This window comes from Zootoca vivipara, chromosome 5 (assembly GCF_965207765.1).
Source record: "Zootoca vivipara chromosome 5, rZooViv2.hap1.1, whole genome shotgun sequence".
NCBI classification, from domain to species: domain Eukaryota; kingdom Metazoa; phylum Chordata; class Lepidosauria; order Squamata; family Lacertidae; genus Zootoca; species Zootoca vivipara.
Genome location: NC_142588.1, coordinates 10,934,298 through 11,004,952, shown reverse-complemented (window position 1 = coordinate 11,004,952; position 70,655 = coordinate 10,934,298). Strand labels below are relative to the sequence as shown.

Here is a 70,655-nt window from a genome sequence, read left to right as displayed (position 1 = left end):
GGCACAAGCCTGGGCAATGTGTGTCTGGAGGTCTTGCCTGCCCCGTTGACAGGACGCCCTTCTCGGCCTCAATGATGTGGTCCAAAGGAAAGCAGAGCAAGACGTTTGGCACTAGCTGGGCTGGAGCAGTTGCTGGAAGGAGGCGTACAAGGCACCATCCAACTGTCTTAGGGACTCCACTCCCGGTTGTAGGTATAAAGCTATGATATCAAAGTGAAGGATCAACACCTGTAAAGGGCATAAGTGGATGATCCGTTAACCAAGGTTCTTCCTTGGAAGTGGGCAGATCCTGGTTTTCTCAGAGAAGTGGAAGCTCCATTTGACCAGGGCTTTCTCAAACCTGGGTCTCAAGCTGTTTTTGGACTACAACTCCCATCATCCCTAGCTCAGGGCTGTCATGCGTCTGGAATTTCCTGGACATATCTGGGATTCATCCGTCGGAAATCGAACCTGGGCGGAATTTCCAAAAATCGGTAAAAAGGTCCCGGCGTTTGGCAACCCATTTCATATGTTGATTTTGGGGTGGGTTTCCTTAAAAAGAGCTCAAAAGCACCTTCTCCTTTTTCAAGATTTTCCAGAAAAAAACCTCCACAACTTTGCCCCCCCAAAAGAAACTCAACAACTTTTGTGTTGGGGTTTTCACATTTTGAAATATGGCGACCCTACCTTAGCTGGCAGGACCAGTGGTCAGGGATGATGGGAGTTGTAATCCGACAATGGCTGAAGACCCAAGTCTGAGAAAGTAGGATTACCGCAATGGCTTCCCAAACTTTCTCCACAGCTGAGTAAAGTGTAGCCACTGCCAGTGGCCTGCAGAGAACTGCGAGAGAGCAGGGGAAAGAGATGAAGCAACAGGGGGATGGATAGATCGCAAGTGGAGGAAGACTCTTGGTGCTTCCAGAGAGGGGCTTAATTTGCAAGCAGGATGCTGAGATACCATAAATGGGTTAGCAACAGGTGGTGGTGCTTGCTTCTAATTTAACTGCATTTCCTCTTAAAAGATAAAGCCAGATTAAACTGGGCAGTTGGCATTTTGACACCAACAACATCACGTAGTAAGATTTGCACGTGGGCCCTCATGGGGGAATGAGGAGCACTCATCCTGTCTGGAAGCAGACAGGATTCCTCCCGACAACTTATTTGCTGAGCATTTGTCCCAATTTGCTCGCACAAAGCTTATAAGGGAGGTAGATTATATCCTGTCTTTATTGAGCACTGGATTCTGCTTTCTTGTGCAGCCATGAAGATTCATCCTGCATTCAACCTGATTTGCTAGCAGGGTGTTTGCATATCTTCCCATTAGTCGTTTGTTCACCCAACACTTTTAATGGTGTTTCCCCATCACTTTCCAAACTGCAAAAAGCCTGTGTGTGTCTTTCTAAGCAGATGTGTTGTGTTAGGCTGCCTGAAATCCATTTTAACTATGCAAAGGAAAGTGATGATACGTGCTTGAATCCCTCCCGCAAGATATTGAGAGTCTGGTGCAGGGGTCGGCAAACAAAGGCTAGGGGGCCGGATCAGGCCCAATTGCCTTCAGAATCCTGTCTGTGGATTGGCATGAGGATTCTGTTTGTTTGGACTGCGCCATTTTTTCCTGCGCCATTCCATTCCCCCCCTCTCCCTCACACACACCGCGTCGGTGCCTCCTCCCTCCCTCCTCCTGGCTTCTCCCCGCCCTGCCTAGAGGAGGAAGGGGGCTGGGCTGAGATGGCTGAGTGCCATTTTAAGGAGCCCCTCTCTGGAGCCAGTCACTCATCTTCCCTCCGCCACCACCGCCACAGCTGCCCTGGTGCTCCTGTGGGCCAGAGAGTGGAGCGGACGAGCTCCCTCTGCCTATCCACAAGAAGCAGTGGCAGTGGCGGCAGCAGTGGCGGCAGCCCCTGGGAAGGTAAGTGCAGCGGTTGGGGCTGGGGAGGAGGACTACTTGCCTCCCTCTGAGGCGCCGGGAACCTCGGAGCCCAAGAATTCCCTCGCCGGCTTCCAATGGCGCCAGATCGGAAGTCCCCCCCTTGCCTCTTCTTCCAGCTCCCCCTCCCATGGGCGTAGGCAGGGGGCAGGAGGGGCCAGTTGCCCCCCCTAGAAGCAGGGCCGCTGGCCAGCCTGCCCCGCCGCCCGGTGCCATCTCCCTTCTCCCTGGCTGGCTGTGGGGCGGGTGGAGAGAAAGCCCCAGAGCCGCGCAAAGCGTTTGGCTGGCTTTCCCTCCGCCCACCCCACAGCCAGCCAGGGAGAAGGGATACATCCCTTCTAGCCGGCTGGCTGTGGGGCTGGTGGAGTGAAAGCCAGCCAAATGCTTTGCACGGCTCTGGGGCTTTCCCTCCACCCGCCCCACAGCCAGCCGGCTAGAAGGGACGTCTCCCTTCTCCCTTGCTGGCTGTGGGGCGGGTGGAGGGAAAGCCAGCTTTCCCTCCACCCGCCCCGGCGATCGCGGAGGGGAAGGAGGGGGTCAGAGCAGCCCGATTTTGGGCTGATCCTGGTGCCCCCTCGCCCCTGCCGATCGCGGAGGGGGAGTAGGGGGTCGGAGCAACCCGATTTCAGGCTGATCCTGGCGCCCCCTTGCCCCTGAACGACCATGGATTTCCTTGCCCCACTGTGGCCCCTCCCCCGTGTCTTGGCCCCACCCCTTGCCCCTTGCGCCCCCCTAATTTTGATCCTGGCTACACCCCTGACCCCTCCCCCCCAGTGCCGCTTCTTTGGCCCACCACAAGGTCTGAGGGACAGTGGACCAGCCCGCGGCTAAAAAAAATTGCCAGCCCCTGGTCTGGAGGCATCCCCAGAGCCTGAGGCTGACTGAGTAGTCTCTTAACAGGAGCTTTAAAGGTGTTGCCATTGCTGCCGACAGGGGACACTTTCCCACCCCCATTGTGTGTCCGTGTCCAGGACCATGCAGAAGAATTGCCCTGAGGTGATCCAAAGGAAAGCAGAGCAATATGTTTGGCACCAACTTGGCTTCAGGAGTTGCTGGAAGGAGGCGTACAAGGCGTCTTAGGGTCTCCGCTCCAGATTTGTGTAGGGTTTATGCCTTCATTTTTCTTTTCCCCCAAAATATGCTGCAGGTCTCCACCCGCATCGGTCAGCCCGGACACTGAGGTCCAGCTCCGAGGTCCTTCTGGCGGTTCCCTCCCTGTGAGAAGTGAGGTTACAGGGAACCAGGCAGAGGGGCCTTCTCGGTAGTGGCGCCCGCCCTGTGGAATGCCCTCCCATCAGATGTCAAACAACTACCTGACTTTTAGAAGACATCTGAAGGCAGCCCTGTTTAGGGAAGTTTTAAATGCTTGATGTTTTTTGTGTTTTTAATATTCTGTTGGGAGCTGCCCAGAGTGACTGGGGAAACCCAGCCAGATGGGTGGGGTATAAATAAATAAATTATTATTATTATTATTATTATTATTATTATTATTATTATTATTATCTGGGATTGGTGGGGGAGCTATGAGGGAATAGAAAATCCACATACTCTCCCACATTTCTCCAATAAAAATAGGGATGGCCTACCTACAGGTATTCCATTATTATTATTATTATTATTATTATTATTATTATTATTATTATTATTATTATTTAATACTCTGGGTGGTTTCCAGCATATATGAAACACATATGAAAACAGAATAAAACATTAAACATTTTAAAACTTCCCTATGCAGGGCTGCCTTCAGATGTCTCTTAAAGGTCTTATAGTTACTTATTTCCTTGTCTCAGGGGTCGCGAATCTGATAGCTAGCCTTTTCAGTTTTTATACACTAGAAGCAGCAAATAATGGGGAAATCCTCTTGGCTTGGCACAAAGTTGAACTAGCCAAGGCTACCCTCTGGTGGCTCAGAAAGGGATAGGAACAGCCAAGTACGGTGTTCAAAGGCTTTGTGGATTTCACACCTCTTATCACTTTGAACTGTGCCAAGAAAAACCAAGGAAACAAAGAATAATTTATTATACATTTTGTTAGATAGCTGCAATCCCAATTGAGCGCCAGAGGCTGTTTTCTCCAAGCCACACCTGATGTCATCTAGGAAACTGTTAAACTTGCTTGATTGTATATACAATAACCAACTTAGGACCCACAAAAATTAACAAACATAACTCAGCTCAGTCTATTGATTTCATTTTTTTAATAATAATTTTTATTGCTTTTTCTTAACAAAAAACAGAGAAACACACAGATAAAAGGAAACACTACAGCAAAAACACTAGAAGAAAAACAAACACATAACAAAAAAAAATGATTTCTTAATCCTATTTTGTTCTCACATTTTACACCAGTCTATTATTTTAAATGGATCTGTTCTGAGTAAAACCCAATTGAATATCGCCCGATTCTTCTGCTGATGTAGTCTAAGATTGCACTAGCTTTTTCCTAGGAGTTGCACAACACTGCTGGCTCATATTTTCGTTATCATATTATTATTATTATTATTATTATTATTATTATTATTATTATTATCATCATCATCATTATTACATCCCACATTTTTTAAGGGAAGTTCAAGAATATGTGCATATGCCTCTCCTTCTCCATTTTAACCTCACAACAACTCTGTAAGGTAAGTTAGGCTGAGAGAGAGAGAGTGACCAGCCCAAGGGTCAGGGATTTTTTTCAAAAAAATGTTTTTCAGGAGGTGAAGTTGCTGAGGCCTGATTTTTATTCCTATGATCAAAACCCTTCTGTTTCCACCGCCAAACGTATCAGGGGAGTCTTTGCAACAGTTTGGCACCATTTTTGAGTGAATAGGATAACGTCAGATTTTTGGTGAAATTCTGACCCGCCAGTCAGGGATTTTCTTTCAAAAAAATGTTACTCCGCAGGTCCAGTTGTTGAGGTCTGATTTTTCTTCCTATGATCAAATCCCTTCTATTTCCCCGCCAAACGTATTAGGGGAGCCATTGCAACAGTTTGGCACCATTTTTGAGTGAATAGGATAACTTCAGATTTTTGGTGAAATTCTGACCCGCGGGTCAGGGATTTTTTACAAAAAAATGTTTTTCTGCAGTTCAAGTTGTTGAGGTCTGATTTTTCTTCCTATGATCAAAACGCTTCTGTTTCCACCGCCAAACGTATCAGGGGAGTCTTTGCAACAGTTTGGCACCATTTTTGAGTGAATAGGATAACGTCATAATTTTGGTGAAATTCTGACCCGCCGGTCAGGGATCTTTTTCAAAAAAATGTCTTTCTGCGGGTCAACTTGTTGAGGTCTGATTTTTCTTCCTATGATCAAATCCCTTCTGTTTCCACCGCCAAAAGAAACAATGGAGTCTTTGCAACACTTTGGCACCATTTTTGAGTGAATAGGAAAAGTCTGATTTTTGGTGAAATTCTACGCGGGTCAGGGATTTTTTTCAAAAAAAATGTTTTTCTGCAGTTCAAGTTGTCGAGGCCTGATTTTTCTTCCTATGATCAAAACCCTTCTGTTTCCACTGCCAAACGTATCAGGGGAGTCTTTGCAACAGTTTGGCACCATTTTTGAGTGAATAGGATAACGTCATAATTTTGGTGAAATTCTGACCCGCCGGTCAGGGATCTTTTTCAAAAAAATGTCTTTCTGCCGGTCAACTTGTTGAGGTCTGATTTTTCTTCCTATGATCAAATCCCTTCTGTTTCCACCGCCAAAAGAAACAATGGAGTCTTTGCAACACTTTGGCACCATTTTTGAGTGAATAGGAAAAGTCTGATTTTTGGTGAAATTCTACGCGGGTCAGGGATTTTTTTCAAAAAAAATGTTTTTCTGCAGTTCAAGTTGTCGGGGCCTGATTTTTCTTCCTATGATCAAAACCCTTCTGTTTCCACTGCCAAACGTATCAGGGGAGTCTTTGCAACAGTTTGGCACCATTTTTGAGTGAATAGGATAACGTCATAATTTTGGTGAAATTCTGACCCGGCCCTCAGGGATTGTTTTCAAAAAAATGTCTTTCCGCGGGTCAACTTGTCGAGGTCTGATTTTTCTTCCTATGATCGAATCCCTTCTGTTTCCACCGCCAAACGTATCAGGGGAGTCTTTGCAACAGTTTGGCACCATATTTGAGTGAGTAGGATAACGTTAGATTTTTGGTGGCATTCTGACCCGCGGTCAGGGATTTTTTTCAAAAAAATGTTTTTCCGCAGGTCAAGATGTCGAGGCCTGATTTCTCTTCCTATGATTAAAACCCTTCTGTTTCCACCGCCAAACGTATCAGGGGAGTCTTTGCAACAGTTTGGCACCATTACAGAGTGAATAGGATAACTTCAGATTTTTGGTGAAATTCTGACCCGCGGGTCAGGGATTTTTTTCAAAAAAATGTCTTTCCACGGGTCAAGTTGTTGAGGTCTGATTTTTCTTCCTATGATCAAATCCCTTCTGTTTCCACCGCCAAACGTATCAGGGGAGACTTTGCAACAGTTTGGCACCATTACAGAGTGAATAGAATAACTTCGGATTTTTGGTGAAATTCTGACCTAGGGTCCTAGGATCAACAAAGATCAGCTAAGATAGAGGCGGGCAAGTGTCATGGGCACATAGGAAAATGCTGCTTTGAAATGAGCGAAAGGAATAATCAGACTGCAATTCTCAGGTGTAAAAAAATGTTCTTCATGTTTGCTACTACGGTGGCCCATGTTTTGTTAGCCCAAAAATGGAAAATGAGTGAGGTCCCAACTAAAGAAAATAGCAACTTAAACTGATGCAATATGCCCTAGCTTGCAGACCCAACATATAGAATAAGAGAACAAGAAGAATGTATGTTTAAATTAGATTGGAAAATGTTTATTGAATATATTGGGGGGAAACTGTGTACACTTGAAAACGTTGGCAGCATTAAGATAAATTCAACAGTGTAAATAAGTTTTGATGGATGTAATAATGGAATACTGGATGGTTAAGTTTGTGTAAAAGATGCAGGGATTTATGATATGCAAAACAAACCATGGAAAGAGAAGAAGGGAAGTCATTGATATTTTAAGAATGTAAAAACGAGTGTTTTAAATTGTAAAACAGAAACTTTCATGAAAATTATATATAGAGTGGAACCTCGGTTTTCGATCCATTCATCTTCTAAAACACCTGAAAACCGAAAATCAAAGGTTTGTCGGCAATTTCAATGGTGAAAATGGAAAAAAGCTCAGCAGAAGCCATTCATCTTCCGAGGAGCATTCGAAAACGGAAGCATTCACTTCTGGGTTTTTACATTCAGCTTCTGAAACATTCAGCAGCCGAGACGTTCGAAAACCAAGGTTCCACCGTAAATAAAAGAAATAATCAAAACTGCTACCACCCTCAATTTTTTCCTGACCCAAAAAATGCGCAGTGGAGAGCAGTTCTGAAACAGGAGGTGGTCTGTTAGAACAGCTTGAAGAGGAGAGGAGAGCTTTTCCATAGAATCATAGAGTTGGGAGAGACTCTGAGGGTCATCGAGCCGCCCAACCCCAGTCTCAACTGAAGCATCTATGACAGATGACCACCCAACATCTACTTTAAACACCACCTTCCAAGGGAGACCGTCCCACTGTCAAACAGCTCTTACTGTCAGACAGTTCTTCCTGAATCTCCTTAGTCAGAATCTCCTTTCTTGTAACTTGAAGCCATTGGTTCGAGTCCTACCCTCCAGAAGCGCTGGCCAGGCATATTTTACAGCATTTCACCGTGATGCACTGGGTACAAAAGTGACCGTACTTGGATGCCCTAGAATTCGCATGGCCTTTGAACACCTTGTTGGTTCTTCTTGGTTGTTGCTGTCCCAGACTGGACTACCAGAGGGCTCCTCTGGCATGTTCCTTGGGAAGGCCTTCCTCCAAATGGTGCGGAGAGCAAGAGCACGGAAGCCATTCTTCTGCTGTTGCTCCTTCCCAATGCCTGCCATACGTATTAACAGCGGCCACTGGCCCCCAGTACAGCGGTACCTTGGTTCTCAAACTTAATCCATTCCGGAAGTCTGTTCCAAAACCAAGGTGCGCTTTCACATAGAAAGTAATGCAAAATGGATTAATCTATTCCAGACTTTTTTTAAAACAACCCCTAAAACAGCAATTTAACATGAATTTTACTATCTAACGAGAGTGCCGGATTTACACATAAGCTAAACAAGCTATAGCTTAAGGCCCCACTCTCTTGGGGGCCCCCAAAAACAATTAAAGGGGAAAAAACCCTGGATGTACATTTCCAAAACGTAAGATAGAAAACAAATTTTTTAAAAAACCTACATACAGCAACAGTCTTTTGTGCTGTGTAGGCTCCTATTTGTTTTGTGCAAATGGCTTGAGATACCTGTTAGGTCCATAGATTACCATATAGCATATATTCAACACAAAAAGCAGCGACAATTTGTTGTTGACAATGGACAGTTGGACATATAAGGGCCCCATTACCTTCAGTAGCTTAGGGCCTCATCAAACCTAAATCCGGCCCTGAACGAGACCATTGATCCATAAAAGGAAAGCAATAATCAACGTACTGTACTATAAAATAAATAAGACAGTATTGTAGATGATAAAAATTGAAGTTACTTTTTTTCTTACCTGCACTGATGATAGTTTGGATTTTATCCATTTCCGCAGTCACACAATCAATCAATCAATCAATCAATCAATCAATCAATCAGTAGCTGAACTGGGTTCCACACAGCCACAAAAACAAATTAACTGAAAGAGCCTCAAAAACAAAAAAGCAAAATAAATAGCAAAAACAAAAGTGCCAGACTTAACGTTCCAGGTGTCCGTTTGACTTCTGAAATGTTCGAAAACCAAGACGCAGCTTCTGATTGGTGCAGGTGCCCCAGAAATCATAGCCGACAACCACATAGGGCATTCGGCTTCCGAAAAACATTCGAAAACCAGAACAGTTACTTCTGGGTTTTCGGCGTTTGGGAACAAAGGCGTTTGTGTACCAAGGTACCACTGTATCTGAAATGCAGATGTGCACTAAAGACAGCAGCTGCTCCTTTTGCATATCCCACCCAATATACAAAACTCCAGTTGTTGTTTTGTCACACAAGCAAGCAGCTCTAAGAACCTGGACGTTTGGAGAGCAATGATTTTCCAGGGACAGGAAGCGATTCTATGGTTCTGTGGCTGGAGAATATGCAAGAAGCTCTGCAGTTACTGATCTAATAAGGGACAGTGCTCTTAAGGAGCCTTGAAATTAGTGGTACTGCCCAAACTCAACCTTTGCCCCTTCGTATGTCAAATCTATTTGGTTTGTAATTACACACACACACACACACACACACACACACACACACACACACACTACAACAAGAATCAGACTAGTCTACAGAACAAGAATAATGAAAAACCAAAAAATAAAAAGCAATAGAAAAAAGAAGAAAAAGAGAGACAAAATAAATATATGGCCCTTTTCTGGTATTTATATCATATATATTATGATACTGTGCCCAACCAGTGGCATAGCGTGGGTTGCCGGTGACTGGAGCTGCGCGGAGGGGTGGGAGGGAGGGAAACAGATGGAATACACATGAGTTGCTCCATTGTCTGGAGAGGTCACTTCCTGGTTCACATGGAGAAGCCGCTTTCAATGGAGTCCAGTCATATTCTGTTGGGCAGGGTATAAATAAATAAATTGTTGTTGTTGTTGTTGTTGTTGTTGTTGTTGTTGTTGTTGTTACAGAAGCACACAGCTGTATTCAGCCAGCGCCCCTAACAATTTTGCACCTGGAGCAGCCTACACCACTGAGCCCAACTAAGACAGCAGAGTTTGGTATACCCATGGAGGGCAGCAAAGTGCTACTTTTTTGTGCTGCAGCAGATGACCATTTAGTCTTTTCTTTCTTGGGCAGTAAAATTTGTTAGACCATTTCTGCACCGACAGGCCTCACAAGCATGTGTGTTGGGTTGGTTGACCCTTATGCCCCATCCAAACTACCCCAAACTCTTTATTTTGAATGCCCGGCTCATTTAGTGCAATACATGAATCACCGGGTGCCCCATCCTTCATCACGAGCATCGTTTGCCTCTGGGCTTTGGCCAGACTAGTTGCAACAGACCTTCAGCTCTAGACAGTCGAGGCAGTTTGCCAGCCAGGCTCTGTATGCTTAGGAAAGAGATAATGTGCTGAACAGCTCCTTGCCTGAGGAACACAAGTTCATTAAACTTTGCAGCTGAAAAGGTTCCTGCCAAAAGGTGATGAAATGAGATGACCCTCCTGGCATGGCTCATGGGCCGTTGCCAGGAAATGCTTTTTTGCTGTGCTGGGGTGAGCGTGGCTGACTTATTCGCTTCCTTTGGACAATTCTGAACAAGTGTCAAATGAATGGCTCTCTGCACATGAAGCCATGCTCTGGCAAAAACCGGTCATGTGCTGGTGGCTTGTGCAAGAGCACCATGCCAAAAGATTCATGTCTTTTGTGTGCCACATAAGTGGGCTCCAAGCGCCAGCTCATCCCTGGGACATTCTGGGATCAAATTAGAAGCCAAAATGACTTCTGAAATTCCGTGAATGTCCCAGGCAAATAGGGACTGTTGGAAGGTAAGGGCCACCTATCTCCTTCCCTCCAAGAATTTTCTCCACCAGCAGCCATGGCATCAGGTGGCATTAAAGTGAGATAGCGACAGAGCCAGCATACCCTCCAACATTTCTCCAACAAAATAGGGACGTCCTATTCCAGGTGGCGCTGTGGTTAAACCACTGAGCCTAGGGCTTGCTGATCAGAAGGTTGGCGGTTCGAATCCCTGTGGCAGGGTGAGCTCCCGTTGCTTGGTCCCAGCTCCTGCCAACCTAGCAGTTCGAAAGCACGTCAAAATGCAAGTAGATAAATAGGAACCGCTACAGTGGGAAGGTAAACAGCGTTTCCATGTGCTGCTCTGGTTTGCCAGAAGCGGCTTTGTCATGCTGGCCACATGACCTGGAAGCTATACGCCGGCTCCCTCGGCCAATAATGCGAGATGAGCGCGCAACCCCAGAGTCGGTCACGACTGGACCTAATGGTCAGGGGTCCCTTTACCTTTATTCCATAATAATAAGTTTATTGTTTATACCCATGTGACTGGGTTGTCCCAGCCACTCTGGGCGACTTCCAACTTATATAAAAACATAATTAAACATTGAAAAACTTCCCTACAGGGCTACCTTCTGGTGTCTTCTAAAGGTTGTACAGTTACTTATCTCCTTGGCTCAGATACCCTCCATGCCCTCTAACATTTCTCCGATGAAAATAGGGACGTCCTAAGGAAAAGCAGGACATTCCAGGATCAAATCAGAAAGTGGGACGGCTTTTTAAAATCCGGGACTATACCTAGAAAATAGGGACACTTGCCCTCCACCTTTAAAGCTACTGTTGACCTCCTTCAGGGCAAGTGCAGTGCCCTATTGCTAGAAATGAAGCAGGGTTTGCTACTTTTCATAGAATTGTAGAGCTGGAAGGGACCACAAGAGTCATCTTGTCCAACCCCCTTTTGGCCCAAAGTGGGGCTCAAACCCTCAACCCTGAGATTAAGAGTCTCATGCTCTACTGGCCTTGGATAGTGAGGACCATTCTGCTGTTTTGGCTAGGATCAAATGCTGCATGGATGTTACTGGCCCAGAGATAGAAAGAAGATAAAGTTCCTATCAGAGAAGAATGACAGATGAAGTTAATGGACTATGCCAGGCATCCCCAAACTGCGGCCCTCCAGATGTTTTGGCCTACAACTCCCACGATCCCTAGCTAAGAGGACCAGTGGTCAGGGATGATGGGAATTGTAGTCCAAAAATATCTGGAGGGTCGAAGTTTGGGGATGCCTGGACTATGCTGAAATGGCTAAAATGACCGGAAGAATCAGAAATCTCCCCCTTAAAGACCATTGTAAATAGTTAAAATCATTAGTAGGATTGGAAAATCACTTGTAGTTCAAGGTGGAATTCTGGACATAACGGAAGAGGTAAAGAATTTGGCTTATCATAAAAGATGCAGGAGGAAAGGATGTATAAGAGGACCCACAAAGATTCCTTGGAATCTTGTTTTTATTATTTATGTTTGATATATCTTTGTAAAATTTTAATTTGAAAAACCAAATAAATAAATTCAAAGAGGACCAGCTGCTGTTTGGCTCCCTCGGAACTGTCCCCCATAGAGGCCATCATCTAACTGCATTTTGTGATGCAATGTAACAGCTGGCCAGGAGCTACACAGCTCAGTAGTTAGTAGTGGCAATAGACTGAGAGTGTTTGCACCATCTTCCAGCTCCCATGCCTTAAGTCTCTTCTCTCGCCCCTTGTGCCTCTGAAGACCACATTTGGAGGTGCATCTGTTGGGCTGTGTTGCAATTAAAGGTCTACGGAGCCTTTGTCGAGAAAGCAGCGCAGGATGGAAAACGAGTGAGGTCCCAACCAAAGAAGAATGGCAACTTAAATTGAGGGAATATGTGCAACTTGCAGACTTAACATATAGAATTAGAGAACAAAAAGAACATACGTTTAGAGAAGGTTGGAAAACGTTTGTTGAATATATGGGGGGATATTGCATATGCTTGAGCGTTAAGATCAATTCAACAGTGTGAGTAAGTTTTGATGGATGTAATAATGGAATTATTGGGACCCAGGTGGCGCTGTGGGTTAAACCACAGAGTCTAGGGCTTGCTGATCAGAAATTCGGCGGTTTGAAACCCTGCAACGGGGTGAGCTCCTGTTGCTCGGTCCCAGCTCCTTCCCACCTAGCAGTTCGAAAGCACATCAAAGTGCAAGTAGATAAATAGGGACCGCTCCGGCGGGAAGGTAAACGGCGTTTCTGTGCGCTGCTCTGGTTCGCCAGAAGCGGCTTTGTCATGCTGGCCACATGACCCGGAAGCTGTCTGCGGACAAACGCCGGCTCCCTCGGCCTATAGAGCGAGATGAGCGCCGCAACCCCAGAGTCGGACACGACTGGACCTGATGGTCAGGGGCCCCTTTACCTTTACCTTTAATAATGGAATACTGAACGGTTTAGTTTGTGTAAAATATGCAGGGATTTATGGCATGAACCATGGAAAGAGAAGAAGGAAAGTCATTAATATTTTTAAGGTTGTTTAAATGAATATTCTAAAAGGTAAAACAGAAAAACTTAATAAAAATTATACAAAGAGAGAGAGAGAGAGAGAGAGAGAGAGAGAGAGAGAGAGAGAGAGAGAGAGAGAGAGAGAGAGAGAGATAAAGTAGCAGATGGGTGAAACCCCTCCTGCCCCAGTGTTGCGGCCCTGATCCAAATTTCCACCCCAGCTACTTTCTTAGTTGAGGGGGTGCCACAGCCAGTCCTGAGGATAACCTCTCCTCTGAAGCTGATATTTGCACTGGGATGAAGTTTGTTGGCAGCCACCAGCAGCAGCTCAATGTCCAGTTAAAAGAGGCAATGCCCAAAGTTGAGAAATAGATTTGTCTTTGAGAAAACGCCCCTTACAGGATAACTGTAAGGTCAGAGCCGTAGCCGACATGGTGTCCTCTGGGTTTTGCTGGGCTCCAGCTACCACCGTCCCTGGCAAGGAGCATGCAGAGTGTGGCTGATCTGCAGAGGCAAGCCTTGGCTACTCCTGCTGAAAACCCAGACAAGCTGGAATTTGTACAGATTTCCAAAGATGCTATACATAGAAGAGCTCTTTCATGAGGCTGGTGTAATCTACTGCCCAAAGTGAGCAAACAGGGCCTTTTCTGTTGGTCAAAGATGACTAAAGTTGCTCCCAAGGTTCAAGCTTTCCACCCCTGGGAGCTGCACACCAAAGTTTAACACATCATGGTCAACGTGGTATGCTCATTCCTCTTGCCAAAGCATATGGACTGCAAGAAGATCAAACCTATCCATTCTGAAGGAAATCAGCCCTGAGTGCTCACTGGAAGGACAGATCGTGAAGCTGAGGCTCCAATACTTTGGCCACCTCATGAGAAGAGAAGACTCCTTGGAAAAGACCCTGATGTTGGGAAAGATTGAGGGCACTAGGAGAAGGGGACGACAGAGGACGAGATGGTTGGACAGTGTTCTCGAAGCTACGAACATGAGTTTGACCAAACTGCGGGAGGCAGTGCAAGACAGGAGTGCCTGGCGTGCTCTGGTCCATGGGGTCACGAAGAGTAGGACACGACTAAACAGGGTGGACATTGAAATTTAATTCTTCTCCCATATTTCTCCCACATGGGAGAAATGTACATTGAAAATGTTGTCTACGAGAATAAAAGAAAATTATTATAGATTAATTTAGAGATGGTCTTCAACACCAGTCAGATTAAATCATATAAACAGGGAATATTCAGTGTTATGTTGGAGGGGATGCCAGGAAACAGGGAATTATGTTCACATGTGGTGGGGATGTCAAGGTAAAGGGACCCCTGACCGTTAGGTCCAGTAGCGGACGACTCTGGGGTTGCGGCGCTCATCTTGCTTTACTGGCCGAGGGAGCCGGCGTACAGCTTCCGGGTCATGTGGGCCAGCATGACTAAGCCGCTTCTGGTGTAAATGTGTACAATTGTTTTGGCAAAGGCTGTTTAACGAGATAACAGAAATCACTGGGTTCAAGCTGACCGAAAGTCCAGAGGTAGCATTATTATCATCAATTTATGATGGGGTGGAAGGTTCACAGGCTATGAAGGACTTGCTCACAAGTTTATTGACAGCTGCATGAATTATTATAGCCAGGAAGTGGAAGGGGCAAGCAGAATATAAAATGGAAAAATGGTATAAAGAGTATAAATTAACATGTACCATTAAGGTAAGACAAGGCGGGTATGCAAGAGAAATGGTTTTGAGGAGATATGGAGGGTGTTTTTATAGAATCTGTACCGTTAAAACGGAAAGGGATCAAACCATCTCAAGAGGTGTTGAAATTTGGGGAGGTTGGAAAGTTAAAATGGAATGGTGGGGTGCACATTTTTATTCTTATTTATTTATGAATATTACTTTTTTAAAAAAGAAATTTAATGCTTTCTTTTTTTAAAAAAAGTTGTCTTTACATTTATGTTGTTGTTGTTGTTTAGTCGTTTAGTCGTGTCCGACTCTTCGTGACCCCATAGACCATCCATAGCACGCCAGGCTCTCCTGTCTTCCACTGCCTCCCGCAGTTTGGTCAAACTCATGTTCGTAGCTTCGAGAACACTGTCCAACCATCTCGTCCTCTGTCGTCCCCTTCTCCTAGTGCCCTCAATCTTTCCCAACATCAGGGTCTTTTCCAGGGAGTCTTCTCCTCTCATTAGGTGGCCAAAGTATTGGAGCCTCAGCTTCACGATCTGTCCTTCCAGTGAGCACTCAGGGCTGATTTCCTTCAGAATGGATAGGTTTGATCTTCTTGCAGTCCATGGGACTCTCAAGAGTCTCCTCCAGCACCATAATTCAAAAGCATCAATTCTTCGGTGATCAGCCTTCTTTATGGTCCAGCTCTCACTTCCATACACCACGACTGGGAAAACCATAGCTTTAACTATACGGACCTTTGTTAGGCAAGGTGATGTCTCTGCTTTTTAAGATGCTGTCTAGGTTTGTCATTGCTTTTCCCCCCCAAGAAGCAGGCGTCTTTTAATTTCGTGACTGCTGTCACCATCTGCAGTGATCAAGGAGCCCAAGAAAGTAAAATCTCTCACTGCAGTGAGAGATTTACATTTATAGCCCACCCCTTTCCCCCAAGGTGTTCAACAGGTCATACTTCAAATGCTCTTAAACTGTGCCAGTTGGTCAGATCATTGTGCATTTTGAGTGCACCTGTGTTTGGTTTTGTACGCAGTTTCCCAGAGGTACCAAGTAGGTTGTCACCCCATGAGCATCATAGGAGGAGGAGGCAAGCCTTGACTTGCTCTGTTGTGAAGTGGCACATCAACAGGGAACATCAGCAAACAAAAGCTGCCTGAAACTTGGTCCCTTTGCACCCAAGGCATACACACACAGCCACAGACACTTACAAAGGATTATATGCAACACAGACAACTTAATCCTAATACTATTGGGCCATACAAACTGTGTGGGGTGCATTTCATACAGTTAGTATAGCTCTATCCCTCTGTAGAACTTGGCGTTTTCAAGATGTTAGGAAGGGCAGCCTTTGTTGTTGTTTAGTCGTTTAGTCGTGTCCGACTCTTCGTGACCCCATGGATCAGAGCACGCCAGGCACTCCTGTCTTGCACTGCCAGACTAGACTTTGGGATCTGACTGTGATGGGGGAAATAAGCAGATATACAAAATACATTATGGACTTGAAGGTACAAATAAGCAGATATGCAAAATACATTATGGACTTGAAGTAGGGGGGGACTCGTAGCTTGGTTTGCTACAGCTATGATGAATTGGGCAATATTTATTTGATACTCTTTTTTAATATAAATGTTTTTTATTTCATTTTGCAATATATAATAAACAAGAACTCTTTTGGCCATCTTGACTGCCTTTGCATTATTCGCCCATAAGATCATTCAGGATACTGTGGAAGGGAAAGACATTGTCAAGCCGTACAAATAGCTCACAAGAATATACTCCAATCAAGGAGATCTTGCCAAAGTCCACCACGAGACTGTGGGGGGATCCTTGCCTGTTCTTCCCATCTTGTGTAAGGTATAAATGGTTGCCATGTATTTCACTTTCAACTGAAGAAGGGAAATGGGATGCCCTGGTGGGTTCTAGCTGCTAGCTATTGCATGTTCCCTTCTCTGTATCAGGGATGCGGGTGGCGCTGTGGTCTAAACCACTGAGCCTCTTGGGCTTGCCGATTCGGAAGGTCAGCAGTTCGAATCTCCACAACGGGGTGAGGTCCTGTTGCTCTGTCCCAGCTCCTGCCAACCTAGCAGTTCGAAAGCACGTCAAAGTGCAAGTAGATAAATAGGTACCACTGTGGCGGGGAGGTAAACGGCGTTTCCATGCAGTCTGGTTTCCATCACAGTGTCCCGTTGCGCCAGATGCGGTTTAGTCATGCTGGCCACATGACCCGGAAAGCTGTCTGTTGACAAACGCCGGCTCCCTTGGCCTGAAAGCGAGATGAGCGCCGCAACTCCATAGTCTCCTTTGACTGGACTTAACCTTCCAGGGGTCCTTTACCTTTACCATTTTCTCTGTATCTCCCCTTAGATACTCTCCCACCCCCACCCCAGTCCATGCACTAGCCCCATATCCAGCAGTAGGGACCAGCTTTTCCTCCTTTTGCCAAACACCTGCCACAGCCATACGCCTTTTCGGATTATACAATAATCTTATACTTATCCAATAGCAATTATTAGGGATCATTGCAATGATCAGTGCAATGATCAGTGCAGATTTCGAGGTGTTGCCATTCAAGCAGATCTTCTATTCTCTGCGCACGTACATGGGCAAATGATTCAGAGTTGCGCTAGCATCTTCTCTCGGAGTAGCAAAAGTTGTGCTTTCCTTGAAGTTCCGTTGCGGCCGGGTACAGAACCTGAAACTGAAGCAGCCCATGTTTTCAGTGTTCCTAAATGCTTAGTTTCGGACGACATAAGGACAACTCCTCCTCGGTTTTCTTCCTACAAGCTTCCTCCCCAGAATGGCCCTAGGAGCCCATTCTCAATAGCTGACTCTTCTCTTTTCACTCTTCCTGGCTCCAATCAGCACAAAGGGGAAGATGCTGTAAATCGCAGGAGACAAGCACCTTGCTGCAGAAATAGGAACGGGTCTTTGAACCCCTGCCTCCCGTCTCACAACCCTGGACCGCCTCACCTTTGCCTACATGTTCCAGGCAGGTTCCTGCAAACTGGCAAGTATATGCAACAGGTGATATTGTGCCTAGCATGGAACTGGGGCTACCAGGGACACCATATTTATTTCTTTAAATTTGTATCTTGCCCTTCCTCCTGCGGGAGCCCAGGGCGGCAAACGTTAAAACTTTGAAACAGTACAATTTAAAATCAAATAAGATCAGAAACCACCAAGACACACTTGAAGGCAATCATATACCTTTATAGATTTCAGGGTTGCCATGGCCAGTATTTATCAGCCATCAAATGCTTTTTTAAAAAAAAATCTCCTGAAAAATCAATAATGAGAGGGAGGCAAGCACACCTGGTCAGTGAGGCATTCCGTGAATGGGGAGCCACCAGGAAGAAGGCCCTGTCACAAGTAACTGCCAACTGGGCAGCAGCCCAGCTGGGTCTCCCTTACCAATGTTAGGATCCAAGATGGTTGATACTGAGAGAGTCATTCCTTTAGGTACTTGGGTCTCAAGCCACTTGAGGCTTTGCCTGAATTGGTACTAACTCCTTGAAACGGCCTCAGCCCTATATACCTGAAGGAGTGTCTCCACCTCCATCGTCCAGCCCAGACACTGAGGTCCAGCTCCGAGGGCCTTCTGGTGGTTCCCTCCCTGCAAGAAGTGAGGCTGCAGGGAACCAGGCAGAGGGCCTTCTCAGTAGTGGCGCCCATCCTGTGGAATGCCCTCCCTTCAGATGTCAAGGAAATAAACAACTATCTGACTTTTAGAAGACATCTGAAGGCAGACCTGTTTAGGGAAGTTTTTAATGTTTGATGTTTTATTGTGTTTTTTAATATTCTGTTGGGAGCCACCAAGACTGGCTGGAGGAACCCGGCCAGATGGGAGGGGTATAAATAGTAAATTACTTTTATTATAATTATAACCCTGCTCCAAATCCCCGGATAATGGCTCCCAATAGTTTTTTTACATATAGCACAGCAGACAGAATGGGCCCTTGAAAGACCCCAGAGCTCAAAAGCCGCAGGACAAAGCATCCGTCTCCTAGTACCGCTTTCTGGTGACGATCCTACAAGTAGGAGTAGAGGCGCGCTCTCTCTCTCTCAATTTCAAACTGATTAGTGCGCTAAAATGTTTTCTGTTGTGCTTAAGAAAGATAATCCAAGATCGTTGCCTTCCTTAATTCTTGCAATTTTAAAATAGAGCTAGTGGTTTCATGTTTTGTGCTTCCCCTTTTTCCATGCACCTGCGTTTGAAAATCAAAGTTAGCCATTTCTTTTTGGAGGGTGTGTTTAAGTAGTTAGCCTTCCCTAGCACCCATGCAGGTCGCCAGGATTTATGTTAGGGGGCAAGGAGGACACCCGCCTGTCATCATCGATCATCCTCTGCCTGGCTCTGTCTAGTAGATACGGAATGAAATGCCTCAACAACCCTTGTTTCTTCCTTCCTTTCGACCCCCGGTGCTCAGAAAAAATAGGTCCAAATCTTTCTGCAATTTCAACTTTTAGTTAAGTACTTTTATTTATTTATTTTGGGGAGGGGCAGCTCTCCCTCCCTGGCTATGCTCATGCTGGCACCAGCCTCTGGGGGGGAGGAGTGCCAACTTGAATAAAAGATTGAGGGGCCTCCAGGTAAGGCCTGCCCCCACATGATGCAAGGCATGCACAGCATTTGAATGGCAATGCCCACCAACTTTTTTTGGGGGGGGGGGTTGCCCACTCAAATATTTTATGGGGGGCAGGAGTGTCAGCTTGGCCCCACGACCGGCGGTGCCTGGGGCGGTGGGTGCCATGCAGCATGCAGCGAAATTTGTGGGGAATTTTGCGGGTGCTTCGACACCTAGGACCCCAGGGAGTTGGCACCCCTATGGCGGGGTGGAGCGAAGACCCCTCTGCCCCTAAGAATTGTCTGGCAACCCGTGCAAGCCCCGCACTGCAAGAACCAGGCGCTGCTGGGTGTTGGTTGCCATCGCCCATTCTTCAAGGTGCCTCTGAGCATGAGCGAAGTGCGTTTTCCCTGCGCTCCCAGTCGCCTAGGGATTAGAGTCCCGATCCGGCAGGAGCCCCGCCCGGGCACCTCTCTCTCTCTCTCTCTCTCCTTTCACAACATGTTGCTGTCAGGCAGCATCGCGGACGCGCCCCGTCGCAGCGCTCGCCGGGAGCGCGCCCGCCCGCCGGGGTTACTGCCGGGCATCTGCTCCCGACCGCAACAGCCTACAGCGCCTGACCGCGACGCAGCCAATCAGCGGAGCTTGTCTGACTCCGGCTCCGCCAATGGGAGCGCGAGAAGCATCGCTGCCCCTGGATGCTTGAGCGCTGTGCGCGTAGCCGAGCGCCGGGAAAGGCGGAGAAGGGAAGAGCGGCCACGAAACGACCCAGCGGTTCCCCCTCAGCCCACCCCACCCGCTTCTCCACTTCCTTGGAAAGTTACAGGAGCATCGCTGTCCCTGCTTCCCTCCCCACCCCCAAAAACCTCTCCCGATTTGGGAAGGAGGGTTACCTGTTCGGGGCAGGTGAGATGCAGCAAACACAGGACGTGCACCTTCGGTCCCACTTAGGGTTGCAGTGCCGGGTTTACGCAGCATAGGGCCCCACTCTCTTGGGGGCCCCAAAAAAAATTAAAGGAAAAAAAACCTTGGATGTACATTTCCAAAATATAAGATAAAAAAACAAATAAAATAAAAGCTCCATACAGCAACAGTGTGTTGTGTTGTGTTGTGTTGTGTTGTGTTGTGTTGTGTTGTGTTGTGTTGTGTTGTGTTGTGTTGTGTTGTGTTGTGTTGTGTTGTGTTGTGTTGGCTCCTATGATGTAAGTCATGGGCCCCCAATCATTTTAAGTTAGAACTTAATGATTATTTCACTATTAATATACTTCTTAATTGTATTTCAATATTAATTGCTTCTTAATTATATTTCAGTTCAACAATTACTTTGATAAAATAATTTTATTTATGTGCAAATGGTTTTAGATACCTATTGGGTCCATAAATTAACCATATACCATATATTCAACACAAAAAAGCAGCGACAATTTGTTGTTGACCAAGGACAGCTGGACATATAAAGGGCCCCATTACCTTCAGTAGCTGAGGGCCTCATCAAACCTAAATCCGGCCCTGGTTGCCACCTTTTGTTCTGGCACAATACAGAGTGGGGAGGTTAGGGGGCGATTCCCCCCCCCTCAAAATCTGATGCTGTAGTTTTTGGGGAAATCCCAAAAGAAAAGCAAAATCCCAAAGCAAGCCCATGGCTGCCTGGGTGCCAAGTAGGCTGCTGCTGTTTGCGTTCCCTTCAGTTCAGGTGGTGCTGGAAAATACATGTGTAGCACATCGAGTGCACACTTTCTGGGAACTGTAGTTTGGTGAGAGTGCTGTGAATGAACTCTTGAGCGGGAAACTGCAGTTCCCAGGAATCTGCGAGAGAAGTCACATGCTTCAAATGCGCATTAGGTGTGCTTTGTATGTACACTGCAGATTTGCCCAAAGATCTATGCAATCTGAGGGAGGTGGAGAGAAAAGGAGCTTTTCTGCTTCCAGTCACTAGCTGAATGAACCCACATAAGAATATTATGGGGGTAAGGGGGAGCATGGCTCTGCTTTTGACAGAGGATGGAGTTTTGCTCTTGGAACCACCTGAACAGGGCAATGTCCGGAAAAATCTGGACGTATGGCAGCCCTACCTGAAACCTTGTTAAAACTTGAAAATGCACTGGAGCTCTGAATGCCCAAACGGGTTTGGATCTTTTAGATACTCTTGTACCGCTTTAAGAGTCATGGCTTCCCCACACAGAATTCTGGGAAGTGTGATTTGTTAAGGATGCTGAGTGTTGTTGAGAGACCCTTAACAAGCTACACTTCCCATGAATCTTTGGGGGAAGCCAGGACTCTTGAAGCGGTGTTCGCAGAGTTCTAAATGTGTGTTATGTGAAACTGGATTGAACTGTGAATTGCATTTGGAATCTTGGCCTTGTGTGGACCTGCCCATGAGCGCATTGAATGGTTTCAGGCAATTTACTAGCTTTTCCAGCCTTGGTTCTTTAACTATCGAATGAGGATTAGTTTGAGCCACGTCACAAGGTTTTTCAGGGTGTGAGGAAACTGCTCCTTGCCCTGTGTGTTAATAAGATAGAGATCTAAAAATAAAATAAAAATCCTACCAACTCCAGACTTTCACCATGAATGTAATCAAATGCAATCCCCCAGCGGGGGGGAAGGTCCTGTTCTCTTTTGAGTGCATTATGTAACAAACAACTTTGGAGGTCTTGCAAAAGATCGATGTAATGCAACACTCGGAAGAGGAATGTCAGAGTTGCATTAGTAGCCTGAAATGACAGTACAAAGCACAGTAACGACAATTATTTTCGTGCAAATTGCAAGAGACAAAGTGCAAAGTCTTTCTGATGTTAATGGGGAAATAATGTAACTTAGATTGCCAAGCCTTCTGATCGCTTGGCCTTGTGCTACATTGATGGGATCCTGCCCCATTGCACATTTTTTCTACTTCTCCATGCTCTTCATTATGATCAGCCAATCAGATGTTTCAGGGATTTTTTAACAGAGAAGTAGCTTTGAAATGGTAAAAATAAAACCAAATCATTTAGTTCTATAAAACTACTATGTTTGCATTATTCCGTACATACCAGCTTAAGTATACTTTATATTAAGTTTGTGCTGCAGGTGAGGAGCAATGCACAGCTTTGCAGGAGAGAAGAGACTCCTGTAATGTCCCCCCAGTGCGTGTGGTTCTAACCTGCTGGCATTACCAGCATGCCAGTATACCTGAAGGAGCACCTCCACCCCCATCGTTCAGCCTGGACACTGAGGTCCTGCTCCAAGGGCCTTCTGGCGGTTCCTTCCCTGCAAGAAGTGAGCTTACAGGGAAACAGGCAGAGGGCCTTCTTGGTAGTGGCACCAGCCTTGTGGAACGCCCTCCCATCAGATGTCAAGGAAATAAACAACCACCTGACTTTTAGAAGACATTTGAAGGCAGCCCTGTTTAGGGAAGTTTTTAATGTTTGATGTTTTATTGTGTTTTTAATATTCTGTTAGGAGCCGCCCAGAGTGGCTGGGGAAACCCAGCCAGATGGGCGGGGTATGAACAATAAATGATTATTATTATTATATTATATTACTATAACATGGGAACATTTCTTCTGATCCTGTGATAATGTTTGCACCAAGCATTTCAGACTGCAGGTTGAAATTTTAATTTTAAATGCTTCCACACATAATAGAAACCATCCTCACGCATTAAAAACTAGCACAGCAGGGGCTAAACTAGGGTTTGTTTGTTTTTTCTTTCTCTCTGGATTGTCTTCTGCTTCATTGTTTACAAACAAGAGATTGAGATGGCAGAGGGACAGAACAGAGAAAGAGCAAGTTCCATTCTGGCATTCCTCCTCTCAGCAAGACCCTGAAACCCTTTTGCATTCATGGAGGGCATCCCATAATAAATGGGGCGGCCTTGCCAAGAAAGCTCTGTTTCTTGCAGGTGATCTTCGCGCCTCTGGCAGAAAGAGGCTCGCGGACAGAATCAGTAGGATTAAAAGACTCGCTGACATTTTTGTTGTCTTAAAGGTAAAGGTAAAGGGACCCCTGACCATTAGGTCCAGTCGTGACCGACTCTGGGGTTGCGCGCTCATCTCGCATTATTGGCCAAGGGAGCCGGCGTATAGCTTCCAGGTCATGTGGCCAGCATGACAAAGCCGCTTCTGGCAAACCAGAGCAGCACATGGAAACGCCGTTTACCTTCCCGCTGTAGCGGTTCCTATTTATCTACTTGCATTTTGACGTGCTTTCGAACTGCTAGGTTGGCAGGAGCTGGGACTGAGCAACGGGAGCTCACCCCGTCACAGGGATTCGAACCTCCGACCTTCTGATCAGCAAGCCCTAGGCTCAGTGGTTTAACCACAGCGCCACCTGGGTCCCTTTTGTTGTCTTAGCAGAGCTTTTTTGTCTTTGAAGGCTGGATGACATGACACTGTAGTCACATGTGTGGCTTTCTCTGGAAAAATCAATTTGCACAAGAGGACATCCTTGCCTCTCCACCATTTAGTGGACTGGCTGGACCTGGAAAGAGACAAAAAAAAAAGCTAGAAATAGCAACAAATACTGGGCAGTGTCTTCCGCCCCAAAGTTGCACCAGCTAGCTGTACTTCCAGTTCTCAGGCCCCAGCTCACTCCCACTAGTGGTGCCCCAGTGCCCATCTTTGGAGAGCCGCCCATCGGAGAAGACCCCGCGGTTATCAAGAAAACTTTCATCCAGGAGCTGCGGTGGAAATTACGTCTGCAGTTTCTCTTCCTGCTCCAAGGCAAAGACGCCGTGAGTGTTTGGCCTGCAGCAGAAGCATTAAGATGTGAAAGACAAGATATAAGGAGGATAGACCTGTAGAGTTGGGTAATACGGATAAAATAATAGAAGGGGATTAAACAAGAAATCAGAAGGATCAGATTTAGAGTAGTATTTAGGATGCAATCCCAGACTCCAGATACACCAATTGAGAGGCTATAAAATACGTCGGGAAAAAGCAGTTTAGCAACACCTTCATACACACTGGTGGAATGTGACACCAGTTCATTTGCTGCAACAGTGGAGACACATTGGCAGAATGGCTAAAATTGAGTCGTGGGCAGAATTGGGAGGGGGGGGCAGAATTATACCATATTCCAGACCCTCCAAGTGTCCAAGTTATATCAGATGGGCAAGATATAAATGATAAAATTATTATTATTATGGAATTGGACGTCCTTATTTTCATCGTAGATGAAATACAGTGTAGAGATCTTTCCTATTCTAATTAATTCAAGAGGGTTCTGGAAGCTTATCTGTGTGAAAGGAACAAGCAGAAGATTCATGATGTTTGGGTTATTCCTTCAGAGAAACTGAGTGCAGCTGGCTTAAACTGGTTCTCTTATTGGAAGTGTACATAGCTGCCAAGTCTCCCGTTTCCCCCGGGAAATCCCCGTTTTTCCAGCTGTTCCTAGCTGAAAAAACGGATTTTTTTGTTTCCCCCCGGTTTATTCTGGTGCGGGAGCCATTTTGGAACTGGGTGGAGCATGCTCAGAAGCGACTTTTGATGCTGCTCTGCCCAGTTCCAAAATGGCTGCAGTGTGACTTCTGGCGCGGCAGCCATTTTGGAACAGGGCAGAGCAGCATCAAAAGTCACTTCTGAGCATGCTCCGCCCAGTTCCAAAATGGCGGCAGCGCTACTTCCGGTCTTCTATTTCCGGCCCGGTCCCTTATTTCTCTGACAGCAACTTGGCAGGTGTGGTCCTGTTAGCTAGGAATGATGGGAGTTGTAGTCCAAAAACAGCTGGAGGGCCAAGTTTGGCCATGCCTGCCCTAGTCCAACCCCCTGCAATGCCGAAATATGCAGTTATCCTATATGGGGATCGAACCGGCAACCTTGGCATTATCTCCACCACGCTCCAACCAACTGAGCTCTCCAGGTTCTTAACCCTGAAAAAGGAGTTTCCTTTGAATCTCTTGGATGATTTATAGATTCATTGTGTGCCATCAAGCTGCAGGTACTTTGTTCCCAAGCTGTGTGATGTAACTGCTAGTCATTCTTTGCGAACATTGTGGGGACAGGAAATCTTATGAAAGAGAAGATAACCAGGGCACATTCTATACAGGGTGATTCAAAAGCAGGTATATTGCTTTAGAATCCACTTTCTTCGTTCTGGACTCAAGTTCGCTGACATCATTCACAATATCAGTAAAGAAAAACAGTCCTTTCATCTGACTCCACTGTTCTTTCCACCTGCCAGCCTGAAATTTAACTGCTAATTTCTTGTATGTCAGTTATGTATACCCATATACTGCTGTACCTCAGATCCCAAACGCCTTGCAAGTCGAACATTTTGGCTCCCGAATGGCGCAAACCTGGAAGTGTGTGTTCCGGTTTGCCAATGTTTTTTGGAACCCGAACGTCCGACTCGGCTTCTGCGGCTTCCGATTAGCTGCAGGAGCTTCCGAACATGCTCTGTTTTGAGTGCCACACTTCTGTTTTGAGCGTTACCCTGAAGTCTATTTGTTTTTGCTATTTATTTTGCGTTTTTGCGGCTTTTTTGTTATGTTTTTGTGACTGTGTGGAACCCAGTTCAGCTACTGATTGATTGATTGATTGTGTGACTGCAGTACATTGTTTATTGCTTTCATTTTATGGATCAATGGTATTGTTAGATAGTAAAATCCATGTTAAATTGCTGTTTTAGGGGTTGTTTTTAAAAGTCTGTAACGGATAAATCTATTTTACATTACTTTCTATGGGAAAGAGCGCCTTGGTTTTGGAATGTTTTGGTTTTTGGAATGCACTTCAAGAATGGATTAAGTTTGAGAACCAAGGTACCATTGTACATAAAAAAAACACAAATTTGTCAAGGCATCTTTCTGATTTTTCACTTACAGAAGGTAGATTTCTGAGGGGGCGAGCCTCTGAGGGTCCCCCCCCCCTGAAAAGGGGGCAGTAGGCCAAATAAGTTTGGGAACTTCTGAAGTTGGACATGCATCTGAACAGGTCCCATAGGAACTATCGCCACCTACAATCTTATAGAATCATAGAATCATAGAGTTGGAAGAGACCACAAGGGCCATCCAGTCCAACCCCCTGCCAAGCAGGAAACACCATCAAAGCATTCTTGACATATGTCTGTCAAGCCTTCTGCTTAAAGACCTCCAAAGAAGGAGACTCCACCACACTTCTTGGCAGCAAATTCCACTGTCGAACAGCTCTTACTGTCAGGAAGTTCTTCCTAATGTTTAGGTGGAATCTTCTTTCTTGTAGTTTGAATCCATTGCTCCGTGTCTGGAGCAGCAGAAAACAACCTTTCACCCTCCTCTATATGACATCCTTTTATATATTTGAACATGGCTATCTTATCACCCCTTAACCTTCTCTTCTCCAGGCTAAACATACCCAGTTCCCTAAGCCGTTCCTCATAAGGCATTGTTTCCAGGCCTTTGACCATTTTGGTTGCCCTCCTCTGGACACGTTCCAGCTTGTCAGTATCCTTCTTGAACTGTGGTGCCCAGAACTGGACACAGTACTCCAGGTGAGGTCTGACAAAAGCAGAATACAGTGGTACTATTACTTCCCTTGATCTTCTAGATGTTATTCTCGTATTGATGCAGCCCAGAATTGCATTGGCTTTTTTAGCTGCTGCATCACACTGTTGACTCATGTCAAGTTTGTGGTCTACCAGGACTCCTAGATCCTTTTCACATGTACTGCTCTCAAGCCAGGTGTCTCCCATCCTGTATTTGTGCCTTTCATATTTTTTTTGCCCAAGTGTAGTACTTTACATTTCTCCTTGTTAAAATTCATCTTGTTTGCTTTGGCCCAGTTGTCTAATCTGTTAAGGTCATTCTGAAGTGTGATCCTGTCCTCTGGCGTATTAGCCACCCCTCCCAATTTGGTGTCATCTGCAAACTTGCTCAGGATGCCCTCAAGCCCATCATCCAAGTCATTGATAAAGATGTTGAATAAGACTGGGCCCAAGACAGAACCCTGTGGCACCCCACTAGTCACTACTCTCCAGGATGAAGAGGAGCCATTGATGAGCACCCTTTGGGTTCGGTCAGTCAGCCAGTTACAAATCCACTGAATGGTAGCATTGTCTAGCCCACATTTTACCAGCTTCTTTACAAGAATATCATGGGGCACCTTGTCAAAGGCCTTGCTGAAATCAAGATAGGCTACATCCACAGCATTCCCTTCATCTACCAGGCTTGTAATTCTGTCAAAAAATGAGATCAGATTAGTCTGACATATTTTTCAGAAACCCATGCTGGCTTATAGTGATCACAGTGTTTCTTTCTAGGTGCTCACAGACCGTTTGCTTAATGATCTGCTCTAGAATCTTTCCTGGTATTGATGCCAGGCTGACTGGGCGGTAATTGTTTGGGTCCTCTCTTTCCCCCTTTTTGAAAATAGGGACAACATTTGCCCTCCTCCAGTCTGCTGGGACCTCGCCTGTTCTCCAGGAATTCTCAGATTATTGCCAGTGGTTCTGAAATCACCTCTGCCAGTTCTTATGCAAGAGGGGTGGTGCAAAGGACGAAGGGAAGACGATGTTCCTACTTTCCCGCAGTTCCCTGCTTTGCTGGGTTATGTGATCGGGTTACGCTCCCAAGCTGCAATGATGCAGAAGGAAATTTCCTCTGCGTTTGTAGGTGACTGGACTGAAGTGGAGCAAAGTGACACACTGACTCAGACTTGGCTGGTCGGAAAGCCCTCAGCTGATGATGTTACGTGTTTGGCTGCATGAACTGAGGTTGGCACCACACCCTTGGCACGGGGCCTGGGCCAACTTTAAACTGAAGTAAACCCCAAGCTGCAACTATGTCTGCCTGTTTGAGTACGAGGCTGGACAGTATTGTGAAATAAAGGCGCTCGAAGCGGCTCGTACACTCTCTTTTTTCCCCCTAGGCAATGTTGCCGATAGCACGTCACCTGACTCTTGAAGCTGCAGGCAATCCAAGCAGTGGCTAAACCCACAGGTCCAATCAGAAGATAGAAGGGACTTCCTTCCTGATCGAAAGACAGGCACTGTAACAGAAGCTTAGCTCTGGGGAATTTGAATCAGGGTGTCATTTGTGGGAAAAGGAGGGTGCTTGGGCAAGGACAACCTGGGAGATCTGAGCGTGTGGATTGAAAGACAGGCACTGTAACAGAAGCTTAGCTCTGGGGAATTTGAATCAGGGTGTCATTTGTGGGAAAAGGAGGGCGCTTGGGCAAGCACAACCTGGGAGATCTGAGCGTATGGGATTTAGAGGCCGCCTTGACTGCCTGGCAATGCTTTCGCAGCCCTTCTCAGCCTGCAAATATGTTGAAAGAAATTAGGGGAGGAAGCATCTCAAGGACTAAGACCCTGTAACACTCCAGGGCTCTCTCTCTTTCAAAAGAAATGGTGCCACGAAGTTTGGGAAGAGGAAGCCATCGCAGCAAGATGGGAATTCCTTGCTTCCTCTGTCTGGATGCATGCTAAGGATAATTCTGAATGTCTAGCGATGCCACCAAGAGATTGCAACCGAAAGTCAAATTCAAAAACCAACCATTTTATTATAAACAAACAAACAAAAACACACCTTCAGATCAGCATAAATCAGACATTCAATTCCATATTAGAAGAAAATTGTTATTTTTTTCAGCACATAAAATATGGAAATATTTAATGGGAAACAAGCAAACAAAGATCCTATGCACACACACATCAGGAGCATAGGAGCGTCAACAATTCACATTAACCTTCACAGTCTCCACTGTTCCGGCATTTGGTTTTCCAGATTCAAACTCTTTCGCTCGCTGCAATCCGATGGTTTGCTTGTGTAACTGCTACTTGGATATTACTAACACCTGAGGTCCGTTTGACCTCAAGCCAATTAAGCTGAAGCACTGAGATGAAAGCCAGTTTAGTCCCAAATAGTCAATGGTGACTTATACCTCAGAACATCGAGTTAAACCACATTAGTATCCCCCTTTTAAAATGGGGGCTTTTGCCCTTTTGCACGGCAGCAAATGCAGGCAGAAGAGAAGAGGAAGAACTTGCCCATTGCACTCACAAAGAATCTAACAGTACAATCCTATACAAAATCCACTCGGGGGGGGGGAGCCCCACTGAATTCAATAGGGCTGCCTCCAAGGTCCTAAGTATAGGATTGTAGTTTAAATTGCAGTTAAGAGCAGAACCCAGGATTCCCAATAACTAGGCTTCTGCTCTGACTGCTAGATTGCATACTCCATTCAACACCCACATAATTCCAGCCCATATCACAAAGGAGAGAGAGAGAGAGAGAGAGAGAGAGAGAGAGAGAGAGAGAGAGAGAGAGAGAGAGAAGCTAACCAGAGTGGTCACCTTCTAGAGAATGCATCCTAGATATAATGTGCACCACACAAAAAAAGGAGAAGCAAAAAACGGCTTTATTTTTAAGTGATCTAACTATTCCTTACCTTAACAGAAGATTAACCAAGTACCGTACATTAAAAAAACAAAAACACATCTGTACCCACAATTCAACGCAGGCAAATAATTAACATAAAAATACCTCTGGAAAGTGTTTTTTTCAGAAATAATTTAGCACAGATGAAAATAAAATACTGCGAAGAGCTCTTGATACTTCCTACGTATGTTCAAGAAAAGCTTAAGGCACATCAAAATACTTGTCCGTTAACACCCCACCCCCACCCCCACCCCCCGCAAAGTGTCTGGACCAACATGGGAACTGTTTGGTTGCTTATGCTTTCATCCCACACCCAAAAGTTTTGGATTCGCTTAGCCCATATCAAGTGGCAATCTCAACACCTGAGTCAATAGCACTTGTTTCCTTTTGTGAGAGAGCACACAGTTGTGATGGCTGCAAGGGAAACATCACTTAGGGAGGTTGTGCTGTGCAGGTGACTCAGCTAGGAGGATTATTTAAAGGTAAAGGGACCACTGACCATTAGGTCCAGTCGCGGACAACTCTGGGGTTGCGGCGCTCATCTCACTTTATTGGCCAAGGGAGCCGGCGTACAGCTTCTGGGTCATGTGGCCAGCATGACTAAGCCGCTTCTGGTGAACCAGAGCAGTGCACGGAAACGCCGTTTACCTTCCCACCGGAGCGGTACCTGTTTATCTACTTGCACTTTGATGTGCTTTCGAACTGCTAGGTTGGCAGGAGCAGGGACCGAGCAACGGGAGCTCACCCCGTTGTGGGGATTCGAACCTTCTGATCGTCAAGCCCTAGGCTCTGTGGTCTTTATTTATTACTGGCCCCAGTGTCTTCCAGGTACAATTTAGAGCAAGGATAAGCCTTCAGAAATCGCACTGACCTAGCACTATGACTGAGGCCACCCAATGTTGGTCATAGCCAAGCTCGTTGCCATGGCCGAACAAATGGATTCAGGAATGTGAAATGGCATCCAAACCAATACTGCTGTATTCTAAACATCCTATGTCAGATTCAGTGAAAAATTTTGGTGATGAAAGGAGACACCCCAGTCTGTGAACTTCTCCTGAACTATTCTCATGAGAGTGATGGCTGCTTAGCCCAGCACTCAACAGGAACCTCAAGTTGCCACTAAGTGCATTTCTAGTCACCTGGCAAACATACCTGTACAAAGAATCAGGTTCTGCATTTTTTAGGTGTCTACCAGCATTAGAAACTCAGATACGTAAGCTAGGGCCAAATGGCTCCCCTTAAACCAAGGTTACAGTGGCCAAAACGGAATGTCTAGTTGCCATTTTGGGGCAAGATTGCTCTAAAGCAGGCACCCCCAAACTTCGGCCCTCCAGATGTTTTGGACTACAATTCCCATCTTCCCCAACCACTGGTCCTGTTAGCTAGGGATCTGGAGGGCCACAGTTTGGGGATGCCTACTCTAAAGTCTTATTTTTCAAATGATGGACTGTGATTGAGTCTCAGTTAAACATCTGGCTAGTTTAGATGACAACCTTGAGCCAGGTTAAGAACTTGGAGAACTTAAGGAAGAAACGTCACTTGATCCAGGGATGTTCCACATATCTATTGGCCTATTCCTACCTCTCTTTCTCAATGGTGACATGGACTATTCATAACGTAAGCATATTCTTCACAACTGTGGAGCAGGGCAGTGGGGTGGGGGAAGACTGCTCCTGCTCAGGCCACACAGAAAAAGCATTTTGGGTCCTGAAATTAATTCCAATTGTGCCAGTAAAATGTAAGTGACAGAATTCTACAGGATGGGGTATTAGTGTATGAAAACAGCCCAGATCCAATGATCCTCAGGCATGCACCTCCAGATGGTGGAAATGTCAGGAACTGCCACTTCCTATTAAAAGGTTTTCATAAGAAGAGGACTGATGAATCAGACAAACAACAGAGGTCAGCCAGATGTTCCCGGGAACCAGAAGTATTTCCTGCTGAACTACAAGGAGCAGGGTGGCCAAGAAGCTGTAATATTGATGGGAGTTTGAACATTTGGGTCATGGGGAAGGAGACAGACATGTGCCCCGGTGTTACAGTGGAACAGAAAGAGGTTGGTTTGGGGGCAGGGGCGGAGCTTCATGCTCTGGCACCAGGGGCGGGGCGCGCCTCCCGGAGGGGCGGAGCACACATTCCAGGGCCGTGGCGCACCTCCCAGGGGCACGGCGTGCCTCCCAGAGGGGCGTGACATGCATTCCAGGGGCGGGGCGGGCGCCCACGATGGTGCGCCTTGGAGCCCGCCGCTCAGGGTGGCCCGCCCCCACCGCCCCTATCTCCCTACGCCCCTGTTTGGGGGCCTTCACTGTGCAATCCTAACTGGAACATGGATGCTTTAGCTGAGATTCCTGCATTCCAGGCGGTCGGACTAAATGACCCTTGGGGGTCCCTTCCAACTCTATGATTCTAAACAAGTCCCACGGAACTCAGCAAGGCTTATGCCCAGTCAGCAGGCGTACGGTTGCAGCCTTAATCTCAGGAACCAGATTCTGCAATACAGCAGAGAAAAGAACGTCATCACCCTAGATCAGGGCCTGCTTTAGCTGTACTGTTTTTGCAATGTGCTTTTCTGTTGAGCTGGATTTATCTTTTTGCTGAGCCTCAGTGCTAACTGATGAGTAATTCAAATGTAAATCAGCTGACAGCTGGGCAGTGCAGAACAATTCAGAGGCTCCACTGTGGACAGGCTGCTGCAAACTCTGGCATGGCAGGGGATTAGTCAATATCCTATACACATCCAATCTGAGTAAGCTGAGCTAGCTAGCTAGCAGTGGGGTCGTTGTTCCCTTCTTGGAGAGGAGAATTGGAAACCTCTTTGAACAACTTGCACTACAACTCTCTGTGGAGTCAGAATCAGCTTCTCCCTTACCCTTTCTGCTGATATTTTATATGAATTATCAATAGGTTGCATCTGATCTAACGTTTCACATTACTCGAAACACAATACCTCTCCGTTAAGGTGGCTAGATGCTAGGAAGGGAAATTTCACTGCAGTGAAACTTCTCTGCGTGGCAGAAAGAGGTGCACTAAATAGGGAAACTAATGCAATGCCTAAATTAGGGTTGCTTTTGGGGGGAAGCTGTTGAGCTGTTGGGGGGGGGGCAAGTTTCAAAAACCTGGACATCTCGTCAATTTCACAAAATTCCCCCCAAACACTAATGCTGTCATTGGAATTCCAGACATATGCCAACTCTACATAAATTCACAAATTAAAACAGCAGCAGCGTCTGCCAAAATATCCTCTCCCTAGTACAGAAGCTGTGCCCTTTTTGGCCATGTGACATTCATCACTGCAAATGCCCCCCCCCTCACCAGTAGCAGATAATCAAATCAAGTGTGTGAATGCTGTAATCTTTGTCAACCTGTTAGAAATCTGTGTGTAATGGCTGTGCAAACACCTCCCTCGTTTGAAAGCAGCTTTCCTATGGATTGCAAAAGTGGCCTCTCTCTCTCGCTCTCTCTCCTTTCACAAGCTCTCCTGCAAAGAATCTGTGTAGAAAGCAGTGGCATAGCGGGGGCGGGCGGGCCACGGGGCGGTGGCCCTGGGCGCAAAGTTGTTAGGGGGGGTGCAAAATTTTGACACCTAATGCTGCCCTGGTGTTTCGAAAACAGTCTAAAGCTCCCTGAATAGGGAATATACTTCTTTCTTGGCCCTTTGATTTCAGCCCTTAGTTGATCCTTCCAGGGATCACTGTGTGGACATCGGCTGCCATATTTTGCAGAATGAAAACGATCTGTTTTTACCTACACCAACAAACACACCGTCCTGCATCCGAATGGAAATATACTCTTCCAGCACACACACAAAAAGCAGCTTGGGCCTGTGACACACACACACCTTTGGTTCAAACCCCTCCTGTACCTCCCTTTTCCTCTTTCCTGTTGGGAAGTGTTGCTTTGGTGCACTCATTTCCACCCTCAAAACATGCCCATTTCCCCACTCGGAACCCGTTCACAACCAAATCTGTTCCAGCCAGCAACCAGCTCCTTTGTGTAGTTTTCGTACATAGGCGTCTCATAACCCTGCACAGGCCGCTTGGTTTCCAAACTAGCGCCCAGGTGCCGGAAAAGAGCAGTTTCATGACACTAGAACATGGGCAGACACTAGAACATGGGCAGAGGTAGAGGTAGAACATCACTCAGCTCCAGTTAAGAAAACCAACCCCTAATTCTAGGACTAACCAGCAGGCTTCTTTGCAACCCTTACAAAATGCTTTCTCCTTTCACTTTCCATCCCTGCCCCCTAACCTCTGCAATAGCAAACCCACTCCTTCTGCTCTCGCCAGGGGGATTTCAGAGCCCCTGGCCCAAGGGGTCAGACTCGAGTTTCTCTACAAGAACATGAGACAGGACAAGTCACCCTTCACTCATCAAGGGTCTCAAGAGCCAGGGAGAGGGAGAGATGACCCAAACATGCGCAATTGCAAACGGAGTCGCTCCATTGGTGAAACTCTGTTGGCTCAATCCCTCCAATCAGCTGCAGGGAAGATTGCTGGGTGTTCTACCAGCTTCTAATGAAAGCAAGCGAGAGAACACAGGAAAAACAAGAGGAGAGAGAGAGAGAGAGAGAGAGAGAGAGAGAGAGAGAGAGAGAGAGAGAGAGAGAGAGAGAGAGAGAGAGAGAGATGTCCCCTGTAAAAGTTACAGGTCTTGAATACATTATTTCAAAACATAGTACTGGAATGGGTTAGAGTCATCACCTTGAGAATCCTGAAAGCATTGCTTTGTAGTTAGTAAGCAGAACATTAAACATATGCCCAGGTTATTTGAAAGAGAAAGAAGGGAGGAAAGGAGATGGAGGAGAGCAGACCTTCAGCCAGTCTTGTGGCTACCATCACCAGTCCGAATTTTCCGGGCCATGATGGCCTCCTTTGACACCCGCTTGCAGTCCGTGGCCAAGCCCAGGTAACACATAAGATCAATGAAAGCTGTTGTGATGTTCCAGTTCAAGCCAAATTCACTGGTTGAGTAATCATAGGGGAAAGTATGGTGGTAGTTGTGGAAACCTTCGCCTGGGGAGAGAGAAAGGAGGAGAAATCATAAGCGTCCACGTTGTGTATTTACTTGGGAACTAGATTCTGGAAAGCGGTCGACTCTAGTGAGTAAATTTTAAGTTTCTTTAGTTTGCTTGATGAGTAAAAGCAACGTCCTTTATGACCGAGTGTGGGTATGTATTCAATAAATGTTCGCTGCAGGAAGCCTTTAACTGCTAACTTGCTGCTGGAGCTACCATTTGAACTACCATTTCCACTGCCACACTGTTGTGTCTATAATAGTATTTTGATATTAAGCCTAGATTAGCATCTTGGTGAATGATCATCAAAAAGGACCCAGAATTGGAGGCACCCAATGCATTTTTTTTCTGGAAAAAAAAGAGGTGCCAGAGCTCCCTTGTCCTTTTTTAATGGCCAGTAGCGCCCACCTGAGAGTTCCGGAGAGTTCCGGCAAGAAGAAAGCCCCAGAGGCCCTATTATAAGCAATTAATGAAGTAACTTCTGCTCTCCGGCATGGAAAGAATCAGAAGCAAAGGTTGGGTCACGTCACCCTTCTCAACCGTCTGAGGAATCATGGGATAGCCATCGCATACAAGAAGGGAGAAACCAGTGGGAGGGAAATGCCGTCAGTGTAAGTGGAACAACAAAAGACAAAGGAAGGCTAGGTGGCCTGAGAATAATTGCAACTTAAAATCAACACAGCGGAGGCAAAGGGATTAAGGATAATAATCTGTGAGGCTTGTTGCATGATCACTGGAACTGCAATAATAAGCTACCACCTAATTTGTGAAGGAACAATTCATATGTGGCAAGGAAATAATTGCCACAGACACCTTCAGAGAGACCAAACTATGTCAAGTGGGAAATGGCAAAGATAAAGCTCTCTATGGATGCTGATGGAGACTGATTGAAGGAGAATGTCCCCTTCAGAATAACTGGTCCCCAATGTACCACACCAATGGCAAGACCCTCCAAGTGCTCCTATTTTCCAGGGACAGCCCCAGATTTACAGAAGCTGTCTCTGTTTCTGATTTGTTCTCGGAATGTCCCGCTTTTCCTTAGGACGTCCCTATTTTCATCAGAGAAATGTTGGAGGGTATGCAGTGGCCCCAAATCAACCCACCGAGCTGCAGCAAGGTGTTCTGCGGTTTCCTTCCTTAGAAACGTAAGACAGAGAAATGACAGGTTGCTTGGCCCATCTCACTGTGGCGATGTGCCAAGGCTATTTCCAAGGAGTAAACAAGCAGATAAGTAAAGGGTGAGCCACCTACAGTATGTTTTACCACTGGGAGCAATTGACCCTTGAGCTCCTGAATGTTCAGGGATTAACACCTCCTACGAAACTTCTGCAGCACAAAATATTGAATCAGTGCATAATACTGGAGTGTTAATTCAAACCCTTTTCGTGACCCTCACACCAGATAGGAATAATGCCATTCCAAGTCTAGGAACCTCCCGGAAGCAATATAAGTTTATTTCAGGGGCCTTCGAAACTTGCAAGAATTGGATGTTCAGATCAAATTCTGGCATAAGGCAGAATTCCTGTTCGTGATGTCTAAATCCACAGAAATCTACTGTGGATCTACTGTCTGATCTACGTTTCAGATTCCTAAAATTGCTTTTCTGCTCCTGTACTAATGAAATAATCCAGTGTGCAGGAGCAGAAATACATTCCAGCTCTGTGGCCTCAAGAAATGGTACCCTTTCTCCACAACACTTACCCAAAACTTCAATATTTGCTTTCAGAACAATGCCTCCCAGCTAAACAAAGCAGCATGCAAAACAGGATGACAAACTTTTTTTTGTGGCAGATAAAAGTGGTCAGTACAATTTTATATACATATTTTTTTCTGTTCACAATTTGTGTGTGTGTGTGTGTGTGTGTGTGTGTGTGTGCGCCAGCTACACAGAGTAGGAAAACTCTTTCCTCTAGCCTACCTCTATAAAGTTCTTGTTGGCACTGTTTTATTAAAATGGTGTTCTGCCATGCTTAAATACTAATAATAGTAGTATCTATTATGGTCTGTAACAAAAGCTGTACAAAAACTGAACCTGGACGACTGTGGCTCCAAAGCCAATGTGAAACAGGCCTCGCCTCCGTGAAAAGGTAGAGGAGAGGCTGGGATCAGAAATTAACCTGAGGTTCATAGAATCCCATCTCAAAGGAGAAAAGTGAGTTTTAGGGGCGCTGAAATTCTTCTCCATCTTGGGATTAAAATCTGAGCCAGGAAGAATTCTTAGCTTCTGTGCCTGACTTCCAACAACATGCCTTTTCACCACTGTCAGGATAACTAAGGTGTTCAGCTAAAGGGGAGGAGGATGTGGAGGGGAGACGGCTTCAACAGGATACCCAGGACAGTGGAGTGGAGAAAGGAAAAACTCTCTCCTAGATTGGAACTGACAAATGGGCAAAGAGTCGGTATTTGTGATATGGGCATATAAAAAAATCTTAGAAGATGGCTGAAGATGGATAGCTTTTCCTGGGCTTGTATCAAAGTGGCTCAGAAAATGAAAAGTGCGCACACAGAGCAAATAACTCTGCTTATTTTCAAGCTTGCCAGACTTCAGAAATCACCACATTTCACCATCAACTTTCTGAAGTTAGAAGCAGTGCGCCAGTCCATCCACCAGCAAAGGGAAGGAGGGAGATATTTCCCTCCCTCCCCTCTCCATTGTTTGATATCCTGGTAGCATGCTGGAATGAAGGGCTTCCGTACCCCTTGAGAAATATAATTTCCCCATGAGAACCCCCAGTGCCAATGATCCTCAGGGGAAAATACATTTCCAAAGGACTCCTGTGGGCTTTAGTCCCAATGCACTCCCCTGCTCTAGGCATTCCCTGCCGCACTGTTTCCCTCTCCCCACAGCCAGAATCAAGCCCTGCCCACTGCTTTTGCCACCACATTGTGGGTAAACTAGGAAGAGTTCTTTGGCTTAGATTAGGGCCTACCTGGCCCCTGTCTTATCAGCCTTTTTTCTGGCCTCTCTAGAGATGGCCTCTTTGAAAAGGTGGTAGAGAAGCCTGGGTGCTCTCCCAAGAAGCTATGGCTACCTGTGTGGAAGTAAATGGCAACAGGATGACTTCTCATGAATGAGGAAAATGAAACAGGATGTGGGCACAGCAGGAAAACCATGGATGGAAAGCAGGCAATCAGGGAGGGGGGGAGGAGGAGTTTAGATTTGGAGTTTGGATTTGATATCCCGCTTTATCACTACCCTAAGGAGTCTCAAAGCGGCTAACATTCTCCTTTACCTTCCTCCCCCACAACAAACACTCTGTGAGGTGAGTGAGGCTGAGGGACTTGAGAGAAGTGTGACCCAATGACTCTCAAGTGTGACTTGAGAGAAGGTCACCCAGCAGCTGCATGTGGAGGAGTGGAGACTGGACCCGGTCTCCCAGATTACTGCAGATCCGAACATGGATCAGAAAGAAGGCAAAAGGTGCTTGCTAACCAAAGTAAACACCAACTGAGGACACCAGGAACTGTGGTGGGAGTAAGACGACAGCAGACCCTCCCCTCCTCCAAACCCCAACATGTTCCCCTTTACATACCTAGGGCTCCAAATACGACAAAGTGGTTCTCTCTGGGGTTGATGGTCTTATCATACGGCCGGTTGCCATACATGTGTGCCGCACTGTTCACTAGCCAGGTGGCATTGAGGATTAAGGCATAGCGGAGGATCGAAGCCATGAAGAAGCTAGTGTGATAGGACTCCCCCCAGAAGTACCAAGGCACAGCAGCAGGGAAAAGGAAGCACATGATCACCACAGAGGTTTTATAATGCCTGGGAAGAAAGATACATGCATTGCAGTCAGTATATTTTGAGCTCTTTGTAGGGGATCACATTAGAATTGCAGCGTTTGAAAAAGCTCCATTTCGAGTAGACCCTCACATTTCCCTGCAAGATTTCACTCTGCAGTAAATCTTTCCAATTCACGATCAGATTTTTAGCTCGAACCCCAAAGGTGTCAATGGTTCAAACTACAGTGGTACTTTGGTTCTCAAACTTAATAATAAATAATAATAATAATTTATTATTTATTATTTATACCCCGCCCATCTGGCCGGGTTCCCCCAGCCACTCTGGGCGGCTTCCAACAAAATATTAAAATACAGAAATCCATCAAACATTAAAAGCTTCCCTAAACAGGGCTGCCTTGAGATGCCTTCTAAAGGTCTGGTAATTGTTATTCTCTTTGACCTCTGGTGGGAGGGCATTCCACAGGGTGGGTGCCACTACCGAGAAGGCCCTCTGCCTGGTTCCCTGTAACTTGGCTTCTCGTAGCGAGGGAACCGCCAGAAGGCCCTCGGCGCTGGACCTCAGTGTCCGGGCAGAACGATGGGGGTGGAGATGCTCCTTCAGGTATACTGGACCAAGGCCATTTAGGACTTTAAAGGTCAGCACCAACACTTTGAATTGTGCTAGGAAACATACTGGGAGCCAATGTAGGTCTTTCAGGACCGGTGTTATGTGGTCTCGGTGGCCGCTCCCAGTCACCAGTCTAGCTGCCGCATTCTGGGTTAGTTGTAGTTTCCGGGTCACCTTCAAAGGTAGCCCCCACATAGAGCGCATTGCAGTAGTCCAAGCGAGAGGCCATTCAACTCGCGAAACGGTTCAAAAACCAAGGCGCCGCTTCCAAAGGGCTGCAGGAGCTTCCTGCACTCAATCGGAAGGCGCAGTAGCCGCATCAGACATTTGGCTTCCGAAAAATGTTTGCAAACCAGGTTTGCGGCGTTCAGGAGCCGATTGGATCAGGAGCCAAGTCGTATGAGTACCAAGGTACCACTGTACTGTAAAGATTGGAAATTTGGAATCTACAGTTCTTCCACCATGAATCTGATTTTCAGTGTATGTAAACAAACAAACACATTTCCTATCTTCTGGGAAAACAAAGCAACATCAACGGGAGCCCTTTGCTTACCTCCTTTGGAACATCACAACTTTGTCAGCCATCAGGTCGGAGAGATCCAGCTTCTTTCCCTTCTCTTTGACATCAGGGTGTTTGCGCACCAGGAGCCAGCCGATATGAGAAAAGAAAAAGCCTCGCTTTGCATTGTGGGGATCAGCATCCGTTTCAGAGTATTTGTGGTGGACACGGTGATCTCTAGCCCACTCAAAAATGTCATTCTGGATGAAACACAAAGGCAAACGCATTAGTCCTGTTTCGAGCTGGACGATAGTCCTCTGCTTCCACAGCGATCCTTAAGGAACATGGAAGATAAAAAATACTTCCTTAACTCATTCACCCTGAACGCAATGCTCTAAGACTTGCCTTGCCTGGGCCGGTTCACTGCCGTGGACCCCCCTCCGTGGGCCGAATCATGGGTGTGGGTGAGCGTGCGTGCCAGTGATTTCCGGCGTCTGCGTCTGTGCAGACGCAATTTCCGGCCCCGGAAAAGCAAGTCCCTGCACCACACTGCGCCAGTTTAGCGCAGCGGGCAGTGACTCGCTGAGCGGGCGGCTCGGTTGTGGTTTGTGGGCCGGTAAAACGACCCCTGTGGGCCGCTTGTGGCTCATGGGCCATAGGTTGCTGGCTCACCTGTGCTCTAAGGCAAGCAACTATTATTCCTATTTTACAACAGGTGACATTGAGGCTGGCATGGATTTAGATGTGGCCTAGATTAACTGAGTTTCAGACCTGAATCCTTTCCGTACATGTCCAACACGACATGATCTGATTTAACTTTTGGAATACACCCGAAGACACCTCTATACAGTATAGGGAAGTTCTTAACGTCTGATGTTTCATTGTGTTTTCAATAATTTGTTGGGAGCCACCCAGAGTGGCTGGGGAAACCCAGCCGGATGGGCGGGGTACAAATAATAAATTTATTTATTACCATTATTATTATTATTATTATTATTATTATTATTATTATTATTATTCTGGCACTCGTCACAGTGTCCCGTTGCAGCAGAAGCGGTTTAGTTATGCTGGCCACATGACCCAGAAATCTGTCTGCGGACAAACGTCGGCTCCTTTGGCCTGAAAGCGAAGATGAGCACAGTACCCCATAGTTGAATTCTACTGGACTTAACCATCCAGGGGTCCTTTACCTTTTACCCTTTAATCAATTAATTAATTAATAATATGTCACACTTGCCGTCAAGGACAAGTTCAATTGGTTTTTTTTAAAGGAGAGGGGGCATAGATGTTTCAATAAAACTATGTACTACCATATTTTTCCGTGTATAACACCCTTCCGTGTATAAGACGGCCCCTATTTTGGGGGGGTCCAAATTAAGAAAATGGGGGGAGATTGCCCAGAGTTGTTAAGCGTTTTTGGGGGAGGATTGCCCACAATTGTTAAGCTCGGGGGGGGGGGGGAGTTGCCAGAAATCACCTGCCCAATCGCCACTGACAATCTCCCACTCATTCCATGAACCAAGCGCCATGGAATATAGTCTTATACACAGAGAAATGCAGTACATTTGTTAAGAGATGGACATACCTGCCAATTAATTTTTATGATGTTACTGTTTTAAAATTGGGGGTGGGGAACAAATTGAAATTGGCTAAATGAGCTATCTTCAACTTTTTTAGATCCGGGACCCACTGGGGACCTATATCTTAATCTTTTACCATATATTTGGCATGGTGGTAGTGTTCCTGTTGCAAGCCAACTTGGATCAGGCCACGACTCCCTAACGGATCCCCAGCTAACCAGTTGAAGACCAGTGGGCTAAATGATTCCTGTAGGAAAGAGCATGCAGCAATGCAAGGATATATACAGGGACCCAGAAGTTCGCCGCCTTTAAATGGGAACCTTTAAAGATCCTGCCTGTAAGAACATTAATAGCCCCAAAGTGGAAATCGCAGGCGGTACCTTCGATAGCGGAGTGGCAGTCGAAAATGATAGACTACATGGAGATGGCCAAACTGACCCACAGAATTCGCGACCAGGACGATGTGAGATTTCGGAAGGAATGGAGCAAATTTGTAGAATATGGAAAAGGAAATTTCAAAGGGATGAAAACACTAGCGGGACAGATGTAAAACCTACATCTATGATATGAAGTAATTCAAGTAAATGCACGATCGGATTGATATATTTTACCTGTGGACCGCGGGGGGGGGGGGGTGAGTCAGAGCTTGATGAAGCTATATGTTTTTTAAATGTTATGTATGTATTATATTTAAGAGTTGGGAAATGTTAAATGAAATCAATAAAAATTTAATGGATAAAAAAATAAAAATAAAGGATTAATAGATAATAAGGGAAATGGAAGTACAAAGAGGCTGAAGAAGCACTTAGATATTGTAAGAAGGGAATAGGTTTAAACGTAAAATAATTATCAAGATTTCTAGATCCAAATGATATTTTGAAATATTGGGAATGTGTGGCTAAAAAGCATCAAGAAAAATGCTTATAGATACGTATATTAGAAGAAGAAATGGTTTAAGAAATAGAGTGTGCTATTATAGATATAAATAGAAACGTGGGAGGGGGGGGCAGGAGGAAGTCGACAGAGTAAGAAATATATTTGATATATTGTTAAAGAAAAGTTTTTTATTCTTTTTTCTATTTTCTTTTGTATTTTTGTTTTTTGTCCTTTTCTTGTTTATGTATTTTTGTGGGGGTTTTTTTGTAAAACTAATAAAAAATATTTTTAAAAAAAGAAAAAGAGAGATGTTTTAAATTGTACCAAGGCCATTAAAAAAAAATCACAACCCTCTAGTTGCACTCTGTTGCGTGCAAAGTTGCGCCAAGTGACTTTTTGAAGTTTCATCAGGCAAATCCACCCAGTTAGAAGGGAAGGAGGATTAGCGCTGAAATGAGTTTCTCAGCCTAGCTCTCCATGTTTTGCTGGATTAAGACAGAGTGTTAAAATCGAGAAGGGAGTGCCCATTTAGAGTAGTAAATGGCAGCTAATGCCATGGCAGGGTGGAGATAGTTCCAAGAACTCCTGGCAGGTGAGCTGCTGCTGCTGACTGAGACGGGGAAGAGAGAGGAGGAATCGAGATCAGCACTATGCAAATGCCCCAGCAGGAGGATCCGATTAACCTCACTGGTTAATCCTAGTTAGTCCGTGCAATCCTAGTTATTTGTTTTAATCTAAAACCCTTTGTTTTGACAGATTCTTGAACTCTAATCTGATGTTTTTTGTCGTCGGGGGTGGCTTTTACCCTTTGAGTAAAAAATTTCAAATGCAGTGGTACCTTCGTTCTCAAACACCTTGGTTCCCAAACACTGAAAACCCAGAAGTAAGTTGCTCCGGTTTTCGAACATTTTTCGGAAGCCAACGTCCAATGCAGCTGTCGGCTGTTGTTTCCGGGGCGCCTGCACCAATCAGAAGCTGCGCCTTGGTTTTTGAACATTTCGGAAGTCAAACAGACTTCCAGAACGGATTAAGTTTGGCGCTTTTGTTTTTAGAAGACATCTGAAGGGGGAAGTTTTTAATGTGTGACATGTTAATGTATTTTAAATCTTTGTTGGAAGGCGCCCAGAGTGGCTGGGAAAACCCAGGCAGATGGGCGGGGTACAAATAATAAATTATTATTATTTGCTCTTTATTTTGTGTTTCTGTTTTTTAGGCTTTTCGGTTAATTTGTTTTTGTGGCTGTGTGGAACCCAGTTCAGCTACTGATTGATTGACTGATTGTGTGACTGGGGAAATGGATAAAAGCCCCCCATCCAAACAATAACTATCATCAGTGCAGGCAAGTAAAAATTTACTTTTACTTTTTATCCTCTACAACATGGGCCCAATTGCCTTCTAAATCCGGCCCGCGGACGGTCCAGGAATCAGCATGTTTTTACGTGAGTAGAATGTGTCCTTTTATTTAAAATGCATCTCTTGCTTATTTGTGGGGCATAGGAATTTGTTCATTATTATTTTTCCAAAATATGGTCTGCCCCCCTCCACAAGGTCTGAGGGACAGTGGACCGGCCCCCTGCTGAAAAAGTTTGCTGACCCCTGCTCTACAATACTGTCTTATTCATTTTATAGTATAGTACATTGATCATTGCTTTCATTTTATGGATTAATGGTCTTGTTCAGGCATCCCCAAACTGCGGCCCTCCAGATGTTTTGGCCTACAACTCCCATGATCCCTAGCTAACAGAACAAGTGGTCAGGGATGATGGGAATTGTAGTCCAAAACATCTGGAGGGCCGAAGTTTGGGGATGCCTGGTCTTGTTAGATAGTAAAATTCATGTTAAATTGCTGTTTTAGGGGTTGTTTCTGGAACGGTTTGATACATTTTGCATTACAGTGGTACCTCTACTTACGAATAACTCTACTTACGAATGTTTCTACTTACGAATGGAGCTCCGTCCGCCATCTTGGATGCAGTTTAGATAGGATTTTTTCTACTTACGAATTTTTAGATAGAGTTGCTTCTACTTATGAATTGTTTTCTCCCAATGCATTCCTATGGGATTCGACTTACAATTTTTTTCGACTTACAAATGTGCGTTCAGAACGCATTAAATTTGTAAGTAGAGGTACCACTGTACTTTCTATGGGAAAGCGCACCTTGGTTTTGGAACGCTTTGGGTTTGGAATGACTTCCGGAACAGATTAAGTTTGAGAACCAAGGTACCACTGTACAGAAAAAGGGAAATAAAAGTTACGGGGGGTGGGAGGGAGAAGGGTGAGATACCAATTTTTTCGTATGGAATTCCAAGTTAGCCAAACTGCAGGAGGCATATAGCCTTGTCTGCCCTCCCCTCATGTATCCATGACCCTGGAATCTGGCCATGTTTATCATCTCATAATTCCTACCTGGAAAGCCATGGAGTTGATGACCGCCAGGAATATTCGGAGAGGCAGGCCGGCTTTGTAGGAACGGTGGCTCCAAAGACGATGTGCTCCGGCTGTGATTCCCAGCCCGCTCAAGACAAAGAGAACAAATACTGGAAACAAGAAAAGCGAGGGAGATAGTGAATGGGAAGAAGCCTACACTTCACCATTGTCCCACTGCAACTCACAAATATAAGCTCTGCTAAAAAAAACCCCACACAATAATAATACAGTACTCATTTGAAGGAAGAACCTGGAGTTGGATTTGTTAGAAAAACAGAAGGCAACAAATTGCCATTCAGACAGGTTTCACCCAACACTGGGCTTGAAGCCATCAATCAAATCTGTGTCTGATCTTTTAGGGCATCTCAGGAGATCCACTTCACAAACATCCGATTTCTTAATTGTTATTATTTTTTGGCACACAGTATTTCTTGCATGAGAGCCAGGCAGCTTTGGTGGTCCAGAGACATCGCATATTCCCAGAACTAAATTATATCTTATTGATGGGGCAGATGCAATTATTTCCCAGCTAGCAAGGCTTTTCATTTGGCGTGTGAGTCACGGGCCCCTCCTCAACAATGCTTGTAATATCATTGGGGGGGGGTTGTTAATTGCACAACTCCTAAATGCATCACAAGTGCAGAGTTTATTAAAAAAAGGAGGCATTATCAGTTCTAAAAAGATAAGGAGAGTCATTAAATGTTTATGGGCAGGTTTAGTGTTGCAAGTCTTGTGGAAGCAGCAACCAAGCTACAGATTAATCACAAAGCCAGTGCACTATGGATAGATAGGGGAGTTCACCTGTTATTAGATAGGGGAGTTCACCTGTTATTAGATCAGCCCTCCTGCTTCTTTAGCTGCTCGCGTGGAAAACAAAAATGACTTATTTTTTAAAAATGTAAATTAAAATGTACAGCCCACCTTTCTAGGAAAAATGCATACTGGACATCTTTAAACTGAACCACCTCTTAAAACAACATGAACGGGAAATGTAAAGGGAGAACCAAACAATCAGAAAAAGGCAGAAACCGAAGAGCAAAAAGCCAGCCTGAGAAAAATGACCTTTAAAAACACATGCTGAAATAATACAGCTTTTGATGCTTCCTTAAAGGCTGGCAACTAGTGGTTTGGTGGCGGTGTGTGTGTGTGTGTGTGTGTGTGTGTGTGTGTGTGTGTGTGTGTGTGTAGAAACCATAATTTGACTGGCAGTGCCATTCCCGATATGGGAATCAATAGAAGATGGCAGTTCAGGTTCTGTAAGCAGAGGATGCTCAGAAACCTGATCTCTCTGCTTGCAAAACCTGATCTTGTGCTGCACATGTGAGTAGACAGCATGCATAGCTGTCGCAAGGGACTGTTATTCTGCTCAAGTCACTTTGGGCAGAAACAGCCTTACTGCACCTAGTGCTGAAAATTCACCTGCTTCCTAGAACCCCAGGTGTTAACCCTGCTCTGAATCAAATCACTAATTGCAGACCCTCCAAGTGTCCCTATTCTCTAGGGACGGTACTGGATTTTCAGAAGCCGTCCCTGTTTCTGATTTGTTCCCGGAATGTCCAGCTTTTCCTTAGGACGCCCCTATTTTCCTTGGAGAATTGTTGGGAGGGTATAGAGTTATGTGACCCCCGAGCCAAGGAGATAAGTAACTATACAACCTTTAGGGAAGTTTTTTTATATTCAATGTTTTATTATGTTTTTATATGTGTTGGAAGGTGCCCAGAATGACTGGGACAACCCAGTCAGATGGGCATGGTATAAATAATAAAATTAGTAGTAGTATTCTTATGGAATAGTAAAGGTAAAAGTAAAGGGACCCCTGACCGTTAAGTCCAGTCGCAAACGACTCTGGGGTTGCGGCGTTCATCTCGCTTTACTGGCCCAGAGAGCTTCCGGGTCATGTGGCCAGCATGACTAAGCCGCTTCTGGCGAACCAGGGCAGTGTACGGAAATGCTATTTACCTTCCCGCAGGAGTGATACCTATTTATCTACTTGCACTGGCGTGCTTTCGAAGTGCTAGGTTGGCAGGAGCAGGACTGAGCAATGGGAGCTCACCCTGCCATGGGGATTTGAACTGGTGACCTTCTGATCGGCAAGCCCTAGGCTCTGGTTTAGACCACAGCACCACCACTGTCCCTTATTATGGAACAGGATGTCCCTATTTTCATCGGAGAAATGTTGGAGGGTATGTGAGAGGGAAAGTCACCTCCCCCTGTTTCTAGCAATGATATTGCTTCTAGTCTCCTAGATTGGCTCCTTGAAATGATGGCCTTGAAATGATGCTGAAGGGTTGTTAACACAGTCAACCTAGAGGAATCAATTGGGAGGACAGACCGTACAACTAGCACATCTGAAACCCAGAAGGCAGCGCTGTTCTCGAAGCACAATGGCTTCTCAGGGGAAATGACCAAAACATTGTCTTTAAAATTGGGCTCCTTGTTCGGAACAAAGGGCCTTTGTAGGGACTCAGCTGATGCCGAATATTTCGGCTTCCATTGTGAAAAATCTGAGTCAGCTGGACCAAAATAAACAACAAGGAACAAAAACAGAACATTTATCCCTTGTTCCTTGTTTCCAGACCTTTCATTTGGGGGCCACTTTAAGTTCTGAATGTGCAACTTGGGGTTGCCTCCCTCTTTTTAAAGAGGGCAGCCCCACAGGTTCACCTGATTAGAAAGTACAAATTGCCCCATTACAACCCAATTCCAAACACCCTGGTTGATGATTCCACACGGAGCAGTTTGCACATCAACTGTGGGTACAATCAGCTCTTGCAATCTGTTATCAATATTGCTGCTCACAGTGTCAAATCACATTTTAAACATGGCAGTATAAAAAATTATCTCCATAGCTTTGTCTATAAAGATCTAGATGCACCGCAATAAAAAGAGAAGATAATAAGCAGGGACAGGTTATTATGTACAGGTTATTATGTGTACTAATTAATGCCTTGGAGCCAGTGCATAGGGCTTGCCAGACTCAATAGTGGACAGGACTTCTGTGCCTTTAGTTGCCCTGCTCTCTTTTGAGTCTGGAAACCTTAAAGAGAAACCAGCAGACTCTTTACTTGGAAATTAAACAAAGGGTCTGCTGGTTTCTCTTTAAGGTTTCCAGACTCAAAAGAGAGCAGGGCAATTAAAGGCACAGAAGTCCTGTCCACTCTTGAGTCTGGCCACCCTAACAGTCCATTCTGCAGTATGTGAACAGCGAGGATCAGATATTAAATAGGATAAGGTTCCTCCAGTTACCACAAATCAGACATTCATATCTTTCAGAATCCAGGCAATTCAAAGTGGGTTGGCATTTTGTGTGTGGTTCATCAGCTGTTCTTTGCATTCAAGGCAGATGATGGGTCAAGGGGAAAAAAGGCCCTGGAAGAGGCTATCTTGTCAGTTTCAGAATGTCACCTGATGTCAAATGTGTTCCCTCCCCCCCCCCCAAAAAAAAGATCAGCTTTGTCATTGTGGCTATCAGTTGGATTTTATAGCTGCCATTGGTTCAAACTACTGAGCTGAAGTTTATTTGCATTTAAAACATTGGCTGGGTAAGTGGCTGAAATAGATTGCCCTCTTCCTGCATTAAAGGGATGGGGTTCCTGGAGTTTGTCCATTGCTAATTGTTTGTTTATGTATTGCAAGGCTCAAGGTGAAAGACAGGGCTTTCATCCACCAAATCTGCAACTCCGGAATACATTTCCCATCTTTTCCATCTGAGATAGGAAGATAGGAAGCAGACCAGTGGTCCTTCTCACTCATCATTGAGAAGACCTGCAGGGTTATAAACAGGGCTCTCTTCCCCCAATCCTACTTCAAGGTGCCAGGCATTGATCCTGGGAACTTTTGTACGTCGCATTCCTACAAGGAGCGCATATATCAGAAGGAGGGAACATTGCAAAATAGCAGCGTTCTCATGGAGAGCATGGACGTTTCCCGGAAGGAAGAAAAACAAAAGTTGGAATGTTAGGAGACACACCCCTAAAATGTTAGCTTCTCTGAAACTGCCCTTTGAACATGCAACAGCAGCTAATCTGAGGTGGAGGTGCACCCTTGGTTGGAATTGGGTACGTATCCCTATGAAGTCTAAACAAAGAAGCCTCTCTGCTAAAGCTTCCTAAAGAGCAGAGTTTCAAAAGTGATAAAAAGAAGAAACCCCAGTATTCACACTGTAGGGAGGAGAGTATTTATTTTGCTTCCTATGCTGTTTATTCGCAAGTCACCCAAGAAGTGGCCATTTTACAGGGTGTGTGTGTGTGTGTAGCAATTTACTATTTGGTATGTGCTCATGGAGGCAAACCACTCCCATTGCTTTCGACAAGCATGGTGAAACGTTTATTGTTCTAGTGGAAAATAGGATGTCAAAAAGGATTTCGTGTTTCTTTTTAAGGGTATGACATGGACGTCAGGATTTGAGTACAGCGGTACGTCAGGTTTACAAACACTTCGGGTTACAGACCCCACTAATCCGGAAGTAGTACCTCAAGCTAAGAACTTTACCTCAGGATGAGAACAGAAATTGCACGGTGGCGGCGCGGCAGGCTCCATTAGCTAAAGTGGTACCTCAGGTTAAGAACGGTTTCAGGTTAAGAACAAATTAAGTTCATAACCAGAGATACCACTGTATTGGTTTCTCTTTATATCTTCAGTCCACTATTTTGTCCATTTAATTAGGAACATATGCATGGCACGTGGTCTCTTAGGACAGCTTAGCTGTGCACGTGTTCCATGGAGGGATGGACTCAAAAACAAAACTGCTTGTAATTCTACTGAGAAGGAATAGCCTTCCTGAAAGATATCGAACAGATCTGCTTTCATGCTATGCCTTGTATCCAACTAAGTCAACCTCACACTCATCAACATGCATGCTTAACTTTTGCATGTGACGTCTCAATACTTTAAAATTGCAAACTGCCTTGGGTGTCTTGCCAGATGCAATAAGTAAGGCAGTAAGTCAACTTAACAAAAGAGGCAAGCTTAAGGTTCAGTGGGAGCACCAGATTTGTTCTGTTGATGTGTTGGCACAACACTGACCTCCCCAATGCTACTCCCTCTCAGTAAGCAATAGTGACTCATCTGCCAGGACCCTAACTCTGGGGAGCTGCCCCCAAGAGGGTTAACCAGCCCAGGTGTAACGGGACTATTTTTTAAAACACCTTTGCGCGCAAAAAGCAGCTCACGAAATTTTTTTTTTTTAAGAAGGAAAGGATGTGTATCTTAATGGCTATGAGGGTATTGGTATTCCAGAGGGTATCAAGGCCTTCCAGCTGCCTTGAGGAGGGAACTTAAGTGTGTGCTACAATATGCTTTTGAACTAATTAAAAAGAAAGAAAAAACCACCCACAATGCTTCCCAATGGAGCCTGTTCCTGTGTTCACAGGTGGTAATTAATTCTCCTCGAGGCCCTTGGAGAGCAAGGCTGAACACGGCAGTGATGAGAGGCCGATCCCATTGCACAGGAGGTCAGAAAACAGAGCAAAAAAACCAGGCAAATCCTTCAGAGGCAAATCAACACGTTCTTTGCTTACCCCACACCAAGGTGGCAAACTTCGCTGTAGGGGTGAGCCAGATAGCAGCATAAATGGCAGTCAAATGGAGGAGGGACATGAGGATTATGTTCCTCCAGACGTATCTCTTCTGCGGCTTGGGGCCTTCTTTCTCGCGATAGGTCTCATCGAAAACGTCGTCCGTCATCTCTCTGTGAGGTGCGACGTCCTCATGGGCGGAGGGGACCTTCTCCACGTTAGCTGCCCCATTCTGGGCCACGCGGGCGAAGGCAGTAGTGGTGGAGAATTCTGGGGGAAGCTGGCACAAGAGGCAGAGAAAGGGAAACAAAAAACCAAAGTCACGACGAGAAGAATTGGAATCAAAGCTCTTGTTATGTCGGGCAAATCCACAGGCGGCTAAAGGGCTCCTGAGCCCTGCTGCACGTTCAGGCAGAGATGGGCCAGTGAAATACACGTTGGGAAGCCACTACTAATTGTGGCTGCTTGTAATTATCACCATTTAAACAAGTTGGCTAGAAACCAAGGTATCGTGGCACACGGCCACTTATTTTCTGTGCATCAGCAAGACAGCAGCTCTCATTTGGTGCCCATCTCTGTGTGGCAGTCCTTTCAGACTAGCGACTGCCATCGTACAAGGAAGCAGGCCAGCGGTAGCTATTTCCAATCAACCAATTTTGACCTTATGCAACTGTTCCCATAAAGCATCAGGTGATCAATGGTATAACCCAGCCACAGACACCCCTCCCTCTCATAAGCAACACAAAGCCTTTATCTAAATTCCAGATCTTAATTCTTCCTAATTGCTGGTACTTGAGTCGAAAGGACACCACATAGATTATTTCAGAAGTGACTCTTGCACTGTCATGAGAACAGAGATCAGGAGACAAGCTCCAGGCAGGCGCAGCTGGTAGCAGGGAAGTCATTCTCCAAAGCTGCCGCCTCCTCCGCCTCCTCCGCCTCCTCCTCCTCCTCCTCCTCCTCCTCCTCCTCCTCCTCCTCCTCTGGACTAGCAAATAGCACTGAGATCCATCCCGCCCACATGAGAAAATCACAATGCAAGCGGGAGCAGGCACTAACATGGTGCAAAAAGCTACTCTTGAGACGTGGCATATATTAAGCCCCTTCTCACAGCAATGGGTGCCAGACTAGGAGCAGGGGCATGAAGCTTTTGCCCCATCCCAAGAGGTGCCAGAGCTCACCACAAATTTCCCCCTTATTCTCCTAGAATGGCAATGGTGCCTACCTGAGAGGTGCCGGAGCTGGTGAGCTCTGCCTGGAGAAAAAAAAAGCCCAGTATATAGCAAAGGGTGAGGACAGGAACATTTTCTCATCTTGATTTTCATTCCTGGGATGTCTTGAAGTCTCCTGATAGGTCATACCCAATGAAACTCTCCTACCAGATTTCCCCTCTTTTCCTAACCAGGTTTGTTCCTCTTCTAAAGCCATCCCCAAACTGCGGCCCTCCAGATGTTTTGGGACTACAACTCCCATGATCCCTAGCTAACAGGACCAGTGGTCGGGGATTATGGGAATTGCAGTCCAAAACATCTGGAGGGCCGAAGTTTGGGGATGCCTGGCCTAGATGGTCAATGTGGTGCCCTCTACATGCTTTGAACTCCAAATCCTATCAGCCCCAGCAATGGATGATGGGAGCTGTAGTTCAATAACATATGGTGCCCCATTCCCCCTTATGATGACTTTAGTTGGAAGTCACCGTACAGTAGAAAGAAAACGGGCATGTTAAATTAGTCCAATCAGCATCTGCATTAGATTTGAATTGTTTTTGTATATGAAATTATTGGGTGTATGTTCGTTTGTCTATACAGTATATTTAAATCTCCAGCAGAGAAGGAAAGAACAGTCGTCAAAGGGGAAATAAAATTATCTGTTTGTTTGCTTTATAAATCATTCATTGGAGGGAAAAATTAGAGCACTTTATACCATTAATATATGAAACCGTACAATAAAGGCCACATCAAAGAAAGTTGTGGAAAGAAGTATTCTTAATTGCCTGCATAAAGGTAAAGGGACCCCTGACCATTAGGTCCAGTCGCGGACGACTCTGGGGTTGCGACGCTCATCTCGCATCATTGGCCAAGGGAGCCTGGCGTACAGCTTCCGGGTCATGTGACCAGCATGACTAAGCCACTTCTGGGAAACCAGAGCAGCGCACAGAAATGCCTGCATAAGCATGATAGAAAAGAAAAGTTTTCAGCCAAAGCTGAGGCAATATGCAACATGCATAAAAATAATCAAGAAGTAAAATAAAAAAACAAAATTTAAAGGAAGCAAGGCCACACAGACGCATAGATAGCCCAAGAAAAAAACAAATAAGGAGCTGAAATAAAATTGTAAAGATAATTATGTCAAGCAAATAATTTAAGAGAATGTCTTCTGTTTGAGGTTTTTTTATTGCTAACAGATTCAAGACAGGAAGCGATTCGTAAATGGAAATAAACCAGCCTGGCTTTCTTTAGACTAGCTCCGCAGAGGCAAAAGGAGGTTCCAGATTAGCCTCTTGGAGCTGGCTGTAATTATGTCTCTTGCCTCTGACCGGTAGGGAGAGACAGAACAATGAAGGCATCAAAGGGGCTGGGACTGGCAGGAGGGCCCCCTTCCCCCCCCAACACACCCCATAAAATCTCTCCACCTCATCACCTCAGCCCAGAATCACAATGACTAATGTGCTCTCCTCACCCTCACCCCACAGCCACCTCGGCCAATCAAAGAAGCTTACACAGACTGTACCAAAACTACACACGAGGAGGACCCAGGAAGGTTGGCTCCTCCTCCTCCTGCTGCTGCTCCTCCTCAGTCCCTGGTTCCCAAAAAATAAGAAGCCTGCAGTTAATTGCAGCGGCAGGTAAATGAACTGCTTGCTTGCCTCTAGCGACCAGGTTTTCTCGCTAGGGATAGAGATTGAGGGAACCATGTGGGTTTGTTGCAGGAGGCTGCATCCACCCATATAGGTGCTGGGAGGAGGCTCCCCACGCCTTCTGGCTTCTAAACCTGGCCTGGTGAGAGTGATAGCATCAGATTAAAGCGTCATGCTTCAATTTCAAATTAGGCACGGTTCGGCTCATCCATTTCAGTAAAACTGCAACGTGATGAATGCTGAAATCCTGACACCCACTTCCCTGAAAGCAAGCCCCACTGCTTACAGCCTTGGAAGCAACCCTGCTAACTCAGGGCCGTAAGCTGCTTTGAGGGATTTCCCTTTTCTTTTCTTTTCTTTCCTAAATATATCCAGAGGACTGGAATATATGCACGATTATATAAATAGGTATGTATTCTTTACTGGAAAAATAAAAAGGACAAAATTACAAGCACACAGGAGAAACAAGAAATAGCGCCCATGTGGAAAAACCAAACAGAACGACGATGACAAAAAGATACTGTGTACATTACAAAAGGGGGGGAGAAATTGTTATTGCAGCTAAAGGTAAAGGGACCCCTGACCATTAGGTGCCGTCGTGACCGACTCTGGGGTTGCGCGCTCATCTCGCATTATTGGCCGAGGGAGCCGGTGTACAGCTTCCAGGTCATGTGGTCAGCATGACAAAGCCGCTTCTGGCAAACCAGAGCAGCACATGGAAACGCCGTTTACTTCTACTTGCATTTTGACGTGCTTTCGAACTGCTAGGTTGGCAGGACCTTAACCAGACCTTAACCTAATTTGGTATTTTTCTTTTTAACAATCAAGTGGCGTGCAAATTTTGTGAAATGAGTGACATAAAATACCGTAAAAACAGTGGTACCTCAGGTTACAAACACTTCAGGTTACAAACTCTGCTAACCCGGAAGTATTACCTCAGGTTACAAACTTTGCCCCAGGATGAGAATGGAAATCGTGCAACGGCAGCAGGAGGCCCCATTAGCGAAAGTGTGCCTCAGGTTAAGAACGGTTTTGGGTCAAGAACGGACCTCCAGAACGAATTAAGTTCGTAACCTGAGGTACCACTGTAATATGTTTATGGTCAGAATTCAAAGCATTGGGGGCGATCCATGAAAGGCTTGGGACATAGAAAACTGACGCAGCATTGCACTCGCCAGACATGAAGATCTTTCAGATGGGCTCCTTTTATCATCGTGACTTTGGAAACCATTCAGTGACACAGGAGAAGGCCTTCCCTGTGGTGGCACCCCAAATGGAGAATACCCTCTAATCTGATGTATGTTTGGCACTCACTTTAGCTCAGTTACAGCGTCAGCTTAATAAGATCTGGCTATTCTGCCAGGCTATTCACCACGAGCTGTTGACTCTGCCGTGCAACAGTTAGCAAATTAGATGCTCTGTGTTGCACAGCGGCTGTTATTGCTTTATCTGTTCTCATATCACTAACCGAATGATTGCTTCAGTTGTAGCCTCCTTGGTTTGTGTGGGTGGCTCGTGTAATTTGGAGCCTTCGAAAATTCAGGGCTCAAGGTTGCCCAAGTAGAAAGGCTTCGCTGTCACGCCTTAAGAGAGATGCAGGAGAAGAAGGGGTGATGTAACAAAAGGGGAGGAGATGATGCAACAAGGAGTGACAGGAATGGGATGGAAGGGGTAGTGTGCCCTCCTCTCCCTCCTTGTGCAATGGTAACCACATAAGGGGAATAATAATAATAATAATAATAATAATAATAATAATAATAATTTTGTTATTTATACACTGCCCATCTTGCTGGGTTTCCCCAGCCACTCTGTGCAGCTTCCAGCACATATAAAAACATAATAAATGTTAAACAGGAATGCCAAAGAAAGCTCATTGGGGAAGATCTACCCTTCCATTCCGTCTAAGAGTTCAAAGGCTCCCACCTTTTTCTACAAAAAAAAATAACATTGCTATAGTATCAATGTGATGGTAAGTTGCAAGGGACACAATTTATAGCCAAAGTTAAACACTCCTTAAGCCCCATTCATTCTAATGGAGAATTTAAAAAGATCTAGGCTGCAATCCCGTGCAATGCACACATGGAAGGAAGGAAGGAACAACGTGAATCAACAATGTTTGATACAGAGAATCACTGAGAAGGTAACTAGGCCTGCAGTCCTAACTACGTCTACTCAGAAGTCAGTATTGTACTGCAACTGCTCTAGGGGGTGTGAGATTGCAGTCTAATTTGTTGGGATTGGGGCAACCAGTGTTTTGGAAATAGCTTTGAGCCTCTGGGACATGATGGGCTATTTCTAGTAAGAGAAATGAATAAGGAGCATTATTGCATCTCATGAAATGAACGGTGGAGTCAAGAGTTCCTTTTTTACGATGGTCCTGGAGAATACAGAATTAGTAACTTGTTGCCTTTTAACGGACCAGTTTGCATGGAGGAGAATTTAAAAAAAAATAAGCAGCTTTTTGTATTTCATAGAACTTTTGGTCAAATGTATTTCGACCAGCAGCAACATTTATGAACAATATTGCCTGAGGGCATATGAGACCACCATCCAAGCAGGTTTGGCTCCTGGATATTGTATTTGAAAGCCAGGGAGCCAGAGGTAGCAAGTTACGAGTAACATAAAAGATTGGCCACTCACGCAAGAACATGCCAATATTATCACCTTCTTCCCTGCCTTGATCTCTGGCATTGAGACAACACAGATGCTTAGCTTGTGTAGATCTGTGGCACCTATGCAGTTTCTCCCCCCCCTCCCCATCCGCCAAAGCCTGTCTGCCGTTTTGACTGGACAGGTATTGTCAGCGGGAGAGGCTTTTGAGAATGACCTGGATGCTCCCTCAAGCATGCTAAAGGAAAGTTGGCAGCAGAAACCGCATTCCTAAAGGCCAGGTGGCCTCCCGAGAGTAACCTGCTCATTCTATAACCTTACTAAAAGCACTGGCAAGAGCCGAAAGCTCTTCTGCCAAAGAGAAACTAACGTGCACGTTCCAATCCGGAGTGCGTTGCAAAGGAGTCCAAAGGAGCTTGCTCGCAAGTACTGTAAATGCAAATTGAGACTGCAGCCTGTCATACTCGGAGCTGCAGCTGGGCTGCCAGGACCGCAGTGAGGCATCGGGTGAAAAAAGAAGACCCAGCCAGTGGCGCAGTCGCGGCTTGGAGAGTCTCTCCAACCTCGCTGCTGCTGGGTTCTCTCCCTAACGCAGCGCATACGTGTTTACACCCATGCAAACCCCAATGCCTTTAACAGGGTTTGCTCCCAGGAAAAGGCAAAGAAGGCTGCAGCCGACAGCTTCCCCCACTGTCTCCATCACAAAGCCGCCGCTAATGGCCCGGCTAGTGACGCCCCCCTGCGTTGCTCCGCGGCGCGCATCGCCAGCGATTGCGCAGCGCCTCCGCCCCCTTGCGCACAGAAGCCGTTGCAAAAACCAGGTCGGGCTGTGGTAAGCCTGGCCGCAGGGCAAGACCTCGGCGCGGGGCTTGCATTATTCACACGAGGGGGGCGACTTCACCCTCTGGTTTAAGGAGGTGCGCGCAGGGAAAAGACCGGGATGCTTTGGGGGGTTTTTTTAATGGATGTTTTTGCAGGGCCTTTGAACGCGGCCATCAAAGAAGGATGGTAATACTAAAGGAAAGGGATGCTTGGGGAAATGGAGCTGCTCTGGGATGCTGGAGGGGAAGGGAGAAGCAGGCAGGCAGGAAGGAAGGATGCTGCGCCCCGGCTCTTGCCCAGAAAAGGATGCGGACCGGGCTCCCCAAGCCAGGGGGTCGGATGGAGAAGGAGCTCTCCACGCACACCATCCCGCGGGATAGGCAGCAACGACCTACCAAGGGGGATGGATGAGTCGTTAGCCGTTCTGGGTTGCCTTGGGCAAGAGAATGCGACTCACCATTAAAAAAATAAAAATAAAAAATATTGAGGAGGAAGCGGCGCCTTACCTCCCCGTGAGCTAGTTGGGCAGGCATCGGAAGAGGGCTTTGTGCTGCTTTTCCTCCGGCGCGATGCTCTCTCGGCTATGCTCTTTCCCGGCTACGCTGGTGCGCAGCTGCCTCCACACGTCCCCACGCTCCTTTAGCTGTTGTGCGCGCTGGTGCGCAGCTATTTAAGTTGCCCGAGCCCTGAACCCGAGTAACCCCCCAGGAGGTGCCCGGTCTCTCTCTCTCTGGCCCTTTGTTTGCACGGTGACTACGTCCAGCGGCGGTCCACGGGACGATCAGGGTCCGTTCACGCTGCGCAACTCCGCCGAAAAGGATGCCTTGACGGTCCTGTGGCGCCGCTTAAGTGGAGCGCAGCTGGGCGCAGAGGCGAGCAGGAGGCTGGTACCTTGGCACTTGGAGAGAGCCTCCCATTGGTCGATGGCACTTTGGTGCCACCTCGCTGCGCGCTCCGCATTGGCTGCCCGCAATCTGCTGTTGGACGGCGCCGTGGCCGCGGAGGGACTCCGTTGCATGCATGGCCCTCGCATGGCCAGCCGGGTGCGCAGCGGGCGCGTCAGCCGGGACTTTCCCTTTAGCAGCTGATGCGCCGCTGAAGAGAGGGAGAGGTTGGGAGGGAAAGGGGGCGTGTGAGCGCGCGCGCGCGCGCACGGCTTACGCCGCTCCCGGAACCGGGAAGGCAATGACCGACAATGACCTCCGCCGGAAAAGTGGGTCACGAGGTCCTCCCCTCTGTGGGGCGGTCCAGACCCCGAGCTCGCTCCCCACGCGTTTCGAGCTCAGCCACGCAGCCCAGGGAGGCGTTGGCAAGCAGGCGCCGGGGTCCGCAGCCCTTGGCGCGTTGCAAGTGCCCTGCACAGGCGTGCCAACTTAAACATAATTATGGGGTGGGAGGCAGGTAAGCCCTGTCGCGCATGATCAATCACAAGACGTGGTGCGCACCACTTGAATGGTAATGCCCATCAGGGGTCATATTGGGGGCCAGGCTTTTGTTGGAGCGGGGAAAATCTCAGATTTGTATTGGGTGGGGGGGCAGCTGCCCCCTATCCCCCCCGCGTAGCCAGGATTTATATTAGGGGGGCAGAACCTCAGTTAGTTAAGTACTGTGTTTTTATTGATTTACTTGCCTACACCAGGTAAGCCCCTCCCCACATAATCGATCACATGACACAGCACGCACACCCCATTTGAATGGCAATGCGCATTAATTTTGGGGGGCAGCCCCCTTAAGTATTTTTTGGGGGGGAGACATTGGCCGCTAGAAATTAGGCTGGCAGCACAGTATGTTCTAAAAATGGGAACCACCAATAAACGTCCAAAAATCTTAACACACTCCTGTATGGGCTCTGAAATGCAGCCAGTGACATCTTTTTGCATGGGGAGAAGGATGCAATTCCTGTGCTTGCCACACATTGAAGCTGAGCAATTGGTCCAAAGGGGCCTCTATGTTTCCCTCATTGTAGCCTTTCCTTGCTGCTATTATGGAGGGGAATTCAGAAACGCACAGAGTTTTCACTCAGCCCTGTTGCTGATGCCACTTCTCTCTTTCACAGCTCCACCTTGAGCCCCTCATTTTACCCTCCACGACCATCCCTCCCCCCCCCCCTCTTTGGGGCAAGCCCCCTTGTACACAGACCACTTCCACCGTTGCTGCTGCGGTCTTCTTCCTCCACCCAAACATTGCAATGACTCAGCATGCTGTTTGCTCACCTTCTGCCCTAATATCAAGCCACCGTCCCTTCCGATTCTGCAGCTCCGCTTGTGTGCACACCCGGTACTTGCCGTGTTTTAAGAACCTTAAGGTCAAATTCTCAGTTTGTTCAGTTAGAGAAGGTGAAAGTCAGTTGATTTTTGCTTTGTGTACATGGGTGTTTGCTTGCTTGTTGATAAAATAGCTCGCCTTCCCAATTTCTACATGGACTTCATGTTGAAGACAACACATTGTGGGAAGGGATTATGAGATATTTCAGGGCTGTGCACACTTTATCCTCCCTCTCGTGAAGAAGGGAAGACGGTGAAGGTTCAATTTTCCTCCGCTGTTGTGCAACCTGCTGCCTCTTCTGGCATCTCAAGGGGATGGAGCAGATGACCCTCCGGGTCCCTTCCAACTCTACGATCCTATGATATTTTTGTTTTCTCCACTCCCCCACTCTGGCTTCACAGAAATCCCAGATTGTGATGTGGCAGTGGAAATCCTCCAGTGTCGACTGCATGAGGACAGCCTTTCATTTTTATATATCCAGGAAGTTACGTTCCCCGGGATCATTTTGAACAATTTTTTCAGGGTTAGAGAATGAGCAGATTGTCTGAACCTGAACCTTTCAAGAGTCCCGGGAGCCCAAGATTCGGGGATCAGGATTCCCAGAGATAGCACCCCCATAGCCAGGGGATTCTTCCCAGGGGTCCCGCCCCCCCAATGCCAGCACATAGGTACACGTTTTCCAAAGCAACTGCTCTATTCCGAACTTAAAAACGGAAAGCATAATGCTGGCGGTCAACAAAAGAGGTTTAACAGCTCTCTCAAGGCAAATCTTTAAAAATGTAGTATACAAACCGACAGCTGGGAAACACTGGCCTGCCAGCGCTCCAATTGGAGAACAGCCTTTGCCAAAGGTGTCATGGGCTTTGAAGACCCTCGAACTCAGGACGAAAGGGAGAAATGCGCTAAGAGGAAGGCATGCTTGGCAAACCTTCACCGTGGCAATTACGGCCCAGAAACCTGTGTACCAACTGTGGAAGGAAGTGTGGATCCAGAATTGGCCTCCACAGTCACGAACTCACTGTTAAAACCATGTTCATGCAAGACAATCTGACTCGGCTACGAGTGATCGCCAAAGAAGAAGAAGATAGGCCTTGCACCAGGTGGGAACTGATAGAATGGCAAGGGAGGTCTTGGCTTTGAGGGCTGCCCATGTAAGACCCTTCACTTCCGAGGAAGGATGTGCTTGGGAGGAGGGCAGTCAAAGCAAGTTCTGGGGCTCAGGGGCAGCAAGTACTGTATTATTCTCCCTGGACAATGATCCAGGGTCCTTAGAGACTAGTAACTGATCAGTCTTCTCCAGGATGTCTGCCTCGGACTAACTTCTGCCTTCCTCTGGAGCCTTAATGGTGGGTGTTTTACTATGCTTTTAATATTTTTGTTGAGAGCCACCCAGAGTTGCTGGGGCAACCCAGTCAGATGGGTGGCATATAAATTATTATTATTATTATTGAAATTCTTATAAAGTACACTGGTTGGGTTAAATGATCATGTGAAATACAGCCTGAGGGCAGGTTTGAGAGGAGTTAACAGTGAGGGATCTAAAATAAACAAAGCATGAAGCATGATTAAGCTATACAGTGGAACCTCGGTTTATGAACACCTCGGTTTACAAATTTTCGGTTTACGAACGCTGCGGACCCATCTCGAACGGATTAATTCACTTTCCATTACTTTCAATGGGAAAGTTCGTTTCAGTTTACGAATGCTTCAGTTTATGAACAGACTTCCAGAACCAATTACACCCATGCTTCGGGTTAAGTACGCTTCAGGTTGAGTACTCCGCAGACCCGTCTGGAACGGATTAATCCACTTTCCATTACTTTCAATGGGAAAGTTCGCTTCAGTTTATGAACACTTCAGTTTAAGTACTCCGCGGACCGTCTGGAACAGATTAATCCACTTTCCATTACTTTCAATGGGAAAGTTCGCTTCAGTTTATGAACGCTTCAGTTTATGAACAGACTTCCGGAACGAATTGTGTTCATAAACCAAGGTACCACTGTACATCAAAAAAAAGTTACCCATGGCTGCGAGATTCTCCACTTCTGAGAGGTTTCCATTTCACCTTTTGGCTTTTCCTCTTTGTCATAATGATGTGTGTTGTTGCTTTTAGATATAATGAAACTGGGGTGGAATCTACACACATATTTTTAAAAAAACACTGTGAAAATGCTTTTTTAAAAAGTTTTGAAAAATATATCAAATTTGCCATAGCTCACTGTTGCCATCTAATGTCACATTTGTATATTGCACTTTACAACACAAAACCTTTCATTTGCAGCTGTATAGCTGAGTCCTGTGTCTCACTAAGGAAATTAACCTGCAACTACTTTCCTATATACAATGTATTTTATTTTATTTTAGGAACATAGGGCCTTATATTGAGCCAGATTACTAGTCCATCTAGCTGGGATCTTTTGCTTACAAAACACATGCTCTGGCTACTGAGACAAAGCCCTTCATAGGGAAGAACATTCAGTCCTGAGAGTCTCACCGGCAGTTTGAAGTTGCAGAGCCCAGACAGAGATTTACAACTATACTAGGCCCCTGTCTCGTCATGACGGCTAATTATAGCTATACTCTAAGCAGCTGTAAAATAATAATAATAACAACTTGCAAACGAAACTAGGCCACAACTCTTCGTTGTAATTACTTTTCTCCTTTGTCTGTTGCATCCCCTGCAAGCTTGTTCCAGGTAGTTTTTGGAATCCATCCAAGCCCGGTTTATTTTTAGCAATAGGATATAGCGGGAAAGGCGATGGCTGTGACCACATATTTGAACAGAGCTATGTATAACCCTGCTGGTGTGCTTCTGGATAAAGTCCTTGCCATGGGATCCCTTATCTTATCAGAAGCCTACGAAAGCACTCTCAGGAGAGAGTGGGGCATTTGTCAGCCCACTTTCTCCTGATCAGCTGAGCCGCTTCTAAGTGACCTGGTCTAGAAGCAGCGGTCTCGCGGTGTCACCTGAGCCTCGCTTTGCAACACGCCCCCCCCATGCTCTGGGAGCATCAGAAAGAACAAAAATACGGTGTTGTGTAAACGGAGCTGCACAATGGTCAGCATTGTTGACTCTGGCGATTTGCCCCGTCCAGGATGATCTCACAGCCCTGCCCCCTTTGGCTCACTTCCGTAGCTCCGTAATGATGTCCTTTTTTTTTGACTCGGGCAAAGAGCTCCGAAAGGAACACTGTCTTCATTGTGTAGTCCTGCTCACTTCACCACCTCGTTGAGCCAGCATCTCTCTATCCGCATCACACAGCAATGGCACAAACTGCTCTGTAGCTCTCCTGCGGACTGAAACAACAACGATGACAAAGGGGAGCTATATGAGAAAAGCACAACGGTACTCTTGCCCAGGAGAAGTTCCCCATGGGCCAGACCCTAAATCAGCGTTTCCCCCAAGCAATGGCAGGAAGAAGGAGGTCCACTTTTGGTTCCCCTCTTTGGACGGAGGCCAGAAACATAGCAAAAGCAGGAATTTTGTCAGCTCTTCAGCAGGAGGCCAGATGCTGCTATAACAATTGCTGTGCTTTGTTCCTTTTCTCCCGGTTGTGTTCCACACCACTTCCCGCAAAATAAGAATTAAAAGCAGGCCCCGGCATGGGCGTAGGCAGGGGGGCAGGAGGGGGCAGTTCCCCCCCCCTAGAAGCAGGGCCACTGGGGCGGGTGGAGGGAAAGCCAGCCAAACGCTTTGCGCAGCTCTGGGGCTTTCCCTCCACCCGCCCCACAGCCAGCCGGCTAGAAGGGATGTCCCCCTTCTCCCTTGCTGGCTGTGGGGCGGGCGGAGGGAAAGCCAGGCAACCGCTTTGCGCGGCTCGGGGGCTTTCCCTCCACCCGCCCCACAGCCAGCCAGGGAGAAGGGATGTCTACCTTCTCCCTTGCTGGCTGTGGGGCAGGTGGAGGGAAAGCCAGCTTTCCCTCCACCCGCCCCGGCGATCGCGGAGGGGGAGGAGGGGATCGGAGCAGCCCGATTTCGGGCTGATCCTGGCGCCCCCTCGCCCCTGCCGGGGGAGGAGGGGGTCAGAGCAGCCTGATTTCGGGCTGATCCTGGCGCCCCCTCGCCCCTGAACAACCATGGCTTTCCTCACTTGAGGTCTTGCCCCACTGTGGCCCCTCCCCCGCCCCTTGGCCCTGTCCCTTGCCCCCCTAATTTTCATCCTGGCTATGCCCCTGGGCCCCGGGGCTCCTATGCTTTGAATAGTTTTAAATTAAAGGAGGACATTCTGCAGGCGAAGCTTTTCTCAACCCTCCAGAACAATCTGCAGGAATCTCCTTGCAACCAATAAATTTCTTCCAATCTTCTTCCACCGATTCTTCCCCCTGGTCCCGGAGTCTCCCAGTCAGCTCGGACAGTTCCATAAATTCTATCAGCTTCAACTGCCAGTAGCCCACCGTTGGTGCATCTTCAGATTTCCAATTCTTTGCTAGTACTAATCTTGCTGCTGTTGTGGCATACAGAAAAAAAAACGTAATATCTTTCTTGGGCAATTCCTCTCTAATTATCCCAAGTAAAAAAGCTTCTGGGTATTTGGCCTTTCTTTCTTGGTCCTCTCAAAACAGAGTCTACATGCCAGGTCTTCTTCCTCTGCGAGCAGCAAAGCGATTGCATAGCCTCCCAACATTTCCCTGTTCCATAATGATAGTTTTACTATTCACACCCCACACATCTTACTGGGTTGCCCCTGCCACTCTAGGCAGCTCCCAACATATGTAAAAACATAATAGAACATTAAACATTGGGGGGGGGGGCGGGAAGGATCACCTTCAGATAGCTCAGGGGTCAGATATCTTCATACCCTCCAACATTTCTCCAATGAAGATAAGGACCTCCTAAGGAAAAGAAGCAGGACATTCCGGGATCAAATCAAATTTTGTGTCTGGATTTTCACTTCTTCGAAATATGGCAGCCCTATGGAATCACCAAGTAGAAACCTGCTCCTTCGGGGGAAAGTTCAACTTCTCCCAGAACAGGGCAAAGTGATGTGGGCAAGTTGGGTGGAGGAGGGGGCTGCAGTCCATGCATCCAGCGAACGAACGGGAGGGCACTTGCGAAAAGGGCTAATGTTTGCCGCCAGTTCTGAAGGTCTAATCCAGGGGTCAGCAACCTTTTTCAGCCGTGGGCCGGTCCACCGTCCCTCGGACCATGTGGTGGGCCGGACTATATTTTGGGAAAGAATATGAACAAATTCCTATGCCCCACAAATAACCCAGAGATGCATTTTAAATAAAAGCACACATTCTACTCATGTAAAAACACCAGGCAGGCCCCACAAATAACCCAGAGATGCATTTTAAATAAAAGCACACATTCTACTCATGTAAAAACACCAGGCAGGTCCCACAAATCACCCAGAGATGCATTTTAAATAAAAGTACACATTCTACTCATGTAAAAACACCAGGCAGGTCCCACAAATAACCCAGAGATGCATTTTAAAAGCACACATTCTACTCATGTAAAAACACACCAATTCCCGGACCATCCGCGGGCCGGATTGAGAAGGAGATTGGGCTGCATCTGGCCCCCGGGCCTTAGGTTGCCCACCCCTGGTCTAATCAGTATATCTTGGTGCCCTGTTTTAATTACACAGTTGTTGAGGTTCAGGAAATTGAAGGAGCTGCCCGCTAACCTGTTCAGGCCAAAGTTATCCCTGGAAAGGGAGGAGAGGCAAGATGACTCCTTGCTCTACCTCAACGCTACTTTAATTATGGGGAGGAAATGAATGTTACTAGACAGGGCCAGTCCGACATCTTGCCTTCTGAGACTAGGGCCAGCCCTGTTGTGTGGCTGCTGCCCCAGATGGCAGAAGATGGGAGGCGGGGAGGGAGCAGCAAGAGATCGGAAGACTGCTTTCCTGTGTTCCTAAGCTACTGGCAGCCATCAGGAAGGTGCTGTTCCATTTCTAGTGTCAAAATAATATTTCACTCCCAGCATGATGAAAGGATAATAGGAATGTTACCTGTTGCAGTGCCATGAGTAGAACATTCTGTTCTAACTTCTCCTGACGTGCAGGAAACTTGACTCATGAATGCCTTTTCAAGGGATAGAATGAGGATGAGAATGTATTGTCGCAAAAGCCATGAGCCACCTCCACTCCCTGCAAGATTCCTGGGAAGTCCAGGCACTCACCCAGAGTCTGTGTTCCTTTGGAGAATTGAGACACGGCAGAGACTGTTGTAGCTTTAAGAAATATGGTTTATTCACCTATTTACACCTTCAGTCTCCATGGAGGAAATACAGATGTAACAGCATCATGGCCATTTCAAGAGGGGCTTCTCCCCCACAGCAGTGCAGCCCTGAAGTCCAAGGCACCTCTCCCAGCCAGTCTTCAGCCAACCTGCCCAAGATGGATCCCGTTCTTTCTCCCTCTTCCTCCTTCTCAGAACACCTTGCTAAAAAAACCTCTCTTTTCCTGTCACTTCAAACACACAACCCATCGCCTTGGCAACATCTGTCTCCCCAGGCCAAAGGATTCCTCTCGGATGGCCCATCAACCTCTTTTGTCATGGTAGCAGATTTGCTCTTCCGCTCAGCCAACCAGGCTGGTTTGCAGAAGCCAGCCCAGGGGTTCCTTGCCTGGCATAGTTCCGCAGCTTGTACTTTCGTTCATATCCCAGTTCATTAAAATCCTACCATTTTTTAATTTCTAGGTTTTAGCTGAGTGGAAGCAGGGGTACGCATACCCCTAAACATTTTGCGGATCTAACGGGAGAAGACACTAAAAAAAAAGTTTCTTCTCTAGCACGGTGAATCATCAGTTCCGTTGCTACCCTCAATGGCAGCCTCATTTCCTGTCATGGTGTTTCCTGGGTCTCAGGCGGAAAGTGAGTACCGCTAAACCTTTTTTAAAAGAAAAAAGAAAAAAAGCACTGCATTTATATCTATCTTTTTTAAGAAATATTTTTTATTAAATTTTATAAAAATAAAAGAATCACACCCATATAATTGTACATTGTTATAACATCCATATTAAAAAAGACAAAAATGGAAAAAACGAATAAATAAATAAATAAATAATAATAATAATAAAACAGCATCATATACGTTCCATTTTTTTCTCATTTTGGTAGGGGACTTCCCCTAGTCCCCCTTCTAACGGTTCATTGCATAACATTCTTGGCAAATTCTATATCTTATTTTCCAAACCTAATTACAATTACAACACCCTTTTCTCAATTTTACAACTCATTATAATATTCTAGCCTATTTTCAATTCTATCTCACTTAATTTCTTAACCTGCAACTTCACAATTGCTTATAATTCTCCTCATACATCAATTCTACGATATATTTTTTAAAATAAATTCTAAATTTCTTCCATTCCTCTTCCACCTTCTCCTCTCCCCGGTCACGTAGTCTTCCGGTCAGATCAGCAAGTTCCTGCATTTATCTCTATCTTGCCTGTCTTCCAAGAAACACACATTGCCTCCTGGGTGCAACAGCCCTGACCCCATTCTTTCCTAGGCCAGAGGTTGGGTGGCTGGTGTTTATTTGATGGACGGCTGTTGTATAAGGAACCTGCCACAAGAATGGGTGGGAAGGCAGACCAAGGTGAACTGCTTGCCGAAGGAACTTGAAGCAGCTTCCTTAGAGAGCCAGTTCTGTTACTGGCCAAATTCTCACTGGTCTTATTCGGAATCCATTTGCTTAAATCAAATCCATTTGCTTAAATCAAATCCACTTGCTTAAATCAAATCAAAATAATTTAGATAACATCGCTTGGGTGTTGAAACTTACCGCTTATCTTATATGTTGAAACTCAGATGTAAAAAAAAAAATCCACCCACACATTCTGTACCGGACTTCTTGTAACTTTTCCCCTGGGCAGCATGGAGACTTCTTATTATGGGATCTTTGGGGCTTTTCCTATTGACTCGTGGCTGCAGTGCCCAAAAGAGACTTTGCAGAGCTGGGAAAGGTACAGAACAGGGCAACTGAAATGCTCAAGAGTCTGTAGCAACTCCCCTATGAGGAAATGTTGCCTTATTTATGGGGAGGGGGTTAATTTAAAAAAAAAAAGACAAGTCAGGCAAGGCCTGATAGAGGTGTATAGAATTATCCATAGTGTGAAGAACCAAGGAGATAAGTAACTATAAAACCTTTAGAAGACATCTGAAGGCAGCCCTGCATAGGTAAGTTTTTTAATGTTTAATGTTTCATTTTGTTTTTATATACCTATGTTGAAAGCCACCCAGAGCGTCTGGAGCAACATAGTCAGATGGGTAGGGTATAAATAGTAAAATTGTTGTTGTTGTTGTTGAATTGTTCGTCCCTATCTTCATCAGAGAAATGTTGGAGGGTATGAGATAGGGAAAGGGAAGGAGCAGGACAGGGACTGAGTGATGGCACAGTGGATTGTTTTACCAATACAGGCCGGGCTAGACACAGTTTTAATGCCTCTTGTGTTTGGAGTCATTTTGGACTCTAGCTGTCCATGAAGGTGCAGGTCAATTCTGTGTCCAGGGCAGCTGTCTACCAGCTCCATCTGGTCCGCAGGCTGAGACCCTACCTGCCCGCGGACTGTCTCGCCAAAATGGTACATGCTCTGGTTATCTCCTGCTTGGACTACTGCAATGCGCTCTACATGGGGCTTCCTTTGAAGGTGACCTGGAAACTACAACTAATCCAGAACGCGGCAGCTAGACTGGTGACTGGGAGTGGCCGCCGGGGCCATATACGGTCCTGAAAGGCCTACATTGGCTCCCAGTACGTTTCCGAGCACAATTCAAAGTGTTGGCACTGACCTTTAAAGCCCTAAACGGCCTCGGCCCAGCAGGGCCATCTTTAGCATATGCGCTGCTGGGATGCAACGATCTGCCCAGCGCCCCTAAATTTAGTTTACCCACCCCCAAATTAACTTTTATTGAGCTTTTTTTGGGGGGGAGGGGAAAGCCAAAGTTGTTATTGAGCTTTTGGGGGGAGGGGGGAATCACTCACCTGTAACAACTCATCAGGAATATTTGACGCTACAGAGTAACAGAGCGGCGGAGGAGGGGGTGGGGACTTTCGCTCCATTGCTTTCACTGCCGCCGATTCAGAGGGGCCGCTATAAAGTAGGTATAGATTTGGCACTCCCCCAGAATTCGGCGCCCGGGTGCCCCACACCCCTTGCACCCCTGGGTAAAGGCGGCCCTGCAGCCCAGTACACCTGAAGGAGCGTCTCCACCCCCACCGTTCAGCCCTCATACTGAGGTCCAGCTTCGAGGGCCTTCTGGCAGTTCCCTCCCTGCGAGAAGTGAGGTTATAGGGAACCAGGCAGAGGGCCTTCATTTGAAGCGAAGTTGCAGGGAACCAGGCAGAGGGCCTTATTGGTAGTGGCACCCTGCCTGTGGAACGCCCTCCCATCAGATGTCAAGGAAATAAACAACTATCTGACTTTGAGAAGACATCTGAAGGCAGCCCTGTTTAGGGAAGTTTTTAATGTTTGAAGTTTTATTCTGTTTTTAGTGTTCTGTTGGGAGCCAGATGGGCAGGGTATAAATAATAATTTTTGTTGTTGTTGTTGTTGTTGTTGTTGCTGCTGCTGCTGCTGCTGCTGCTGCTGCTGCTGTTCTCCCTTGCCAATAAGCATTTTCCTTTTGGGATGGTACCTATCAGGGCAGTCTCGAGCAGGTCGGGCGCCCTGGCGCTGAGGGGCGGAGATCACTCCGGCGCCCTGCCCTCGCAGCGCGCAGCATGGCTTCCGCGCGGTTTTGTTGCGCAGCGCCCTGCCTACCGCCCCAGCGCCCTGGCACCCCGCGCCACCGGGACTCTACCTAGAGCCGGCCCTGGTACCTATCAATCTGCAGTGGAGAAAGAACGCATTAGATTTTATTCAGATGCTTAAAAAGAGAGAGATGGTACAGCCCTCCAAGGACTGCGTCCCTTCAGAATGTTTACAAGCATAAATGCACATCTGGAACATTGAGGCAGGGAGCGGTGGAGGTTGTATGGGGAAATGGCTGCCTGGGGAGAGGGCAAAGCAAAGACCTATTTACCTCTCTATGTATGAAAAATAAAACAAAACCAATATTCAAAATTTGAGCTCTTTTACAATCAGCTTCTTTCAGGGGAGAATGTAGAAAGGGTTCTGATTCCTCTGCCCAACCGCAGGTAGACTGGAAGATTCGTTGTCAAAATTTTGCAGAGTTAAGGCCGCCTACCTACACAACGGCACTTCAAAACATAGCAGCGGGGAAGGTTCAGACTATGCTGGGAAATATTTACTGGCTAGTCACGGAAAGGGCCATTAAGAAAAGAGGAGGATTTGTAGGTACCCCGTACTCATGCCAGTTCCCAGCTAGGTATTTTTAGTTCAGTTGGCACACACCCAATGGCGCCCACGCAGGACCTGATCTGCAGCCCGATTTAGAAGCCTAGCTAAGTTCAAAGCCACAAGCACCCACACAAATTTCACCTGTGCGCTTCTCTCTCGCTCTGAGGCCAAGTTTTCAAAAAACATCATTTGAGATGGCAAAACTGTTAACAGGTTGTGCTACTGCCAACTCCATGGGCCTCACATTAATTAAGCCCTGCTCATAGAAAACTAGCACATCAGGAAGAAATTTGTACCCTTCTCCCTGACATCTAGTCTTCTATGTGCAAGGAATTTCAAATAATAATTACTCATCTTGCTACAACTTGGGCTAGAAGAACACAAAATTCGGGGACTGTGTTTGGAATGCCCGGGTGTCTTGAAGTAAATAAATCCACGAATCTGCAGAAACAGGTAGGATCAGAATTAAAAGTCCCTCTGCGTCTCCCAAAAGTCACATCAGAAGAAACAGCTGATGCTCTCTGTTGCACAAGGATAAGGAGGATAAATAGGACTGTTCGCAGGCGAAGTTAGCAAAGCAAAATACTTTGCTGCCACCTGCTGGGAATAACTCTGTTTACTTGATATAATTTGGACCTTTAGGTTTTCCTCTCTATATGGGAGTTTAACGTGGATTTGAAGATGCTTGCGTCTCAAACTGACAGTCACCCCACCCCCAATTAATTCAGATTTTCCTGGTCCACAGATAATCCAATAAGGGAAGACAATCCAATATATGTTATCTGAACATATATGCACTAAAGCACACAGTGTTTTACCTGGGCAGAGACATTTCCCTGGGCGCCGTCAAGGGATCTAATAGTGCCTCTCTTTTCTGCCTGGAATGCTGTGTCCAATTCTGGGCACCACAATTTAAGAAGGATGTTGACAAGCTGGAACAAGGGGAACCATGGTGATTGAGGGGTCTGCAAACACAGCCTTATGAAGAATGGTTGAAAGAGCTGGGTATGTTTAGCCTGGAAAAGAGACTGAGCGGAGATATGATAGCCATCTTCAGATATCTCGAGGGTTGTCACATGGAAGAGGGAGCAAGCTTGTTTTCTTCTGCTCTGGAGGGTAGGACTCGAAAGCTACAAGAAAGGAGATTCCAACTAAATATGAGGAAGAACATTCTGACAGTAAGTGCTGTTTGGCAGTGGAACGGTCTCTCACGGGAGGTTGTGGACTTTCCTTCCTTGGAGGCTTGGAAGCAGAGGTTGGATGGCCATCTGTCACTGATGCTTCAGTTGAGATTCCTGCATTGCAGGGGGTTGGACTAGATGACCCTCGGGTTCCCTTCCAACTACATACAGTACTCCTAAACAGGAAAGTTTTCCACTCAAAAATAACAGCCACCGTCTAATCTCCCTGTAAACGGATCACAAGGAACGCTAAATAAACAGGTTGTCTGGAAGTGATCAAAGTTTTCAGAAGAGAGCTACTACCTTTGCCAACACACACACACACAAACACACTTGTTGCAAGTAGAACCTGGCATGCAGAATTACTAATACAGTATAGGCATGATAACCGAAGTACCATGAGGAATGTTATTGCGCCAACCTGAACTTTTGCAGACCTTTTTGCGGACCGGTGGCAGACCTTGACACCTCAAATTTCAGTGGTGCACTGACTGATGCCAAAATCCAGAACCCCAAAAGTCTTCTGCTGCCACGAGCCAGCTGACTCGCAAAGTAGCGCAGAAGCAGAAGACTCTTTCCCTGAAGTGTGCAGTATAATTTAATCTTGAAACAGGCATAGCTGAGACCTTACCCTAACACAGAACTGAACCTCGAAATTTAGCAGCATTTCTTCTCTCTCATCCTGTTCAGTTCTGATCCAGACATTAACTGAAAATGATTTTAAAACTGGCTCAGTTACTTTGAACATATTCAGATACACCAGGCATCCCCAAACTGCGGCCCTCCAGATGTTTTGGCCTACAACACCCATGATCCCTAGCTAACAGGACCAGTGGTCAGGGATAATGGGAATTGTAGTCCAAAACATCTGGAGGGCCGAAGTTTGGGGATGCCTGAGATA

At 46.3% G+C, this 70,655-nt stretch overlaps 1 protein-coding gene across 2 annotated transcripts; it reads right to left on the bottom strand.

The window, feature by feature from the left end:
- Positions 1–28,593: 28,593 nt before the first annotated feature.
- Positions 28,594–57,219, bottom strand: SCD (stearoyl-CoA desaturase). Of its 2 annotated transcripts, XM_035137787.3 has the most exons (7): positions 56,556–56,952; positions 50,986–51,015; positions 49,764–50,040; positions 44,224–44,354; positions 39,415–39,620; positions 38,044–38,276; positions 28,594–34,508 (listed from the first exon to the last, which is right to left on the bottom strand). In XM_035137787.3, the coding sequence occupies exons 1-7, from the start codon at positions 56,580–56,582 to the stop codon at positions 34,309–34,311; spliced, it is 1,104 nt and encodes a 367-aa protein (XP_034993678.2). In that variant the 5' UTR covers positions 56,583–56,952; the 3' UTR covers positions 28,594–34,308. The 2 variants fall into 2 exon arrangements, with proteins under 2 accessions (XP_034993678.2, XP_034993679.2); XM_035137788.3 differs by lacking the exon at positions 50,986–51,015 and having other exon boundaries at positions 56,556–57,219.
- Positions 57,220–70,655: the final 13,436 nt, after the last annotated feature.

Bases quoted from the DNA above. Each gene is read 5' to 3' on its own strand.
- SCD (XM_035137787.3), bottom strand. From the start codon at position 56,582: ATGCCTGCCCAACTAGCTCACGGGGAG. The intron at 44,355-49,763 runs GTAAGCAAAGAA...TCTTGTTTCCAG, and splicing joins GTTTGCCACCTTGGTGTGGG to TATTTGTTCTCTTTGTCTTG. The intron at 39,621-44,223 runs GTAGGAATTATG...TGTTTCATCCAG, and splicing joins TCAACTCCATGGCTTTCCAG to AATGACATTTTTGAGTGGGC.